At 38.0% G+C, this 72,089-nt stretch overlaps 2 protein-coding genes across 2 annotated transcripts; one reads left to right on the top strand and one right to left on the bottom strand.

Annotated features, from left to right (window-relative positions):
* The first annotated feature begins 18,407 nt into the window (after nt 1–18,407).
* LOC107763465 (GDSL esterase/lipase At5g33370-like) lies at nt 18,408–21,553 on the top strand. Its single transcript, XM_016581951.2, has 5 exons — nt 18,408–18,813; nt 19,639–19,769; nt 19,905–20,147; nt 20,765–21,017; nt 21,093–21,553. The coding sequence occupies exons 1-5, from the start codon at nt 18,531–18,533 to the stop codon at nt 21,323–21,325; spliced, it is 1,143 nt and encodes a 380-aa protein (XP_016437437.1). The 5' UTR covers nt 18,408–18,530; the 3' UTR covers nt 21,326–21,553.
* An 11,843-nt stretch (nt 21,554–33,396) lies between these two features.
* Nucleotides 33,397–36,416, bottom strand: LOC107763464 (uncharacterized). The gene is made up of 2 exons (XM_016581950.2): nt 35,992–36,416; nt 33,397–34,006 (listed from the first exon to the last, which is right to left on the bottom strand). Exons 1-2 carry the CDS (start codon nt 36,316–36,318, stop codon nt 33,536–33,538), a joined length of 798 nt encoding a protein of 265 aa, XP_016437436.1. The 5' UTR covers nt 36,319–36,416; the 3' UTR covers nt 33,397–33,535.
* Between the last annotated feature and the right edge of the window lie 35,673 nt (nt 36,417–72,089).

Raw genomic sequence — 72,089 nt, 5'->3', positions numbered from 1 at the left:
GATAGGATTTGGAGCCGCGCTCAGAGGAAAAGGTTTTTGCACGAACTTCTTGAAATCCAGGACTTTCAATATCGGCGGTGTGCCTGGGATTTGGTCGACCCTGGAATTGTAGGTTTCTACCTTTTTGTCATTAGCTTCGATTTTCTTCTCTTGATTCTACCCGTTTTGTCAGTTCCTCGAGCATATTTATGATCTTGGAGTTAGTCCCGAATTTGTTTTCATTCGACCTCTCTGCGACTGGTTCACCCCTGTGGGTGACTTCTCGGGACGGATCGGGTTCAATTCTGCTCGGTGCACGGTTTTGGTTCTGTAACTGAGCTATCGCCGCCTGTTGATCCTGTAACATTTCGAAGATCATCCGTAAATTGATCCCGTCTCCTCCAATGTTTTTTGTATTTTGAGCTGCCGATCGGGTTCCACCACGGACGCTATTCTGGGATCGGTAGGCAGGTTTGCGTTGATAGCCACATGTGAATTAGCGTCAATCGGGTCAGCGACTGGAATTCCGATGGGATTAACGGGCGGTACCTCATCACTGGGCACTATATTGTTATTTTCACCGTGATGGCCGGACTCATTGTTAACATGTAGGGGTGCTGATTGAGAGTTTAACATTTTGAGCTTTAACCTAAAATTAGAGACACTTCAAAGAACAAGTGTAAAGTAGTGTATGTTATAGAAATTTGTATCAAATAACCACTATTATCCTTAGCCCCACGGTGGGCGCCAAACTGTTTATCCTCATAATCGGATAATAATTAAATTTATAAGTAATTTTAAGGATACGCGGATTAACTTGATACAAAGCGATAAATTAAGTTGCAATTGAAATAAACAATGATAAAGTAAATTCAAACCATACGAATTAGACAGTTTCAATCTCGGAAGGTTAGCCACCTTCGAGCCAGATGCACTTTGATCGGTATCACGATACAGAAGAACAAGAGTTTAAAGAGAAAAATAATAATGTATTGATTTGGAATGCGTGTCACAATATGTTAAATGAATTATCAGACCCCCTTTATATAGTAGAGGAGTCCTACTTTAGGTACAATTCTATAAAAGGTAAATAATCTCTTGATTTGCCGATTGCCAGTTCCTCATTGATACGTGCCGAGATTCCCGCCGTAATATCCGACCGGTCACGGATATTTCGGTCTTCTGTTATGCTAATAATGTTTCTTCGAGCTCGTTCAGAACTATGATCGATTCGGGAATCACGACCTCGATATTCTTGAAGGCGGGCGTTCCAACCCCGGGTTCTAGCCCAATGGGACTTCGGGTCGATCTTCAGTCCTTTATTGCCATGTTCTGAACCTATCCTACCATGTCGTAGGCGAGCTCGATTTCAACCGTATACAACAATATTAACTATATCCTCTGTGCTAGCAAAGAATATAATAATATTTCATTTGGACTAAAAACTAAATTTATTTGACTAATTAAATTCTTTAATTTAATTATCAAATAATAAAGTAATTAATCCTTTAGCAAAAACCAGAACACTCGTTAGTGTGCGACCCCATAGGTTCAATACTAAGCCGGTAGTAAATTGATCACATCAATATACTAATCAAGGGTGGCGTCTAGCAACACTCCTTAACGACCAGATAGCATGAAGTATACAATTTACTCTCAAGAACCAGTAGAAGAAATAATGTAGTAATTTCTTCTGTCCTTATAGCTCTGGATCACCCTAGGATATGGTTCAACTGTCAAATCCTAATAGGCGACCAACTATGTGTTCATGTCAAATATAATCGACCATTGAATGACCTAAGAAACTCCTTTCTTCTTTCATTCAATTGCCCTGACCAAGGTCTTAATTTGGTCGTTTATAATTCATGACAACATGGAGCTTAAACTCATTACTAAGAGTTGACAGATTCCATCTTGATCAATCACTAATTCTACAAGTATTTAATCGTACCCAATATCCTTTCAACTATTGCCCTAGGGCCATAGGTGTCTAGTATCAAAGCACAATAAATAACTTGTCAATTACTATGACGATCTCAGGTCAAAGAAAACTCTAACATCACATTCTTCAAGTGAATATCCTATTGACAGTTTATGGTAATTCTAACCATTAGGAATTATCCAATGAGTCAGTTCAATGATCATATCTCTATATGCATCATCTATCTATGTGATTTAGTTAATGAGATCAACTAATCTTTATCCCATAAAGACGATCACATAAATATTGATCTAACCGGATTACTAATGTCCAAATTAATAATCCTACGATCAAGAATAAATTTAGATTAAATTGTAAGAGACTTTAATCTCATTATCACGATCTCCATCACAATGACAAGTCTCAACATTTAATCAAGGACCTTATTAAATTAATCAACCAATTAATAACAACTATGATAAAAGAATATCAAATGCCATATATTTTTATATCAAATAACGTTCACAAAAATATATTCAAATCATCAAATATGAGATTGGATCTAGGGCATATCTACTATATCCCTAACAGTTCGACTCTCGAGAAGCGAAACGTGATAACAAAATGAGAATAGAGGGAGTAACAAAAGTGTTGTTTTGTCCGTCAAAGACGTAAACTATTTTCTCAACAACGTAAAACATAATAGGTAAAAAAAATATTTTATACGGTTTAAATACATATTCATATGTTGAACTCTATTAGAATGATTATTTTCTCTTTTTTTTTTTGTCAATTAGCGAATAGATCATACAAGAAAAGGAGAAAACTAAAACTTCATTCATATATATATATATATATATATATATATATATATATATATATATATATATATATATATATATATATATATATATATATAACGAATAAAAATATTACTCCATATATAATGGAATTTCCAACAAGATTTTTCTTCTTTTCTCTATTTGTCCGCAACTTAGATTTGCTTTTTTGAAAGTATGAGATTGAGAGAAAGTAGTATTTTCTACTTTCTAGCCTAACGAGGAATAACATGCAATCGGTCAATGATATATCAAAATTAGTTTTTTTATCACTTGAATTAAAGCATATTTAATACTTCGTTAGAATCTGTGACAATTTCTGGTGATGTAGGTTGTAGTTGTACTGTATAGCTACGATTCTTCTTAGATCGCCACAATATAATTTCTACAAAATATGTTTGTATTAAAAGCTTGTTGCATGACCCACTTGTTTTTTTAGGGGAGGGGGAGGGGGTGGTGGGGGGTCCAGCTGAGTTATTTTATAATGTACAATATGTTTGATCCCTTGCTTTACTTGTGAAGATGATGCACTCTACGAATTACGTGACAATTGAATTAGGGGAGATGATGCACTCTACGATTACCACAGTTGTTTTCATTTTAATAAAATTTGCATATGCTATTGACTCGCCGTGCTTGAGGTTTTTCGAAAATAAGTATTAAGTTTTCTATGGTTGAATTGGACTAAATTTTGAGGATGAGTAGTAGATAAAAAGTCATCGCGAGGTATATTTGTTTACCCTCAAAATCGGATAATAATTAAATTTGTAAGTGGTTTTAAGGATACGCAGATTAACTTGACACAAAGCGATAAATTAAGTTGCTATTGAGTAAATACAGATAAGAAAAATTCAAACCACACGAGTTGGATAATTTCAGCCTTGATAGAATAATTACCCTCGAGCCGGGCTCACCACGACCGGTGTCGATAAACAGAAGAACAAGAGCTTAAAGACAGAGAAAACAATGATGTATTGCTTTTGAGTGCGTGTTACAATGTGTCAAAATGAATTATTTGACCCCCTTTATATAGTAGGGGAGTTCTATTTTAGGAACAACTCTATAAAAGGTAAAAAATCTTCTGATTCACTAATTGCCGGCTCCTTATCGATATGCGCCGAGATCCCCGTCGTAATATTCGGCCGGTCCCGGATATTTCGGCTTTCTGTTGGTTATGTTGGATTGTCTAACAATGTTCTTTGAAGTCGCTCGAGGCTAGGACCGATTCCGGGATCATGGCCTCGATATTCTCGAAGGCAGGCGTCATACCCCCGGGTTCTATTCCGGTGGGACTTTGGCTCGGTTTCGGTCCCTTATTGCCATGTCTCGAGCTTTGACTTATCTTGTCTTGTCGGAGGATAGAATGCATCATGGGCTCAGTTTCACCTGTATACAGATAGTCTCCTCATTTTTCGGAGAGTAAACGACGAGAAACGACATGAGCTTCTGATTCTTGCTTCGATGCACCGTGACAGAAATGACAAAATAATTGAAACGTCTCGTCAGTCAAGTCTTAATGGCATTAAATGCATGTCAGCTACCGGTTAGGCATCCCCGGATGCGAAACGCCGCTGAAATACTATAAATACCCCCTTCTTTGTTCATTTTAACTTTACATCCAAACTTTCTACCCTCGTACCTTTAAGATTTTAATACTTTATATCACTTTTACTCTGGTTTTTCGAGATTCTTCGCAAGAATATTTACCCGTCTTCATCTTAAGCCATCAAGTCCAATCTTCCAACTTCCTTTCTTTCTTTCTCCACCTTTCTCAGATTTTCCTCTATTTTTTAATGAAATGGCAAAGACTTCAAAAATCGTTCCCGAGAAAGAAACCCTTTCTACTTCGCGGCCGGCTATTGAGGCAAAGGAGAACGTTTTGCGCGCTGCCGTCGATGAACCAGTACCTGAACCCCTTTTGAAAAATGTTCATCCCCGGGGAATGCTCGGTCAACATCGATTTCAAGGTTGAAAACCCTTCCTCCGTACAAGGCAGGTGTGAGGAGGTCCCGAGATACATCTGCTCGATCATTGAAGAAGTCCTCCCTACGGTTTGAAAAGACTACAACTGGCCCGATAAGGACATAGTGATCCCCGACCCTGATGAGGCCATCACCACCTATGTCGAGGGATACTCAAGTGTTTACACTTATCCCTTTACACAGGGCCCGGTGGACCCGGTCATCATTAATTTCTGTAAGAGATACGAGGTATGCCTCGGTCAGATCCATCCTTCACTATGGAGGATTGTGATCCTCCTTCGATTCTTTGTGAACAAAATCGATGGGTGCTCGTTCACCATCGACCATCTTCTTTATTTATACAGTCCCCGAATCTTCCGGGGGGACTGATAAAGCTCGTGCGTCAGATCAATAAAGCCCCGTTCTAAAGTATTGATAAGGACTGGGATCGGGGCTGGCAAGGCCATTTTGTCCGAGTGAGGACTTCAGACTTAATCCCAGCCGAGTGCATGCCATTCCCCGAGAAGTGGAATACCTCATGTAAGTATGATTTACTTTCGAATGTCGATTCTACACTTACTTCTCTTTTTATTACCGATGCTTTGTGGTAGTGCAGTCGTTGCTCGGGTCCCGAACACTGTCCCTCAACTCAAGGAGTGGGACGAGGGTATCGTATCACAGATGCCATATTCTGAGCGCTCGTGGTGCAATCTCTCGGAGGGCCGTTGGGAGGCCCATTCCCATGGTGAGACTTCTTTCCCGAGTAGGTAGTATTAGGATTCCTCTTTTAATATTAAGCCCTTACTCCCTTTACTTCTTTTTGCAGGCTTATATAAGGACGTCGAGCTGAGGCCTCCGGCCGGTGACGAGGACTTACCTACCGAGTCCCCTGCTCCGAGACAGGCCAGAGAGAAAAAAAAGGGCTCTGAGTTCCCCGAGCTCGGAGAAAACGAAAACAAGAATAAGGTTGGTGCGCAAATCAAAAGAACGCACCAGTGCCCGAGAACCATCTTCGGATTTGCTCTATCGTATGAGAGATGAATCTGAAGAAGAAGAAGAACCTTATGTTCTGGTGGCCCGCGTGCCGTCGCAGCTTGAAGGGCAGGGGGCCTCCGAACCAGAGAACCGCGAGACCAATTTGCCTCAAACTAAAGAGGTCGATGAGGAGGCTAGGGCCGAGGCTTCCCGGGATGCGGGCAATGCCTCTAAGGAGGCACTCGGTGTGATAGACATCACCGATTCACCCTCATTTACTATGTCTATGTACAACGAGGCCTAAATGGTGAAAGAACGCCCTATCGAGGGGGGCTATGGGACGGACGACCCTTTCCGAAGCTTTTTTGATGGCGTGGATTCTACTTCCACGGAGGACATCACCGGATTGGGTGACTTAGAGGTGCCAAAGAAGATTCCGTCTTTAGTAGCAAGTGAGCCTACCTCGAGCCCGAAACTGATCAACCGGTTCCCTACCTCGAGTGTGGATCCTGACCGGAAGCGATCCATTATCATCTTCGTTCCGGAGGATGCCCGGGTTCTTTCCGCCCCCGTAGGGGTGGCCAGTTACCTTCGGTGCCTGGTGACCGAGAAAGACCAAGCCAAAATGAACGAAGTAGATGTGCGCTGCCTATTCAACGAAGCACTACAGGCGCTGAACCAGGTAACTTTAGACAACTCTTGGTGATTTCAATTTCTCCTCTTATACTTGAACTAATTCATTGATAATCCTAATATTCTTCTTCGTACTTGTAGGCCTCAGTGCTTCACCATGAAACTTTTCTCCGGTATCGGGATGAGTTGAACCAGCTCGAAGCCGAAGTCAGATGGCTTACTGAGAAGAGAGATACGTACAAACTTCTCAGCGAGCAGCATTAATAAGAGGCTAAGAGACTTCGAGTTGAATTGGAAGTGTCTCGGAAAGAACACGCCGACCTGGTTGAACATATAAAAATCTTTGAAGTTAGTGACGATGAGCTAGACGCGATGACTAATGGTCGAAACCCGCAGGTCCAGAAGAAGATTGATCGGATCGATCAACCCCGAGCCGAGATGGATGCAGTCAAAGTCGAGGCCGAAGAGTGGAGAAGCACGATGGACCGCCTAGCCTCGAAAAAAGAGACCGCCCGGGCACAGTTGGCCTCGGTGGAGGCCTAGCTTCGGGCAGCGAAGGAGAAGGCTGAGGCTCGATCCCAAAAAGTTGAGGAGCTTCAGTCTCAGCTAAGCTCGGCCGATTCCGATCGAGAAACTCTTGCCAATGAGCTTAAAGCGGCCAAGTTGGTGGTTGAAGTGACCAAAGCTGATGCCGACGAGATGGTGGCCCAGTATAAGGACGATGTCGTGGCAGCCCAGGACCGGCTGAAAGATACCATCAAATACGTGAAATGGGCAGTACCGAAGGGAGGCCCTCGAAGAAATTCATGCTTGGGGTTTTGATTTATCGGCCGAGGTCGAAAGTGCTAAGGGGTTCGAAGCCGAGGCCAAGAAACTGGCGTATCCCGAGGATGAAGAAGACTCCGAGGGTTCGGACGGATCCGGGGGAGAAGAAGACTCTGAAGGTGCCGTGAAGAGGCAGGCTCCGGTGGAGACCAGGCCGTTTAAGTGCCTTGTATATTTTCTTTGTTTTTGTATTTTTGTACTTTTGTACTTTTTTTGTCAAGGCCGTTTGGCCTTTGTAAAGACCTTTTCATATATATATATATATATATATATATATATATATAAGGCTCTTTTTTCCCTTCGACAGTTTTTAAGCTTGTTTCCTTTCTCTTTGTTCTTTATGATTGCAAAGATATCGATATGACTTAGCATGTAATATTTAGGTCTTGCCCGGAGGTTAAAACAAGTCTTTCTTTCGATATTATTTTATTTACGATTCATGGGGGCTCGGTATGACCGAAAACTTTCCCCAAAACACTTAGAACATTTTAGATTATAATTTATCGAGGGTAGCCTTTTGAACTGGTTTAGAAATTTTGAAGGCCTTGTTTTTAATTACGGGTCTCGGACGTCTCCGAACCGTTTCAGTACGGCCGTAGCCTTTTTAGTTCGAGTGTTTCCCAGTTGGTTATTTACCCCGAGTCATCCGGGTTTAACCGAGATAACTGTTCCCAAATGGGGGTGGCGGTAGCCTTTAAAGTTCGAGCACTGCCAAATAAGCTTTGTGTCCCCGGACTTAATTATCCCGGGATGTCCGAACCTACCTTGAGCGGCAGTCCCCGAGTGAGGTGGCCCTTGGGCTCGATGTCTTCGGGGGATCAAATGTAACAAAGAAAAATTTTCAAAGAGCAAAATATTTATCCGCAAGGTAGAAACTTTCTTTCAATTTTTTGTGTAATATACAAAGTTACACATGTGTTCAAGCTTTGTGTGCGGGCTCGGGTGGTCTATGTGGACATGGTTCATTCGACCATTTGGCCCTTACAGTAAATCCTATCGATCGAGCCTAGACTATTTCCTTGCCAAAATCATTTTCCAAGAGTGATGCCCCCCAGTGTTCGAGGTCGATTATAGAGAAGCCTCGAATATTGTTGACAATCGGTATTCGATTCTAAGTTAGCACGATCCACTGTTGCCTCGTTAAAAACCTTGTCGGAAAATCCATTTGGGACAAAACCGGTTCAAGGGAAAAAGAGTGCAACACGTGCTTTTAGGCCTAAAAAATTGTGTCGTTCTTTGGCGACTACCTGCAGGTGTTAATCCAAAATGTAGATAAATAAAAGAAGTGAACGGGGTCGTACCTTAGCAGTAATATCGTTTCAAGTGAGTTACGTTCTAGTTGTTCGGTAGTCGTTCACCGTTCATTGCTCCAAGTTTATACGACCCTTTTCCGGTGATCTCGATAATTTGATATGGACCTTCCCAGTTTGGTCCCAACTTTCCTTCATTCGGGTTTCGGGTGTTCAATGTGACCTTCCTCAACACTATGTCCCCGACATTGAAGTGTCGAAGGTTGGCTCTTCGATTTTAATACCTCTCGATCCGTTGTTTTTGGGCTGCCATCCGGATGAGGGCGGCTTCGGGCCTTTCATCTAACAGTTCTAGGCTCGTATTCATGGTCTTGTTGTTTGATTCTTCGGTTGCATATCAGAATCTAAGACTCGGTTCTCCGACTTCGACCGGTATTAGAGCTTCGGCGCCGTAAACCAACAAGAACGGGGTAGCTCCGGTACTGGACTTCGAGGTCATACGGTAAGCCCATAGGACTTCGAGCAAGATTTCTTTCCATTTTCCTTTGGCTTCGGTCAATCTCTTTATGAGGTTTTGGAGTATGGTTTTATTCATGGACTCTGCTTGCCTGTTCCCACTAGGGTGATATGGTGTTGACAGGATTCTTTTGATCTTATGATCCTCGAGAAACTTGCTTACTTTGCTGCCGATGAACTGCTTCCCATTATCACACATGATCTCGGCCGGCATTCTGAACAGACATATTATGTGGTCCCAAATGAAATCAATGACTTCCTTCTCCCTGAATTTCTCAAACGCCTAGGCTTCCACCCATTTAAAAAAATAGTCAGTCGTAAATAATATAAATTGGGCCTTACCGGGTGCCCATGGAAGTGGGCTGACGATGTCCATTCCCCATTTCATGAACGACCAGGGGACAAGACCGAATGTAGTAGCTCCCCGGGCTGATGAATCATCAGAGCATGCCTTTGACACCCGTCGCATTTTCGTACGAACTTCTTTGCATCCTTTTCCATGTCGATCCAATAGTAGCCGGCTCTAATTATTTTATGAACTAATGATTCGGTGCCCGAATGATTTTCGTAGGTGCCTTCGTGGATTTCCCTCAGAACATAGTCGGTGTCTCTGGGTCCTAGACATATTGCGAGTAGTCCATCGAACGTTCTCCGGAATAATGTATCGTCTTTGGACAGGCTGAACCGGGCCGCCTTCGTACGCAGAGTCCTCAATTCCTTTGGGTCCGAAGGTGGTTTTTCGGTCTTCAGATATTCCATATATTTGTTTCTCCAGTCCCAATTTAGGCTTGTTGAGTTTATCTCGGCGTGACCTTCTTCCACCACCGATCTCATGAGTTGCACGACCGCCCCTGAGTTAAACTTGTCGTCATCAATCGACGACCCCAAGTTAGCAAGGGCATCGGCCTCGCTATTTTGATCCCGAGGCACGTGTTGTAGAGTCCATTCTTTGAACCGATGTAACGTTATCTGGAGTTTATACATGTACCTTTGCATTCGTTCCTCTCTGACTTCAAATGTCCCATTAACTTGGTTCACCACAAGGAGTGAATCACACTTAGCTTCGACCACCTCTGCCCCCAAGCTTTTGGCCAGTTCGAGACCTGTAATCATGGCCTCATATTCAGCTTCATTGTTAGTTAATTTTACAGTCCTGATAGATTGTCTAACTATATTACCTGCGGGCGGTTTCAATACAATTCCAAGTTCGGACCCCTTCGCGTTCGAGGTGCCGTTCGTAAAGAGGGTCCAGATTCCTGAAGAGGTCCCCGAGTTCAACAACAACTCTTTTTTGACCTCGGGTATTAGTGCCGGTGTAAAGTCGGCCATAAAGTCTGCCAAAATTTGAGACTTAGTATCGGTCCGAGGCCGATATTCGATGTCGTACCCACTGATCTCTACGGCCCATTTGGCCAACTTTCCCGAGAGCTCGGGTTTATGCATTACATTCCTCAATGGGTAAGTGGTTACGACACATATGGGGTGACATTGGAAGTACGGCTTTAGCTTCCTATAAGCGCTTAGCAAAGCGAGTGCCAACTTTTCTAGGTGAGGGTACCTAGTTTCGGCCTCGCCGAGAATCTTACTAACATAGTAAATTGGAAATTGCATACCTTTCTCCTCTCGGACCAGGACTCCACTTACCACTATCTCCAATACTGCCAAGTACAAGTATAGTTGTTCGTCTGTCTTCGGCGTGTGAAGCAGCGGCGGGCTCATAGATATCGCTTAAGCTCCTTCAAGGCCCGTTGGCACTCCGGGTCCATAAGAAGTTATTTTTTTTCTTCAACAGTGAGAAAAAACGGTGGCTCTTGTCGGATGACCTCGAGATAAATCATCCCGAGGCAGCTATACGTTCGGTTAACCTTTGCACGACCTTCACGTTGTCCACAACAATGATATCTTCGATGGTCTTGATCTTATCGGGGTTGATCTCGATCCTCTGGTTGGATACCATGAATCCAAGGAATTTACCGGACCCGACTCCTAATGCACATTTCTCCGGGTTCAGCTTCATATTGTATTTCTTCAATATGCTAAAGGTTTCCTACAAATGTTTCAAATGGTCCTCTTCTCGTAGGGACTTAACCAACATATCGTCAATATAAACTTCCATTGATTTTCCTATTTGTTCTTCGAACATCCGATTTACTAGGCGTTGGTAAATGGCACCGACATTTTTTAGTCTGAACGGTATTACGTTATAGCAGTAGGTGTTGTACTTGATGATGAAGGAAGTTTTTTACTGATCACCCGGGTCCATCCGAATTTGATTGTACCTGGAATAGGCATCGAGAAAACTGAGGATCTCGTGGCCGGTTGTCGTATCGATCATGCGATCGATGTTAGGCAAAGGGAAAGAGTCCTTGGGACACGTTTTATTCAGATCTTTATAATTCACACACATTCTTAATTTGTTCCCCTTTTTTGGGACTACAACTACGTTTGCTAGCCAGTCCGAGTATTTTACTTCCCGGATAGATCCTATTTTAAGGAGTTTAGATACCTCGTCCTTGATAAAAGCATGTTTGACCTCGGACTGGGGTCTCCTCTTCTGCTTGACCAGGTAGAACTTCGGGTCCAAGCTTAGCTTGTGAGTGGTTATTTCCGGCGGGATCCATGTCATATCAAGGTGGGACCAAACGAAACAATCTTCGTTAGCTATAAGAAATTGAATGAGTTTTTTCCTGAGCTCGAGAATCAACCCTGTGCCTAGGTATACCTTCTGATCGGGCAAGTTTTTAATCAATACGACTTGCTCCAGTTCTTCGATCGTCGATTTGGTAGCATCGAAATCATCGGGAGCTACGAAAGATTTGGGAACCCCGTAGTCGTTGTCTTCGCCTATCTCCTTCTTCTTCGGTTGGGACAGACTCGGTGTCAGTAGTTGCTATTTGGTTTCTCCCTTGGTGACTGGACCCAGCTCCTTCGGTGTCGAAAGTGTGGATATCGGGACCACCTCGTCGACTGCGAAAATCTCTTTTGCGGCCAGTTGTTCTCCGTAAACTATTTTTATTCCTCCCGGCGTCGGGTACTTCAACACTTGGTGCAGATTCGAGGGTACCACCCTCATGTTGTGAATCCATGGTCTCCCGAACAAAGCATTGTAACTCATTTCCCCTTCGATCACATAGGATTTTGTTTTCTGAACGGTCCCGGCGGTGTTCACTGGTAATGTTATCTCTACTTTAGTGGTCTCATATGCCATGTTGAACCCATTTAGGACTCGAACAGCTGGCACAATCTGATCTTGTAGGCCGAGCTGTTCCACGACTCTCGATCTGATGATGTTGGCCGAGCTACCTGGATCAATTAATACATGCTTAACTTGAGATTTATTTACCAGTGCATCGTTGTGGGGCTGCACGATCCCTTCAGCGTCTTCGTCATTGAAGGACAAGGTTTCCTCTGGCACATAATCCCGAGTTCGTTTTTCCCTTGTGATAGATACTTTGGTGCGCTTCAGCATCGTCCCTTGGGGAACATCAACCACACCGATGATCATGTTGATGACGTGCTGAGGTTCCTCTTGTTCGATCTATTTACCAGAATCTCTGTTCCTAAAGTGGTTCTTGGCTCGGTCGCTCAGGAACTCTCGGAGATGTCCGCTATTAAATAGCCGGGCTACTTCCTCTCTCAATTGTCGGCAATCTTCTATCATGTGACCGTGAGTGCCATGATATTTGCACATTAGGTTAGGATCCCTTTGGGATGGATCGGACTGTAAAGGTCGAGGCCATTTGGTGTCTCTAATAGGTCCGATGGCGGATACAATAGCGGCAGAGTCGACGTTAAATTTGTACTCCGATAGTCTTGGCGCTTTTTTCGGACCGATGGGTCTGTCGAAACTGTTTTTGCTCCTGAGTCCCCGATTGTTTTAACCTCGGTCACTCATCCTTTCACTTTTCACGGGGTTTCGCCTAGATCCACCAACTTTTTGGTCTCCATTGTATGGCTGATACCGATCCCTGTTCGACCGTGGTTCATGATCGATGTCTCTCTTGACTTTGTCAACTGATCTGATGGGATAAATAGACCTGGAAGGGGCCCCAAGTTGATCATCTTCGACCCTGATTTTTTATTGATACCGATTATGTATGTCGACCCAAGTGACAGCCGGATATTTCACCAGATTTTGCTTCAACTGTTGTGAAGCCAATGATCTTCGAGCATTGAGTCCCTAGGTGAAGTCCTGAACGGCCCAATCGTCCGCAACCTTAGGCAAGTCCATCCGTTCCATTTGGAACCGGGACACAAATTCCCTGTGCATCTCATTATCCCTATGCTTTACTTAGAAAAGGTATGACTTCCTGGTCTCGACCTTGATAGCCCCGGTGTGTGCTTTTACAAATGAATCTACAAGCACAGCAAACGAGTCAATAGAATTAGGAGGTAGGTTGTGATACCATATATAGCTCCCTTGGATAGAGTTTCCCCGAACTTTTTCAGCAGGACATATTCGATCTCGTCATCTTCCAAGTCGTTCCCTTTGATGGCGTATGTATAGGAGGTCACATGCTCATTTGGGTCGGTCGTTCCATTGTACTTAGAAATTTCGGGCGCGAAACCTTTTCAGGATCGGCTTCAGCGCTGCGCTCGGAGGAAAAAGTTTTTGAACAAACTTCTTGGAATCCAGGCCCTTCAATATCGGAGGTGCTCCTGGGATTTGGTCGACCCTGGAATTGTAGGTTTCCACATTTTTGTCATTGGATTCGATTTTCTTCTCCCCCGATTCTATTCGTTTTGTCAATTCTTTGAGCATTTTTATGATCTCGGGGTTAGTCCCAGATTCATTTTCATTCGGCCTCTCCGTGATCGGTTCATTTCTGTGGGCTCGGGCTCGGGCTCGACCCTGCTCAGCGCTCGGCTTTGGTTCGGCAACTGGGCTATCGCCGCCTGTTGAGCATGTAATATTTCGAAGATCACTCGCAAGTTGATCCCATCGTTTTCACCTTCGTGCATATTCTGGGATATTGATCGGACTTCCCTACGTACGCTGTTCTCGGGATCGGTAGGCAAATTTGTGTTGATGGCCACATGCGAACTGGCGTCGATGGGATCCACCACCGGGACTCCGCCGAGATCGACTGGGGGGACCTCGTTACTGGGTGCTGCATTGTTGTTTTCACCATAGTGGCTGGACTCCGTATCCGTGTTTAGAGGGGAAGACTGTGGGTTTGACATTTCGATTTTAACCTGAAATCAAAGACACTTCAAAGAGCAAGTGTAAAATAGGGCATGTTACGTGAATTTGTATCAAATTGCCGCTATTATCCTTAGCCCCACGGTGGGCGCCAAATTATTTATCCTCAAAATCGGATAACAATTAAATTTGTAAGTGTTTTTAAGGATACGCAGATTAACTTGACACAAAGCGATAAATTAAGTTTCTATTGAGTAAATAAAGATAAGATAAATTCAAACCACACGAGTTGGATAATTTCAGCCTTGATGGAACAATTGCCCTCGAGCCGGGCTCACCACGATCGGTGTCGATAAACAGAAGAACAACAGCTTAAAGACAGAGAAAATAATAATATATTACTTTTGAGTGCGTGTTACAATGTGTCAAAATGAATTATTAGACCCCCTTTATATAGTAGAAGAGTCCTATTTTAGGTATAACTCTATAAAAGGTAAAAAAATTTCTGATTCACTGATTGCAGGCTCCTTATCGATACGCGTCGAGATCCTCGTCATAATAGTCGGCCGGTCCCGGATATTTCGGCCTTCTGTTGGCTATGCTGGATTGTTTGACAATATTCTTCGAAGTCGCTCGAGGCTAGGACCGATTCCGGGATCATGACCTCGATATTCTCGAAGGTAGGCTTCATGTCCCCGGGTTCTAGTCCGGTGGGACTTTGGCTCGGTTTCGATCCCTTACTTCCATGTCTCGAGCTTTGGATTATCTTGTCGGAGGGTAGGATATATCATGAGCTCGGTTTCACCCGTATACAATTTTCACAAACTCTTTCACGAGCTGAACTTGAACCAGGATCTTTGGAAGCAAAAGACAGGCCCAGGGAATAACCTTTCATTTTGATCGTGACCAAAAAAAGAAGAAGAGGGAACTTGGAGTTGACGCCCACATAGCAGAAGAAATCCTTCCACATGATATGCTCGGTAAAAAACAGGGGGTTCAAACCGAACTTAAAAATCATATCAAACCGAAACCAAATCGATTGAAAAATCCGATTAGGTTTGATTTGATATTGAGTAAAAAAATTCGAACCAAATCGACATATAATATATAAGTTTTACATATACTTTTAAGACTTTATATAGAATTTTCTTTAAAAGATGTCTAGAAATATTTGGGATCCTATAATGGGGTGTAATATTTAATAGAATTATGAAGTGTATCCATTTTTATTTACTTTAAATAATAGGTTGTATCATCACTTTCTTATCAATTGTCACTGAAATACGTTAGTCTTTTTGTTCTTCCATATTCATATGTCAAGATCTATTAAATTCTTATATTTTTTTCGAATTTGAAATGGCATTTCGATAATTTAAAATTATCGTTATTTAGGTATCATATTTATTATTTTTATGTTTCATTATTAAATTGAGTTAGCCTTGAAAGTGTACATCAACGAAAAATTATTGTTAGACGACTAAGAAAATAATTATAATGTATTACTAAAAAATTCTCCCATAAGAATATTTATTAGATCAGATGTTTGTCATGTTTTCATTTTTTACGAAATATATATTCACTTATTAAAATTTTATATATAACTTTAATAAAATAAGATTGAAATAATATTTATGTAACAACAAAACCCCCCAAAATTCGATAAATCAAACCAATCCAAACCGATATAGTTGATTTGGTTTGATTTTTATAAATACCGAATCAACTCGGTTTATGTACACCCCTAGTAAAAAGTTTGTTGTTTACATTATTTAGGGGTTTTGTCAGCATTAATGTGGATGGTTGTGACAGAAAAAAAAAAAAATTGTCTTTTGCTTTTTAAAGAGGGGAAAATAGGTTGGGGTGGTTGGAGAGATATTGTGGCTTGCTCAAAAAAAAGAAAGAAGAAATAATTTTAAAGAATCACGTCTACTTCCTTTGACATGCTAAACTAATTTGTACTGTGAATATGTTTTAGTTGGAATTAATTAATTGCCTGAAAATATAGGTTTCAAGAAAACGCCGCCTCCCTCTTTTTTTTTAATTTAATTTTTGCTTTATAGTTTTGATTCTTGTTGAAGGATTACTTACAATTTTAATTTTTAATTTAACAAATTGTATCGAACAATTTGTACAACAACAACAACATACCGTGTGATCCAAAAAGTGGGACCTAAGGAGCGCGGGGTATTCGTAGATCTTATTCTTACCCCGTACAAGGTAAAGAGACTGTTTTCGATGAACCCTCGTATCGAACAATTTATATCACGGTCAATTGATACAGTGGACAAAAGTTGTTTCTAACGAGAATAGAAATCTATTGAGTTCGTACCAGGAATCAGTTAGACATTCTAATAACTATAAAGATCAAATAAACTATAAAAAGAAGGGAGCTATTTTAATTGATATACTTAACCAATATTTATAAATTTTGATTTGGTTTCGATGATATACTTAACCATAAATTAATTGAAATATGCACATTTGATCTTTGTGTTTGTGAATATTTACAAATTAAATCTTTTAAACCATTCAATTACAAATGTGCTATGATAAATATTTGTTGTTACTCCATTTTTTAGGGTAATGTAACTCTAAAAATAATCTAAATACAACATATTATTCATATATAAAGGGTAAAAATGAGGTTAAATATACTTAATGAAAAATTAAAAGGACCAAAAAATTTTCCAATAGTTAAGGCTAAAACTGTAAATATCCCTCCAAAGTATTTCTCTAAAAGTTCATATTAACATAAGTGGTGCTCAATATAAGCAAATTACGGAAATTTAACCAAATCGGCCCTCTATGCAATGTTCTTTGGTTATATAAGAAAGAAGAACTAACACAAATAGCCACCCACAAAATCTCTTAAATTGAAAATAGCTAGCAAATATATAATATATTTATAACTGTGTATAATATGTGTTTAACCGTATATTCTAAGTATATAATTCATGTGAATTAGGAAAAGAAATAATGAATTCGGTCTGCTATTTTAGTAAAGATCTTGTTTTACGGGGGTTTAGAGGGGGGCGAAGAAGTTGGGGGAGGGGGGGTCTACATTCAGGGTAAAATATGTTTTTGACGGTAGAATGTAGTCAAAGAAGTTGAAATCCTCTATTTGCCTATGGCTATGAATGATAATGAAGACTAATTTATTTAACCATTGTACGAACACATAATTGAATTATTTGATTTACTTGCTATTTTCCATGCAAACTTAAATAAGTTGGTGATATATTTGTTGGCCTTTATTTATTCAGATCACATGGACCCTGTCTATCTCCACAAGGCTTTAAGTATCTGAACTACCACACTCTTTCTACATTAATAAAAAGCATACCAACCACGTACAAGTCTCAACCTTTCTCTCTTAATTATACTCTCAATACACTATATATTATCTTCCTTTAAATGTATTCAAAAAACAAAAACCAACGAGCAATTAATACAAAGCAAGAAAGCAACAATTTTCCAATCTCTATATAAACAAGGAAAATATATATGTAATGACGTTTAATTAGTTTAATATAAGTATCTATTTCACACCACACAAAAAAAAAACAATGACAAATGAAAGACTCATAAAACAAGGATTCTAGCTACCTCCGCAATTTTAGTAGTAGAGTCATATTTTTAATTTTTTAGATAAAAAACCATAACTATGCAAAATTGAGGGGGCGTGGAGATATATACATGTAAACAACAACATATGCTAGATTTTGTGCAAGTGGTATTGATCTTTTTCCAACGACACCCCTTCGTCAAAATTTTACGAAATACATGTAATAATACTGTACGAATAACATGAAAAAGGAAATAATACCAATTGGTACATATTGTCGTTTGACACTGTAGGTTAAGTTCCTAAGTTTCCTCTAAGAGTTGTGGTTAGGTAGAATTGAACTCACAACCTCTTCTAACTTAAGACTCAACAAGATCAATGAACTAAGTTTATATCTTGTCGAGTAATGTGATAACTAATGTTATTTATTCTTCACTTTTAAATATAAATATCGATACCGATTGCGAAAGATCCTGCGTACGCTCCTGAATCTATTAGTACATATATATTTAGTGAATGTTCTCGGCGAGGCGGTTGTGAACAGTGTCTCCACCATTGCACGTAAAAGGTTTCAACTTTCAAAGGAAAGATTAGTGTTAGGCTCGAAAAAGAAAAGCTTTTGACTTATGATTAGAGATAACTACAGTAGTTACTAGTACTACCCAAAGAGTCTTCAACTGTCCAAATTGAATACCCCAAACTACCACATATAATCTTTGCTATTGCCTATTTGGTTCTAGTGGTCCAATTTTTTTGTCTTTCCAACTGTGCCACCCTGTTCCATTTAATTCACTCTCTAGTTTTCACTCTCTTTGCATGTTTTTATATATAAATACACGTCCATTGCTTACAAGAAAGGGCATTCAAACTAATTTTCTGTCTCCACAAAAACAGTTAGAATTTGTAGGTGTGTTAATTTTGTCATGACAACATTTGCAAAAATGGCCATGACTAGCTCTTTTACACCTACTACTAGTACTACTACTCTTTCCATTTTTTTCAGCCTTTTTTTGATTTTAGGAGTGGCTATTTCACAAGCTGAGGCTCGTGCATTTTTTGTGTTTGGAGATTCACTTGTTGACAGTGGGAATAATAACTATTTGGCTACTACTGCAAGGGCAGATTCACCTCCTTATGGTATTGATTATCCAACTCGCAGAGCAACTGGTCGTTTCTCCAATGGCTTCAATATTCCTGACATTATCAGCTGAGTCCATCACCTCCTTTTTTCTTTACACTAGCACCTAATTATATACATTGATATTGTAAAAATATTTATACCCCGAGTATATTTTTATCAATGTAGGAGGCAATCTGTCTTATTTTTCAGGTTACTATATAGTTGGCCACCTTTTATGGAGATTTGCACAAATATGATCATTTTAGGCTATTGTTTTTTTAACTTTTGTCCCCGTTTAAGTAAGTTGTGAAAGAATAGCTTGGAGGGGCATAACTTGCTCAAAAATATTTCGGGGTGAGGCATAACTTGTAAAAAGTTATAACGGGCGAGCATAAAAGTTACGTCGTTGGGTCTTATATCATCAAAACTTTTAAAGCTAAGGACATAATTTAAACATTGGAACTCAAAGTATACTATTTTTGCAAAATTTTGCAATTTTTATGGATGGTTACCTATAGTGTTCTTTCAAGTTGGGATCTGACAGAACTGTCAAAATTCTTTTATACTATCGATGCATGAAAGTTAAATTCTACGTGGGAAGATGCACATTTTGCAATTTTTACGTACAAGAGTAGTCAAGACGAGGTGTAACATGAAGAAGGCTAGCATCTTATGTTGCATGGATTCTCCAAAATATTGCCGCACCCTTGTCGGTCCTCTAAAAATATACTATTTTTGAAGGAACACGCACTCGACGACATTTTCGGGAGTCCGAGCAACATAGCTAAGATCTATATATAACATTGGATACAAAATTAGCTTGATATATCTTTTACTACTAAACATGAGAGCAGCATTACATGCATATTTAGATATACAGTTAATCAACGTTTTGTTTTTTACCTTTTCAGGTCAGCAAATTGGTTCTTCAGAATCACCACTGCCATACTTGAGTCCAGAGCTTAATGGACAAAGGCTTTTAGTTGGTGCCAATTTTGCATCAGCTGGAATTGGAATTCTAAATGACACTGGCATCCAATTTGTACATACAAAAACACTAGTCCAAACTCAATTTATTTCTATTTAACATGCTATACTTCTCTTGTTTAAATATTTTAGTTTTGTTGGTTAAGTTAGATATACTTTGGTTTAATATAAAGGTATGCTATATGTGCAGATAAACATTGTTCGAATTCCACAGCAATTGGAATACTTTAGACAATATCAGAGCAGAGTGAGTGCACTAATTGGAGAAGCAAGTACCAAACAACTTGTAAATCAAGCTCTTGTTCTTGTGACTCTAGGAGGCAATGACTTTGTCAACAACTATTATCTCGTGCCCAATTCTGCGCGATCGCGACAATATGCTCTGCCAGATTATGTCCCTTTTTTGATATCAGAATACCGTAAAATTTTGATGGTAAATGTCTCCTCTTGAACTTCCTGCAAATTGTATCCCCTAAATCAAACTTTTCTATAACATCGTCATTTGTTTCGGATTTTTTTGTCGCTATAGTAAAGTTTGTTATAAAGAACATGTCTTATAAACATAACATTAGTTCCAAAATAAACTTGGATGTTATATAAATTGTTGTTACAGAGGATGACTGTTAAATAGTGATGTATGGCTATTAATTTTTAGTACAAATCTTAGTGAGAATAACACACCTACAATATTAGGGCCATCAATATTATTACCAACAAAATTACACCTACAATAAAAGAGGCCATCAATATCATACCTAAAATATTAGGGCCTTCAGCATAACAGTTACTACCACAATAAAGTTTTCACCAAGATAAATGGTTGTCAACTGAAGTTGCTAGCTGTTCTTAATTTTTGTTTTTGTTTTTGTGGTAAATAGCTGTACTTGTTATTGACATGACATTAGATATATTCAGACAGCAATAGTGTAGGTAGATAAATACCTGAAGGTCCCACACACACACCTTCCATTTTTTCCGTACACCAGTAGAAAATATAGAGAACTTCTAGTGTATGATATATTTGGACTCGCCCTTGGAATGTCATTGCAGAGGCTTTATAATCTGGGAGCTCGTCGAGTGCTTGTTACTGGTACTGGACCATTAGGTTGTGTCCCAGCAGAACTTGCCCAACGTAGCAGAAACGGCGAATGTGCAGTCGAATTGCAACGAGCTGCAGCTCTATTCAATCCACAACTTACACAAATGTTGCAGGACCTTAATAGTCAATTAGGAAGCAACATTTTCATTGCTGCAAATACACAACAAATGCACATTGATTTCATTACTAATCCACAAGCATATGGTAAGCAGTTTAGTAAAATCTTTACTTAAAAATTTGCATGTCTTATTATATTGACATTCATTTTGTTATATGCAGGATTTATAACATCAAAAGTAGCATGTTGTGGACAAGGGCCATACAATGGTCTTGGCCTCTGTACACCTCTGTCTAACTTATGCCCGAATAGAGATTTATTCGCGTTTTGGGATCCGTTTCATCCATCCGAACGAGCAAATAAGATAATTGTGCAGCAAATCATGACTGGTTCATCAGAATACATGAATCCAATGAATCTCAGTACAATTCTGGCCATGGATTCTATGGCGTAATATGTTGTCAGAATCTGTTCATTACCTTTTTCTGTTTATTGCAAAAAATTTTGGGCAATAATAAGTTGTCTCTAGCATCTCATGTGCTATTTTTATGTTTCAAAAGTTTGGGAGTGTACCATGTTCATTCACAAAATTGAGTAATCTAATTTATAGGTGGAGTGTAATGTTGTTTGAAATGTAAACCAATTGTGCCTTTTTATATGAAATGAAACAGTTTTCATGGCATGTAATTCTGGCATATTCATATTTCAGATAGTGCGAACTGTGAACCCAACATTTTTGACATGGAGTATGAATATATACATGCGAAAAATCAATAAAATTTCAAAAATACTGTTAAATTTTGAACTAATAATTATAAAAGTGTAAGTGATAAGAACCTAAACGTTGAATCTATCAAATTTAAATATTGGATTGCCTCTACTATCAAGACTTTGTCCAAAAGATGAAGGTACCGGAAATGAGTATGTTAAGATGATGTGCGAACGTACCAGGATTGATAAGATTAGAAATGAAGATATTCGGGACAAGGTAAGAGTAGCCTCGGTGGAGGACAAGTTGCGAGAAGCGAAACTTAAGTGGTTTGTGCATGTGAAGAGAAGAAGCACAGATGCTCCAGTGAGTAGGTGTGAGAGGTTGGCCTTGGGTGGTCTGAAGAGGGGTAGAGGTAGGCCAAAGAAGTAATGGGGAGAGGTTATTAGGCAGGACTTGACGTTGCTTTAGCTCACTGAGGACATGACCCTTGATAGGAAGATGTGGAGGTCAATGATTAGGATAGAAGGTTAGTAGATAGTCGAGTGTGTGTCTTCCCCATATCGATAGTAGTAGTTAGTCAGCCTTGTTTTTCGGTTATTGACAGCCTTGATTACTACATATTTTCTTATTATATTGATGTTGATAATGCTTGTTCTCTTATTATTTTGTTATGGTTATTGTTTGTTTCTTATTATCTTGTTGTTGATATTGCATGTTTTTTATTATCTTGGTATTGATATTGCTTGTTGTTACTATTTTCATTTTCTTTTCTTGAGCCGAGGGTCTATCGAAAACAGCCTCTCTACCCTCAAGGTACAGGTAAGGTCTGCGTACATACTACCCTACTCAGACCTCACTCGTGGAATTATACTGAGTTTGTTATTGTTGTTACTTTGTAAGTATTGTATTAGGATTAATTCTTCCATAGACATTTCATGAAGAGGTTGGAGAGACCTATTTGTCGGGGGCGTTGTAGCTAAGATATATCAGCTATGGTGCCTACGGATCATTAATTCTTTGAACGACTTTAATATTTATATATATTTAATAATTTTTGTTAACACAAATAGAGTATTTGAGCAAACCGGCTTCTTAACTCTGCCCCTTATCAGTAGCTTCTTCGACTTTTTCCTTCTTTAACTAATGAATCCCTTATGGTCAGTGTACGTCTGTACATTAGGTTCAATCTTATAGGAAAAAAAGGTTCAATTTTCTGGTCCCTCATCTTGTTTAAATCTTGGTCCCAGGCCCTTACCACCTACTCGAACTACATCATACAATACAAATTACATAAGTAATTGCATATGGCACAACTTCCCTTACACATCCTGAGCATCAATTCCTAATCAAAGTGGAAATCATTTTGCAATTAGTTTTTCATAAAACCAATAAATACATGTTTGATTATTTTTTTTTATTTTAACTTTTATAATTTAACCATGAAATCAGGGGCGGCTCAACAGATCTCGTGGCCTAAGGCGAAACCATATAGAGAGGCCCTTAAATTTATTTTATAAAATATTTACACTAACAACAAAATTTACTTTTTAATAACAAATTAATTATTTAAGACAAAAAAGCGAATTTTGAAAAAAACAAATAGGAGGAAGAGCACAAAAAATAAATGGTGGACTATCGGATGTTGAGGTCCATAACTCAAAGTGAAAATTTTGATTTAGCTATCATCACAAACAAGAAAAAGAAATAAACATACATAACGTAATAGCTTAAGTTTTGAGCATTGACGGTATAAAAAAATATTTACACCTTCTGGTTCATTTAAACGATAATTGTAATTCATTCTATTAAGTACTTAGCACTTATTGGTGAATATCTAAAATAAATCATAAATAACTTAATATAATATGTCGAATTACACTAAAAGAAAATCGGTGGGAAAAATGCATAAGTACCCCTCGACCTATAGCCGGATTCCCCAACTACACACTCTACCTTTGCGGGGGTTTTATTACCCCCCCTAAACTATTTTAAAATAGAATAAATCCACCCTTGAAATACTATAACCAAGATTTCTGCTGGGAGGTGAACTACACGCCCTAGACAAATGTATATTTTATTAAAAAATTATTTTCTTTTCTTTCCCTTATTTCTTTCTCTTTTCTCTTTTTCATTTAATATCGTCACCACCAAACTAAATAACAAAGTTTCATCCCATGTTCTAATTTTTGGCCCCTAATCTATTCTTCTTCTTCTTCTTCTTCTTCTTCTTCTTCTTCTTCTTCTTCTTTTCCGGCTGCTAAGTTAGGCTTGAGACCTTTAAATGGCTATTGTAGTGATGGCGTTTTGGATGGTTTCTATCATCGGTAATCGTGGGGGCATAAAAATGGTGGCTCTTATGATTAAGAGATGAGTAATAGTAAATTATGTGAGTATATATTTGTGTGATGGGTAAGAAAAGGTTTCTTCTTGTTTGAAAATTCAAAAACTCTATTTTTTCGGCAGAAAAAAAGATTTTTCGGTGATGGATATTTCCAGATCTGAGTGATTTTTATGAAAGTGTAATTTTTGTGTTTGAGATGGATAGAAAGAGAAAGAAGCTGACTAACTAAAATAATTAAAGAAGAAGGTCATAAAAGTCGCCGGCGAGTGCTTACGGGAATGGCGAAGTGGAGGAGAAGAAGGAAAAGACAAAGAAAAAGGAAAAGGAAAAGGAAAAAAGTAAGAAATTATACACCTCACTAAAAATGTAAAAGCAAAAATAAAAAATCTGGAAAATTATTTTTTCTTGCTTCTCACTCTCCACTCTCCTTCTCCCAAGGAGAGTGACGTACACACACTCTGCCACTTAAGCTTTAAGAGTGCAAATAATTTTACTTTAAAATAGTTTGGAGGAGGGGGGGGGGGAGGGGAGGGGTAATAAAATTCCTGCAAAGGTAGAGTATGTAGTTGAAAATCCGACTATAGGCCAGGAGGGTACTTATGCATTTTTCCAAAACTGGTGCATGAATGCTTTTGTATTCATGCAATTTCAGAGAATATTGTAAAAGAATTTATTATGTTGTCAATATATATAACTTAATTCCTATATAAAAAAGATAAAATTAAAATTGAAAAGTGAAACAAATATACTAATTAATGAGGGGAGAAAATTATCATCATTTATAAATTTATTAGTATAAAATAACCTCAATCGAGTAACAAAAAAATATACTGTAATACTTTATTTTATACTAATTATTTATGTGCAGTGTAGTAGTATATAATAATAATAATAATAATAATAATAATAATAATAATAATAATAATAATAATAATAATAATAATAATAATAATAATAATAATAATAATAATAATAATAATCTAAATAAATTTGGGGCCTTCAAATTTTGGGGCCCAAGGCAACGACCTCACTGCCTAAAGCCTTAGAGTCGCCCCTGCATGAAATTAATAAACGAAATTCCAGGGCAGCTGGAAACTATGAACCACTGTCCTTAATACTGTAATATCAGATCTTAAGAGAAAGCTGCTGATTAGAAAGTAGCCTAGCTATTCTGTATAATTTATATAATTATCTTATTGTTATAAAATAAAGACTATAAAGTAAAAACAAGTATAGGGAGAAACTGATACATTATTCAAATTTCAAACTTATGTCCATAATGAACTGAAAACTCCTCTATTTACAGAAGAAGAGAAGCAACTGTGAGGCTTTTCAGGAACCAGCTGCAAGGCTTTTCTTTAGCTACTTGTAAGTTATCTGCATGAGCTGCTTGCAACCTACATGTTTAATAAGAAGCTGCTGCAAATCATTTCATTGAGTTGCTTGCAACTTGCCTGCATCAGCTGCTTATAGATAAATTTCAACAGAGTACTAAATGGATAATCTTTTTCAGGAAGATTATCTATAGCGGAGTAATAAATGGACATCCACAATAATTATTTTCATAACACTCCCCCTTGGATGTTCATTAAAAGGTATCGTACCTCGTTAAAACCTTACTAGAAAAATCTAGTGCGAAAAATCCTAGTGAAGGAAAAAGAGCACACATATTTAGTGATGCACATTTCTAGCTGCCTCATTAAAAACCTTATAAGGAAAACCCTGTGGGAAAAAACCTTAGTAAGGAAAAAAGAGTGCATCGCGTATTTTACTCCCCCTGATGAAAACCTTGTTTCAAATATTTGAGTCTCCGCATTCCAATCTTGTATACCATTTTCTCAAAAGTTAAAGTTGGCAAAGATTTAGTGAATAAATCTGTCGGACTGTCACTTAAACGGATTTGTTGCACATCAATATCACCATTTTTCTGAAGATCCTGTGTATAGAATAATTTTGGTGAAATGTGCTTCGTTCTATCTCCTTTTATAAATCCTCCCTTCAATTGGGTTATGCATGCAGCATTGTCTTCATATAAAATTGTAAGTTTTTTCTCACATTCCAAACCATATTTTTCTCGAATAAAATGAATTATTGATCTCAACCATATGCATTCCCTACTTTCTTCATGAATAGCTATTATTTCAGCATGCTTTCAAGAAATAGCAACAATAGATTGCTTTGTGGAGCGCCATGATATTATAGTACCTCCACATGTAAATACGTACCCGATTTGAGATCTAGCTTTATGGGGTTCAGATAAATAACCTGCATCTGGATCTGCACTATCTTTGTTAGCATAAAACAAACCCATATCAAGAGTTCCCTTTAAATATCGCAATATATGCTTAATCCCGTTCCAATGTCTCCGTGTAGGAGAAAAACTATATCTTGCCAGTAAATTAACAGAAAATGCTATGTCAGGACTTGTAGCATTAGCAAGATACCTTAGTGCACCAATTGCACTGAGATATGATACTTCGGGACCAAGGAGTTCCTCAACCTCTTCTGGAGGTCGGAACAAATCTTTATTTACTTCAAGTGATCGAACAACCATTGGTGTACTCAATGGGTGCGCTTTGTTCATGTAAAAGCATTTTAAGACCCTTTCTGTATAGGCAGATTGATGGATAAAGTTCTCGTCTGCTAAATGTTCAATCTGCAGACCAAGACAAAGTTTTGTCTTTCCAAGATCTTTCATCTCAAATTCTTTCTTAAGATATTCAATTGCCTTTTGAAGCTCTTCTGGAGTTCTAACAAGATTTATGTCATCAACATAAATAACAAGTATAACAAACTCTAAAGCCATTTTCTTTATAAAAATACATGGACAAATAACATCATTTATGTAACCCTCTTTCAGCAAATATTCACTGAGGCGATTATACCACGTGCGCCCAGATTGCTTTAAACCGTACAAAGATCTTTGTAATCTGATTGAGTACATTTCCCGAGATTTTGAATATGCTTCAGGCATTTTAAATCCTTCAGGGATTTTTATGTAAATTTCATTATCAAGTGACCCGTATAGATAAGTTGTAACCACATCCATTAGATGTATTTCAAGCCTTTCACGTAAGGCTAAACTGATGAGATATCGAAATATTATGACATCCATAACGGATGAATATGTTTCTTCATAATCGACTCTAGGTCGTTATGAGATTCCTTGTGCAACAAGGCAAGCCTTATATCTTTCAACTTCATTTTTATCATTCCTTTTCTACACAAAATCCTATTTATGACCAACTGGCTTTATACCAGCAGGTGTTTGGACTATTGGTCCAAAGACCTCTCTTTTAGCAAGTGACTTCAATTCCGATTGAATTGACTCTTGCCATTTTGGCCAATCGGATCTTTGTCGACATTCTTCGACAGATCGGGGTTCAAGATTCTCACTATCTTCCATAATGTTAAGTGCAATATTATATGCAAAAATATTATTCACCACTATTTCAGATCGATTTAAATTAATCCCATCACCAGTAGAACTTATTAAAGGTTCCTCACTCAGTTGAGTCTCGAGTTCATTGATTTCTTCAGAAATCTCAGAACTAATCAGATCTTGGGTCTCTTCAGGAGATCCCTTCATAATATCATTTTGATCATTTGTCGATTTTCTTTTTCTAGGATTTCACTCCTTAGAACCCAAAGGCCTACCACACTTCGGGCGTGCTTTAGGTTCACTAGCTCTCATGCTAGTAAATGGTCCTGTTGGGACATCAATTCGGATAGACACATTCTCTGCAGGGATATGTGACTTAGTTATCCTTTTCAAATCAGTAAATGTGTCTCGCATTTGATTTGTTATATTTTTTAAATGGATGATCTTCTGGACTTCCTGATTACATATAGGGGTACGTGGATCAAAGTGAGATAATGATGAAACTTTCTACACAATTTTTCTTTTGATTTTCCTTTTCTCTCCCCCTAATTGTGGAAAATTTGTTTGATCAAATCAACAATCTGCAAATCGAGCAGTAAATAATTCTCCCATCAATGGTTCAAGATAGCGAATAATAGAGGGTGATTCAAACCCAACATATATTCCTAACCTTCTCTGTGGGCCCATCTTACTGCGCTGTGGTGGTGCTACTGGCATATATACAATACATCCAAGAATTCGTAGATGGGCAATATTTGGTTCATGACCAAAAATTAATTATGACGGAGAATATTTATTATAATGTGTCGGTCTAAGACGGATAAGTCATGTTGCATGTAAGATAACATGGCCCCAAACAGTAGTGGGCAATTTTATTTTCATAAATAGTGATTTTGCTATCAACTGCAGGTGTTTAATAAATGACTCTACAAGGCCATTTTGAGTATGAACATAAGCTACAAGATGCTCAACTTTTATCCCAACTGATAGTCAGTAATCATCAAAAGCTTGAGATGAGAATTCTCTAGCATTATCAAGGCGAATAGCCTTTATAGGATAATCTGGGAATTGTGCCCTTAATCGAATTATCTGGCTAATAACTTTGCAAATGCCAGGTTGTAAGATGATAGTAGGCACTCATGAGACCATATTAAAGACGCATCTATTAGGACCATAAAATATTTAAACAGCCCACTTGGTGGGTGAATAGGTCCACATATATCCCCATGTATACGTTCTAAAAAGGTAGGGAATTCAATGCCAGCCTTCATTGGTGATGGTCTAGTGATCATTTTGCCTTGATAACAAGCATCACAAAAAAATTCATTATTTGTAAGAATCTTCAAGTTCTTTAATGGATGCCCACTCTAATTTTCAGTAATTCGTCTCATCATTATTGATTCAGGATGGCCCAAACGGCCATGCCAAAGCATAAAAGTATTTGAATCCGCAAACTTCTGATTTACGATAGAGTGTGCTTCAACTGTACTAATTTTTGAATAGTATAAGCCAGAAGATAAAGTTGGTAACTTTTCTACAATGCATTTCTGGCCAGAAATATTCTTTGTAATACAAAGATATTCCACGTTCATTTCATTTATTATCTTAACATGATACCTATTTCGGCGGATATCTATAAAACTCAACAAGTTTCTTCGGGACTTGAAGGAGAATAATGCATTATCGATAATAAGTTTTGTTCCCTTAGACAGAAATATAATGGCTCTTCCGAAGCCTTCAATCAAACTTATATTACCAGAAATTGTTGAAACATTTATTTTTTTCTTATACAAATAAGAAAAGTATTTTCGATCCTTGAATATGGCATGGGTTGTTCCATTATTAATTACACAAATATCTTCATGATTGGTCTTTTATCCAAACATAATATGAGGATTATCCATATTCTTCAAAATGCATAAATAAAATATATTATAGTAAACATCATTATCAAAGCATAATTTTTATTTATGTACAACAATTACATAACCATACTATCTACTACAAACAACCAAAATTAAAATATTTACATTTCTACAGATTCACTATCGATCACATGACTTGTTTCTCCTTCTGGGAGTGCAAAGTAATCAGCTACATCCAAATGCATGAAGTCTAAATTATCTTCAGAAATAAAATTTGCTTCAGCATTTTTCTCTGTCTTCTTCAGAGAGGCTTGATACAACTCAACCAGGTGCTTTGGCGTACGACATGTACGTGACCAGTGTGCCCTTTTCCTCCACATCTATAGCATGCATTTTCTGGCTTTGCTGCTTGCACCGCTTCATGCTTTTGTTCCTTCCTTTTCCACTGCTGGTGGTGAGGAGGGTTCTTTGGTGCATTGTTATTACCACGATTAGAGTTTTCTCCCCGACCACGGCCATGACCACGACTGGGGCCACGTCCTCTTCCACGCTTAGCTTGGTGGAAGTTCGTCTCATTTACTTCAGGGAATGGACAAGAACCAGTAGGTCGACGACTTTCATGATTTTTCATTAATAGCCCATTATGCTGCTTGGCTACAAGAAGATGTGAGATAAGTTCAGAATATTTTTTGAATCCTATCTCTCGATATTGCTGCTACAGAAGCATATTCGAAGCATAAAAAGTGGTGAAAGTTTTCTCCAACATATCATGATCAGTAATATTATCACCACATAGTTTTAATTGGAAAATAATTCTGAACATAACAGAATTATACTCACTGATAGATTTAAAATCTTGTAGCCTTAGATGAGTCCAATCATAAAGTGCCTGTGGAAGAACGACCATCTTCATATGGTCATATCTATCTTTCAGATTATTCCACAGTATGACTGGATCTTTAACAGTAAGATATTTCATTTTTAGGCCCTCATCAAGGTGATGACGTAGGAATATCATTGCTTTGGCACGGTCTTGGTTTGATGCCTGATTTTTATCTTTGATGGTGTCTGCCAGACCCATCGCATCAAGATGAATTTCGGCATCAAGCACCCAAGACATGTACCTTTTGCGCGATATATCCAGGGCTACAAACTCAAGTTTAGAAAGATTTGACATTATTTAGAAAAAGAAAGTTCGTAACTCTGATACTTTCAAAGTATTTTCTCGAGATGACAGAGTCTCGTGCTGATAACGTGTTATAAAATAAAGATTGTAAAGTAAAAACAAGTATAGAGAGAAACTGATATATTATTCAAATTTCAAACTTATGTCCATAATGAACTGAAAACTCCTCTATTTACAGAAGAAAGGAAGCAGCTGCGCGATTTTTCATGAAGCAGCTGCAAGGTTTTTCTTTAGCTGCTTGTAAGCTGTCTGCATGAGCTGCTTGCAACCTGCATGTTTAATAAGAAACTGCTGCAAATCATTTCATTGAGCTGCTTGCAACCTGCCTGCATCAGCTGCTTGTAGATAAACTTCAACAGAGTACTAAATGGATAATCTTTTTCAGGAAGATTATCTATAACAGAATAATAAATAGACATCCACAATAATTATTTTCATAACACTTACAACTATTTTAATTGTACAAATAGTTTTTTGAAGCGTCAGTGCATAAATAGATTTTACTAAACATTACCTTGGAAAATTTGAAACTAACTTAGCACCACTCTCAGCTCATGAAACAAATATAAAATGCAAATAAAATTCTACTAAAAATAGTGTATAACCATCAAAATACGACAAGTTAGAGACACGAAAAAATAGGGGTTGGATAAATTTGTAGCACAGTGTATGGGTAGCTCTGCAGAAGCACGTGAGCCAGATCAATATGTAAGATTCTGCTTTAGCCAATGCACGCCTTGTACCACATAATTTTGTTTACTATCCACTCTTTCTGATTATATTCTCATGCTTAGTATGGTCCTCACGTGATTTTCTTCCAACCAAAGTAAAGATTCCCCGGCTGAGGTTTCAATTTTTTCTTTTTGAGACGTATATATATCTATAATATGTATATATTTTGATTAATATCCTAAAATTCAAATCTTAAGTTGTTGCATTGGTCGATTTGGAGTCACAACTTACTTTTAGTGCATTGATTGGGTTCAATTCCGCCTCTAGCACTTGCTCAAATTTTTATTTGACAGTAGTACCCGCTAATTCCAAATATTAGGTCCGCCTCCGCGAATATCTATATATAGCAGTGGTCTTTACTCACTTCCCACCTTGAACTAAAGCAGCTTGTCATAGTATTAGTGAGAGCTTACACATCAAGAAGCCAGCTGAAATCAATTCAGAAATGGGTCAGAGGAAAACTTTTGGGTTTATCTTTGTGCTTCTCATGATTTTTGCCTTACGTAAGTCTCGCTCATTTCGTCGGTCGCTTTTTATTTACTTTGCTCTACATCTACTAGTCACGAATTTATCATACAAATCAATCAATCTATCTAAATTAGTTGGGATGGGATATATGAATCTTATACATCCATTCCCCATTATTCTAACCTTTTTATTTTAACACTAATTGTCAACTTACCTCAACTCGTTTTCTTATTCGGACATAGAACCATTTGTGTTTGCAAAACACACGTAGGAGCGGAGCTAGAGCTTAAGGCGCGAGTTTGGTCGAACCTAATAACTTTGGTCAACATTCTGTATTTGTCTTTAAAAATTCATTGAATATATAATAAATTATTAATTTAAAACCCAATAACTTGAAGGAATAGAATCCCGAACCCATTAACTTTAAATCTTGGCTCTGTCTCTGGTCATGGAGTTATGCTTATTTATCTCATCAACTATAGTTAAAAGAATTTTTTTTTAATATATGCAGAAATGGAAATGATGCCACAAGTAGAAGCAAGAGTTTGCATGTCACCTAGCCATGGATATCATGGACCTTGTTGGCATGATCACAACTGTGCTCTTGTTTGCAGAAATGAAGGTTTTTCTGGTGGTGACTGTGTTGGTATTCAACGCAAATGCTATTGCACTAAGTTTTGTTAATTAATTTCTATCTCTGCCACATAAAACAAATGGAGGCACTAATTTCTATCTGTTTTCGTTCCTCTTTTATCTGTTTAATTTCTATCCTTTTGGAAGGATATTTATGATGCTTGTTTGTAGCCTTTCTTAATCATTCAATGAAGATTTTCAATTCGTCTTTGCTGAATTGTCATGTCCAGATGTTGAAAACTTGACTTGTTTAGTTGTTCTGTTTATGGGATGGATTTGCAGCTTATAGCAATTCAGACAAGGAGTTTAGTTTTAATTTGAAACTTAATCGATCCAAAAGTTAAAACATGTCTGAACAAATAACTCCCTTTCTGGATACATAAATATACCATTTCATACAAAACAGGAGTTCTTACTGTATTGAAGTGTCAAATGAAAGTAGAGTAAGTGTAATGCATCTTCCAATAGGAATGTGTCTCAATTTCTGCATACTGTAGGGTCAAATTACGGGGAGCCTTGGACCAACTGATTCCGTGTGACCTATAGCTCACTGATTCGAGCAGTAGAAGCCGTCATTAATGCTTGCATTAGTGTAGGCTATTAAATTACCCCTCTAGGGGTGTGAGCCTTCCCTCGATCCTGCCTAAATGCGAAACACTCTGTGCATCCGACTTTTTTTTTTTTTTTTTTTTGTATTCTGAAGTTATTCAGGAAGAAGAAATACAGAAGCAAAAGTAAATATATGCTCACATTTAAAAGGAAGTGTTAAAACTTAAAAGTATGAGCATCTGAGTTTGGTTCAAGATTTCTATAAACCCCTTTGGACACCCATTCTTATACTGAATAAGTACACTATATGAATCAACACCCTTCCTCATATTATCTCAAGTAAATTTTGGACATGAGTGCAAAAAATGGACTTGCCAATAGGTGATTTTGATGCAAAAATCTTAAACCAATGGATGAATTTTTCCAAAACCTTTATCAACACCTTAAACAGGCGATGTTAGAAAATATGACTCAACAACAACAGACAGCATATTCCCATAGGTGAGGTCTGGGGAAAGTAGCGTGTTTCCAATAGACGCTCGGCTGGGGAACTCAACAGAAATGATAAATGAAACTATTCTGCTGTAGGTGGACCGGGGGTTCTGCCGGCGGACTATTCTACATTGTTATAAATTTAGAAAACAGGTTACAAATTGTGCTGCTACCATCTTCATAAATGGTAAAAGTGTTATTATAGGGTTGAAACAAAGTACATCATTCCACCAATCAAGTAAGCAACTTGATAGAACTGAACGGAGAAAAAAGTGAAGCCCTTTCCTACAGCAAACTGTATTTTCTAGAAAACAAATGGAATCAGAGCCTTTACATTCTTAGGAAAATTTTCAAATTTGGAAAGGTACCATTTCCTAGTGACATAACTCCTTCCCATCAGATATAAAGCGCAACCCATAGCACAGCAAAATGAAAATGATGTCTGGGATATGAATGCAATCCCTAAAAAGCCAAGAATCTCGAAAAGATAATGAGGGCATATGACCAATCCAAAAAGGCCACCTTGGGGAATTTTATAGCCCTTCTCTCTGTTGTCTCTGAGTTTGGAAAGGATGTAATGATGATAAAAGTTACCACTGATTCCAACTACGAATATCAGTAAACCGATATACTTCAGATCAATTTCTGGCTCCGTATGTCCAAGAATTAAGTGTTGGATATAGGTCATGGCTGCAGCCATCATAAAATATGCGGACGAAATAATGAGTGCTGTACCAAGAACCATCCCACCACTGTATTTGTGAACAAACAGAACCTGCAAAGTAGAAAATTACGGGAATAATGTATGAACATATGAAAGCAAAACAGTATAAATGTAAGCAGCAGGAAAGTCTATTAGATTTCTGGTGAATGTATTCAATATGTTTCTCCTCGTCAACAAAACAAGCTGGGGCTAAAGTGCGATCCAATGCAGGTAGTGGTAATGTCATAACAAGTGCTAATATGTGACTTCCGAAAATTTCATATCGACTTCTGTCAGCATCAGGTGAGCTGGGAAACTAAAAGTAAATCTAAGCTATTAGTGAGAATTTTGTATATTGCCAGAGGATAGGATCATAGCTTGAATAGTGACTTCAAAGGTGAAGATAAAAGAAGTTCTCTGTTCTCCACGGTAGTTAAATAATTAATTAGCACTACCAATCAAATCTTTACAATAATTTGGAATTATTATTACCCAAATCTGGAATTTTGCTCGCATAAATATATTACGAACATAGCTAGTGTATTTGATGGAGAGGATACACATGGCATCTTTCCAGGCTACACAGTATAAGCAAGGAAAGATATTCAAAGCATCAGTATCCTGAGAGCTACAGAAAACCACCAGGAAAGCCAGATTCAAAATATTTGTGCATTTAGATGGAGAAGTTCTTCCTTCTCCCTATAACTTCAAATAGATTTTTAAATCAACAGAATGGAAATCAAATTTCTATGCAACACCAACAAGTCTCCGACTATTCAGATTCAGTGGTTATCATGATAATTTAGTCCCCATCTTACAGCAACATCAATACTAGTTGGTTCAATCTATCAAGAGAAATCAGTTTGGTATAATATATTAGTTGGTTCAATCTATCAGAGAAATCAGTTTGGTATTGCTTACTAAGTTACTTTCTTACTTGAGATTAATACTTTGAGTTAATCGATCGTGCTGAAGATTGCACTGATTGGTATGAACTAGTGGAACGAAGTAGGAATCTTGTAAGCATTATAAAGGTTGATAGTGCTAATTTGGTGTGTATACACATGTGCTTGAAGCAGCGTCAAAGAGCTCAACTGCTCAAGTGACATTTTTCCATAGACGGGGAAAAAGATCCAACCTATTGATAAAGGATGATAGGATATCAGGGAAGAAGCGAGAGAACCAAAATGGTACTCTAGATGTTAAGAATTGAAGGGCTACCCAACATGAGCTTCCTATACAAATGGCTATGAAGGTAAAATAACAATAGAAGATGCTCTGAGGAGGAAGGTTGTCAATGCAAATTTGGCCAAGACATCTTTGGACAACAGATGTTTCCACGACTAACGGACTACGCCCTTGGAAACACAACTGAAACTTATAGGAAGAGTTTAAACCTTAAAGAAAACATTTACCATAAAGTGGGAGCTGGATGGAAGATTAAATTTTAGTAGGATAAATTGTTAGCTTAGGCATTGAGACAGAGGCAGACCCAGGATTTGAAGGTCGTGGGAACACATGAGCAGACTGCTCAACGAGTGGCCCCATCGACTTTTGATCTTAAGGGTTCCAAACAAAATATATGACTGTTTTCAACATATATACACATATATATCCAGAATTTTTTGCCGAGGTTAACGGGGTACTCCAAACATAGGTCCGCCTCTGCCTTCAAGGTACCGCACGATCATTTAAGATTTACCTCATACCCTGAAGCTACAACACTCCAAATGCAAAGGAAATGATAGCGGGAAGTTTAGCTTCATAAGGTATAGGCAAGATTGGGGGATTATATATAACCTATAAGTTCCCTGTTGAGATAACTGGAGGGAAGGATTTCATTTCTAGGATTCCTATTTAGAGAGACTATTTCAGACAGACTAAATATATATTTTCAAACAGGTTTGAAAAAATATAAGAGTAAAAAACTATGATAAATATACAAAGAAAAGAAAAGGAGTGAAGCAAAAATAGTAAAAATAACCAAAGTGAAAGAAACGGGAGAAAGATAGGCATTACCCAAAAACATTCACAAAAAGGAACACGAAAAAAGTTACCTCAAGATCCCTTTTCAAGAAATGGATAGTAACAGCAGATTTAAGCATCATAAACCTTATTCCACCATTTGGGTATAGCAGAAATGAAGCAAAGCCCATAATACAAGCTGGGGTATACAGTATAAGCATCCCAATTCTGCTGGATAATTTGGCCTGCAGAAAATTACTAGGGGAAACAGAATTGGGATTCACATTCCAAAATTTGGAGTATTGGAGATGTTTCCCTATTATTTCAGAAATACCCAAGTAGGCTAGAAATGCAAAAGTCACCACAGTTATTGCTGTGATGATTGAAGATGGCTCTTCATACAAGAAGCTTTGAAACATTTTTATTGTTCTTTCAGATCTTTAATATTGTTTTTATTGTTCTCAATATTCAAACTAGAGTAATAACCTACGGTCGCCTATTTATAGAAAATGTGTTTGATATTCTTCTATACCAAACAAAGTTAGCAGCAGCTTAACTATGTCATTTTCGAAGAATCAAGAAATTTGTCCTTTTTTGTTGTCCAAATCGCCCTTGTACTAATTGAAATTGGTTAAATTTTGTCCGTAGTTGGATTTTTTTTATTTGTTCACACCTTTGCCATTCGCATTCAGCATAACAACTTATTTGGATGGTTGTTATATATCAATAATCGTATAATATTGTATTATATTGTATTCTATCGTTTTGACGTATATAATGTCTGGTTAGATTGTATTTTTTGTCGTCATTTTATGATGTCATGCATCAATAATATGAAAAATAAACTTGCAATATTATAAAGAAACAGTAAGAATACGAGATAATATTATTATCTAAAAATATGGGGTAAAGGATAAAATAAAATTATGTAATAATAGAAAAAGACAAGATGAGATAGTAAAATAAGGTAACAACGCAACCACACTAAATCGGTCATTCCATAAAGTGACATTTTTCTTCGTTACTTAACGACGGACTTAAAAGTACGATATAATAAAAATTAAATAACAATCAAAACAAACATTGTATTTAAAGTAACCGTACCATGCAATATAACATGTACTTCATGTGTCCAAATCTTTTGAGAAAATATATCTTTCAATTTTTTTTTACTAAGGTCTAAAACTACTATCAACTTGAAGTTACCAAATGTATAAGAAGAAATTTGACAATTTTCAAATGAGTTTTGAAAAGATTTGTTAAAAAAAGAAAAGTGTAAAGGAGGAAAAAGATGTCACAAATATTTCAAAAACAAAAAACAAAGAAAACTTTAAATAAAGTTACTGAATTTAATGCTTTATTGAATTTTCATACGGATAAACACCATACGTCTTTTTCCTTATCGGGAACTCGGCTTTTAGGATCCTACAATGAATGACACAATTGATTGCGGGTGGAGGTCTCCATTCTTTTGACAGGGAGTATTTTATTTTTTAATAGTGAACTTACTAACATGAATTTAAGTTAATTAAATTAGTAAAGTTTGAATATTAAATGATTAAATTTTAGTATACAAATAAATAATTGTCCCTAAGTCTCCGTCACGAATCAAGTAAAACCCAAATTCGACTTTTCTTAAGTTGGATAGCCAATTATTTTCAGAAATAAAATCTCCTCTGGATTTCATTTTTGTTTTTAATTTCACATGTACTTGTTTATTCTAAATTTTGAAGTATAAACATCATGTAACGAGTTATCACATTAATTTTAATACTAGTCAACTGTATCAACTAGTATAGATAGTAAATATAGAGTTTTGAGAACAAATTGATAACAAAATTATTGGAAAAATAATGAATTTTGTCCTTGAATTATTTTCTTATTCCTGTTTTGGTACCAGTGCTAGTCCACTTTGATAACACGTTCGATTTTTCTATACCTAATTTGTAATTGGATGTAATTATTGGAATAGTAATTTGGTAGGTTTAATAATTACTAGTATTAGTATCTGCGCTTTTCGCGTGTCACGACCCAATTTCCCCTTCGTTTGGGTATTGTGATGACACCTAGTCTTAGGGACTAGGTAAGCGTAACAACAATTAAAACAATAACATTATTTAAATAGAATCTCTTACAATTCCCAAAACCGGTAGTACAAGTCATAAGCTCTACAGTGTGTTTGCTAGAAAACTTCTAAATACAACTTTCCAGAAATAAGAATAAACAGTGCAAAACGAAAACTGGAAGGTGACTCCGAAGCCTGCAAATGCAGCAACAGGTTTACCTTGAGTCTCCACAGCAATAGTCCACACAGCTAGCTAACGAACAAGTATCTGGATCTGTATAAAAATATGCAGAAGAGTAGCATGAGCACACCACAGCGGTACCCAGTAAGTATCAAGACTAACCTCTGTGGCGCAGTGACGAGGAACAGTCAAGACACCCACTGGTCTAATAAACTGAACAGATATAGGTACATGAACAACATAAGTATGATGTCTACATAAAGACTATGTAATATGGCTCACAGTACAGTAATGGCAATCAGGAAGGAAACAACAAATATCAGCGGAATATCATGAAAATGACACAGAAAGGTGAATGGAACACAACCTAAATCCGGAATCACAAATACAACAAGGACAAATAATAACTCAGCAACTACAACCGCTTTTATATCAGGTTTTAGTCAGCAACTCCACGAGGTACCGAACCTCGGATAAATCAGAACTTATGGGTCTCAATACCTGAACTTTAATACTTGGCCTCATGTGCCCTCATAACATCTCATAACCGCACTGACGACTTGCGTGCTAATAGAGTCATTCTCACATAGAAGGCAAGTAAACAAGGTTGAGCATCTATGCTCAACAATATCAAGAACACCTCTTATCCGATAAGAGTGCTTAACTACGTGTATGCTTATGCAAGTGTACTACCATAGCCCATATCAACAATTAAGCATAAGGTAAAAGAACGGACATCACGTAGAATATTTTCACACAGCTTTCACAAGATAAAGCTCACACAGGTACGTATACCACTATAAAAATATCAACAACAAGAATGCCCCCAGGCCACAAATCATCACAAATCAACCCCTGACACAGCCCACCCTGTCTCTCCATGTGTGCAATAGTAACATAAATCCTTATCTTGCCACACGTGCATAATAATGTTCCCACCTTGTCTCGCCACATGCGCAACCCACACACACACACAAACACACACACACACACACACACACACACACACACACACACACACACACACACACACACATATATATATATATATATATATATATATATATATATATATATATATATATATATCCCGCCTTGTCACGCCGCATGTGCAAATATCAATGGTAACAATAGCACGACAGAAACCTCGTGCAACCCCATAATAACAACCGCACGACAGAAACCTCGTGCATCACAATAATAACAACCGCACGGTAGAAACCTCGTGCATCACCACAACAAGTACATCAGCAACAATGACAATAATACAAATTACGACAAGTAAATCAACTCAAGAACTTTAATTCACAAAGAAACGGTAGAACCAATTCACAAGGAATAACCACAGTAAAGAATGATAGGCGTAAAGAGAACAACTCAACAAAGGAAAAACTAAGGTGTAGCAACGATCCCACAATATACACTTCAACAACAGGGAAGCTAACACGAATCAAATAATGCCAAATAAAACAAGTCGACTAAGATATAGGATATCTATACTTCTTTTAAGATTGAGAAAATTACGAAGGATATTCAATAATTCAATTAAGGATAAGCAGCGGAAAAATAATCATAACCTCAATTAAGACTAAACAATTATAGGATGAAATAATATAAATTTCAAATAAAGATAATCAGTTATAAAAAGATAGCATGGCTATAAAAGAGATAACAATTTCAATTAAGGCACATATGAATCAAGTAACAATAATAGTGGATCATGAATCAATTGATTCTAATTAAGCAGGTAGATGTGAATCTAATAATTAAGATATATAATCATAACAAGAACAACTGCATATTCAATGAATACAAGGACCTAAGAACCCTAAAAGGACAACTTTCCACAAATAAGTTCGTGCACGCACTCGTCACCTCGTGTACACGGACTACAATCAACATAGAAGACTCGAATCCTAAGGGGAAGTCCCCCACACAAGGTTAGGCAAGATACTTACCTCGAACCAAGCTCAATCAGTCCGTAAGAATGCCCTTTCCTCGATTATCAGACTCCGAATGGCCCAAATATAGCCAAACGCAAATTGCATATCATGAATACAACCATAATAGACTCATCTAATTAGTAAAATTAATATTTTAACAAAAATTCCGAAATCCGCCCTAAAAAGTCGATCCGGACCCATATCTCGGAATCGGGTAAAAGTCACAAAATACGAACACCCATTCACTCACAAGTCTAACCATACTAAAATTATCAAATTTCGATACCATTTCGTCCCTCAAATCGTGATTTTTTATTTTGAAAATTTTCTTCAAAAATTACCCTTTTCCTCGACTCAAAATACAAATTAAATGATAAAAATAAAGATAGAATCATGAAAATGAATAAATTCTAGTTGAAGAACACTTACCCAATCTATTTGCTTGAAAAAACTGTAAGGAAGCTCCCAAAACCGAAGTCTAAAACTCAAAATATGTAAAAAATGGCCAAACCCTCGACTTAATGTTTCTGCCAGGATTTTCGCATCTGCGGACTAGGAGACGCACCTGCGCACTCGCATTTGCAAGAAAGAGTCCGCATCTGCGAACTCAGCTGGACAGGCCTGGAACCGCATCTGCAGATTTACAGTCGCACCAGCGGCACCGCAGAAGCGAAATGGGGGAACGCAGAAGCGAGCATCTCGCAGATACGATCGAGGGACTGCAGAAGCGGCATTCGCACCTGCGTGCAAGCTTCAGTAGAAGCGAGCAAGATCCCAGGCCTCAAGGATCGTAGAAGAGACCAGGCTCACGCAGAAGCGGAGCCGCACCTACGCTCCAAGCATCGCAGGTGCGAAAACACCAGAACCAGACCTGTGCAAAACCATAAAAAATATCTGAAACTCGTCCGAAACATACCCGAGGCCCCCGGGACCTCGTCCAAGCATACCAACAAGTTTCATACCCTAATACGGACTCGCTCGAGGCCTCAAATCACATCAAACAACGTCGAAACTATAAATCGCACCATGAATCGAACTTATAAATTTTTAAATCTTCTACCTTCTAAAAACCGTGTCGAAACCTATCAAATCAAACCGGAATGACGTCAAATTTTGGTCCCAAATAACATAACAAAGCTGTTCCAACTCTCGGAATCACATTCTGACCCCGATAATAAAAAGTCCACTTCCGTCTAAATCTCCAGAAATTTGACTTTTGTCATTTCAAGCCTAAATCAGCTACATACCTCGGATTTACAGTCCAGACATGTTCCCAAGTCAAAAATCACCTAACGGAGCCAATGGAACCGATAAAATTCCATTCCGGAGTTCTCTTCACATAGTTCCGAGTACGATCGAAATCCTAAGACTTAAGCTTCCGTTTTAGGGACTAAGTGTCCCAAATCACTCTGAAATATCCGGTAACTGAAATCAACCACGCACGCAAGTCAATACACATAATATGAAGCTGCTCAGGGCCTTATGCCGCCGGACGTGACTTAAATTCTCAAAACGACCGGCCGGGTCGTTACAACATGTGTACCCTATTTCAGTGAGTATAGTTTTAAAAAATAACGTGATTATTATTGAATAATATATTTGAGTTATTGGATAAAAATTAAAAAAATATTAATTCTTAATAATAAATGTTGATCCAATTTAGCTAGTTCACTAAATAAAGAAATCTTGTCCAATAAAAGTCTGTTATGCCATATTCTGATTTATGAGAACTTTGGGAATATATTACGAAAATTATTATTAATTTCGTTACCTAATACTGAAAATAAGTAATAAATTTATACTGCAATATAACTAATTTTACTCAACTTTTAAAGCAAATTTGTGTAACTTAAGAGTTTGATCAACTTGCAAAGTAACTTTACTAACATGAGATTTTGAAAAAGAATTAAATTGGATTATTTTGATAATTAATTAATTCAAAGAGTGGATTATTTATTCTTACCATTAAAAAAATAATTTATTTATTTATTTGCATTAGGGATTTTTATTTTATAATAATAGAGAAAATATACATAATTTTTCAACTCCCTTCGTATTCAAACAATGCTTTTCTTTTTATTATTTTTATGTAATATTTAAAAACTATATTTAATAATTAATAAATTTATTAAGTATAAACCTCTCACTATCCCTTAAAATTCTAAGTTACCTATAAAAAGAATGTAATGCCTAAACATATTTCAAAGAGAAATTGCCGTAAGAAAATAGAAGGAAAAGAAAATATACTCCTAGTTCTCCCCGGCAATATTTAGTTTGAAATCCTAAATATTAAACATTCTACTAATTTTAAAAGCAAAGATTTCATAACCAAAATTTTAGTTATGAGTCCTACATACTTCAAACGAGGAAAGATTTAATAAATAGTATTTTATCTGATTTAAAAGTTCTATATATTAGAAAAATATTTAAATTACTATTTTGTCTAATGTCAACTCCATTTTTAAAGGGTAAAAAAGGCGAACGACATTTCGTTAATAGTCTTCGTTCTTTTAATATAGTACTAGTCTCTATACTCGTGCGTTACACGAATATCTTATGTCAAATATCACATAATTTGTATAAAAGATATTAAAATTTCAATTGCATATATATTCTAATAGTATCATTTGTTAGAGTAATATAATGAGCTAATTAATCTATCTAATTAACTACCATCGTTAGTAAGTTAATATGAATTAGGGCTTCAGTTTAAAGAATTTAATATTTATCTAGTTTACTTCAAAATATTAAATATTAGACAGTCCTAATGTATTACGATTTTATTCAATGTGAAATAATCTATGTGAAAAATAATTTAAGCCTAATCCCAATAAATTTCAATTTCTTTCGGTCCAATGTGTTTTAGTCTTGATCGTGCATTGTAAATATAATGAACTAATTAATGTATCTAATTAACTACCATATGTCACGACCCGAAATTCTCACATTCGGGGCCGTGATGGCGCGTAACATTTCATTTGCTAGGCAAACCAACTTTAGAATATAATTAGCCATTTTAACATAATTTTTTAAATTAATTAATAACAAAAAAATAAATGCAAAAATAAAGACTGAAATAAAATGAATATTCCATAATAATTGCGATATCTAAATACCATCCAAGAACTGGAGTCACAAGTGCACGAGCTTCTAGAATGATACAAATAAGGGTCTGAATAAAATAAAGTTGTTTGAAAACAAACACAGCTAAATAAAGTAGACGGGGACTTCAGAACTGCAGACGCTGTGCAGTTATACCTCAAGTCTCCTCTGAGTAACTGAAATCCGAGCAAGTCTATGGTATGCCGCTGGGACCAACTCCGAAATCTGCATAAGAAGTACAAAGTGTAGTATCAGTACAACCGCCTCCATGTACTGGTAAATGCTGAGCCTAACCTTGACGAAGTAGTGACGAGGCTAAGACAGGTCACTTACATGATCCCGTACGCAATAATAGTAATAACAACAATAGGAATAAATCAGATAACTCATTTTAACAGTTAAAGCCAACTCAGCAGTCATAACCAATTATTATTTAAATCAATTTCTGTTGCGCGTGCAACCCGATCCTTCAATATATTCATTTCAATCAATTCCGTTGCGGCGTGCAGCCCACTCCTCCAATATATTCATTTAAATCAATTCTGTTGTGGTGTGCAACCCGTTCCTCCAATATATTCATTTCAATCAATTCTGTTGCGACGTGCAACCTGTTCCTCCAATATATTCACTTTCATTTCCGTTGCGGCGTGCAACCCGTTCCTCCAATATATTCACTTTTATTTCCGTTCTGGCGTGCAACCCGCTCCTCCAATATATTCATTTACCATTTCTTATAACAGAAATTACTCCAATGAATGCAACAATTAGTATAAAATTATAAGACAACAAGCATACAATAATTATGATTTATTAGAAATAAGTGATGACAAGTAGCAATTAATTATGAAAATTAAGGATGTAATAGGCATTTTAATAATTAGTATGCTAAACGTCAAGTGACAATTAAGTCACATAAATCAAATAAGCATGTAGCAATTATAGCATGGATTCAAGGCATGATATTGAGCAAAGAACACGAGAGAAATAATTAATATAATATTTAATTCATGATTTAAAACGATTTATGATTTTTCAAGAAATTATGTAAACAATTAAATTGACGACGTATAGACACTCGTCACCTCGCCTATACGTCATTCACATGTATTTCACATAACAAATAATTTAAGGGTTCTATTCCCTCAAGTCAAGGTTAACCACGACACTTACCTCGATTTGCAACCAACTCAAGATTCCAAATACACCCTTGTCTCGTGAATTAGTGTCTGAAATCCTCAAATCTAGTCATATATAATTCACTTTACTCAATACAAATCGTAGGAATTAATTCCATATGAATTTAAAATAATTTCGGATAAAAATCCGAAATTCATTTTAAAAATCAACAGTGGGACCCACGTCTCGAATCCCGAAAAAACTCACGAAATACGAACACCCGTTCTGATACGATTTCAACCATACAAAAATTATCAAATTTCGACATCGGATTGGCTTTCAAATCTTAATTTTACATATTCGGAAGATTTTATAAAAATCTTATTTTTCTTCTCTAAATTCACGGATTCATGAAGTAAATGAGTATGGAATAATGAAATATAATCAATATAGGATAAGAAACACTTATTTTAATTTTTTCCCATGAAAAACGCCCACAAATCGCCTTACCCGAGCTCAAAATCGTGAATAATAAAAAATGGGGCGAAATCCCATTTCGAGAACTTAAGTTTTGTTGCCCAGATTTTTACTCATCGCGATCGCGTAGAACGATTTGTGCCCAGGTCCATTTTACTCTTCGCGATCGCGAAGCACAATTTGCACAGGCTGCCAATTTACACTACGCGAACGCGACATCCCATACGCTAACGCGAAGCATAACCCCGTATTCCTTTGCGATCACGGATCGCTTCATGTGAACGCGAAGAACAAATTTGAGTGCCCCAGCTTCTGCCTCATTTTCTCTTCGCGGACGCACCCCACTCTACGCGTTCGCGGTGCACTGGGTGCTAACCTTCCGCTATCATGTGCCTATCTTCACGAACGCGAAGGGTAAAACTCACGGCTCAAAATTTCCTCTTCGCGATCGCGGAAATGGCTTCGCGATCACGAAGAACCATGCACCAGATGATAGTTGAAGCTAAAAACCAGATTTTTCCAAAGTTCAAATGGTCCGTAGGCTATCTGAAACTCACCCGAGCCCTCGGGTAAATCGTACATGCACACAAGTCCAAAAATATCATACGAACTTGCTCGCACGATTAAAACACCAAAATAATGCCTAGAACTACGAATCAGACACCAAATCAAATGAAATTTTTAAGAAAACTTGAGAATTTCTATTTTAACAACCGTACACCCGAATCACGTCAAACCGGCTCCATTTCTCACCAAATTTGGCAGACAAGTCATAAATATAGGAGCTACACCGGGTTCCGGAACCAAAATACGGACCCGGTATCAATAAAGTCAAACATTAGTCAAATCTCTTAAGTCATTAAACCTTTAGACTTCAAAATTTCGACAACATGCGATAATTCGAGCTAGGGACATCCGAATTCGATTCCGGGCATACCCCTAAGTCCCAAATCACAATACAGACCTACTGGAACTGTCAAAACACTGATTCGAGTCCGTTTACTAAAAATGTTGATCAAAGTCAACCCATTGAGTTTTAAAACTCTATTTCATATTTTAATCCATTTTTCACATAAAAACTTTCTGAAAAATTATACGGACTATGCACGCAAGTCGAGGAATGATAAATATTGATTTTCAAGGTCTTAGAATACAGAAATAATTATTAAATTTAAAGATGACCTTTTGGGTCATCACACCATCGTTAGTAAATTAATATGAATTAGAGTTTCAGTTTAAAGAATTTAATGTTTAGCTACTTTACTTCAAAATATTAAATATTAGACAGTCCTAATGTATTACGATTTTATTCAATGTGAAATAATTTATGTGAAAAATAATTAAAGGCTAATCTCAATACATTTTAATTTCTTTCGGTCCTATGTGATTTAGTCATGATCGTGCATTGTAAATATGATCTTATAGTCGTTCCTTTGATCTATAGTTATGCTAGCTTATAATTATTAATATAGTTATCTTATTAATAAAAAAATAAGAGAGTTAATGTCCGGAACATGGAAAAGAGGGTCAAAATCAGATTTCTAAAATTATAAAATCAAAGATAAAACAGTTTAAGTACGTTGGATTTGTAATAAAATACAGTATAAAATGTACAAAAATTCTTTTGAATAACAATGTGTTATTAGTTTCGGATAGCAAACTCAAAATATTTTAAGAAAATAAAATTAGTCAAACCTTTGTTTTTCACATCTTGGAATTCAAACGAAAGCTAAAAAGTTTTCTTCAATTTTGTAAACTAATTATTATTTTAATTTTAAAAATATCTGACTATATACAATTGAACTAACTTCCGTCAATTCTAACGTATTTGTTCCACGTTTAGCTAGAGGAAAGTTTAGATTATTTAGTTTTAGGATTTACTTTTTCTTATTCATTCATAATTCTACTTCTTCCATTATTAAGTCCTTATTCGGCTACACCTCTTCATCCTAACGTGTCTATTTCTAGTTGTGCCCTTTCATTATAAGTTCTTATCAATACTAATATAGTTAAGGGTATAAAAGTCGATTAATATTTTATGGATATTTTAGTCACTCAACATTTAGCACGAAACATTCATGCTTTTATAATAATATAAATAGATATAGATAAATATTTCGTTGTTTGTCATAAGGTAATTACAACGTAATACTTGGTTGCACAAATACAATTAACCTGAATTTTATTTTTCAAATATGATGTCTTCAAAATAATTTGTTCATTTATTTTAAATATCAACATGTTTAAGCCCATAAATCTCTCATCTTTTTACCAGTTGTATACGGTCAAAATCGATTTCGGCCTTCGTACGACTAGTCGAGATGGGAACATAATGGACCGAAGAGCGTCTTCATAATATCAGGATGAGATCTGAAGTCAGGTTACCGAGCTTCGAGTTTCAGGGACTGATCAATACTGCGCTCGAAATCATTATCGAGTTCGAATCCAAAATCGAACTATGATGGGAAACAACGTTATCGAGCTTAAGAGCCAAAGACCGACTAATACTGAGCCCGAATCAATACCGGCCCCCGAGTCAAAATCGAGCTCGAGTCAATATCGAACTCATAGACAAGAGCCGTTACAACCGCACTAAGGGAGAGAATCTCAGCGAAAATTAGGGAAAAACTGATTTATCATGGGTTTCACACTATGTATTTTTAATTATATCTAAAGTAGGATCCCTTAACTATAAAAGACATGGCTATTATTTCTGTAAAGGGATCCAATTATCAAGTCATTGATACACTGTAACTCAAATATTGTTGATACATTCCCATATTGAAAGATTATCCTTTTGAGCTTCATACATTATTTCATCTTGCTTATTCATAAATCATCCTACTTTTAACTTTGTTTTGTTTTCATTCTTTACAGTCAATATTTGATATTTCTACTTCCCTTTATGATTTGTGTCAAGTTATACCACATATCCTTAGAGCTGCATATAAATTCAACTCCATCCATTTTTCGGGTAAACAGTTTGGCGCCCACCGTGGGGCTAAGGATAACAGTGGTTATTTGATATGAATCTCTGCAAAACATACCATTTTATGCTTGTTTTTGGAAGTGTATTTGATTTCAGATTAGAAACTATGAACTCTCAATTAATGGCCCTGCATATCGACAACGAAGCTGGCCTTCAAGATGAAAACAACAACTTGATGACCGGGGAGGAAAGGTCGCTCGTCAATGCCGTTGGAGCTCGGATCGAAGTGCCAATAGACGTTAATTCGCATGTGGCCATCGATGCAAACCAACGTTTCGACCCTGAAAATAGCATTCACGGTGGGACTCGATCTGCAGATCGGAATACCCAGAACGTTGAGGAAAACAGAATCAACTTGCGTATGATTTTTAAAATGTTGCAAGCTCAACAGGTAGCGATAGCTCAATTGCAGAGCCAAACCCAGGTACCGAGCAGGACGGAGCCCAGTCCACCCCGAGAAATCACCCAAAACGGAGCCAACTATAGTAAGGTCAAATGAGCAAGATTCGGGGACTAATCCCAAAATTGCTAAGATACTCGAGGAACTCACAAAATGGATCGAAGTGAATGATTAAAAAATAGAAACATATAACTCAAGGGTCGATCAAATCCCGGGGGCACCACCAGTATTGAAAGGTTTGGATTCCAAAACATTCATGCAAAAGCCTTTTCCCCCGAGTGCAGCTCCAAAACCGATCCCCAAAAATTCTACATGCCCGAGATTCCTAAATATAATGGGATGACCAACCCTAACGAACATGCCACCTCTTACACATGTGACATCAAGGGTAACGATTTAGAAGATGATGAAATCGAATCTGTGCTGCTGAAAAAATTCGGAGAGACCCTTTCGAAGGGAGCAATGATTTGGTATCACAACCTGCCACCAAATTCCATCGAATCATTTGCCGTGTTAGCATATTCTTTCATAAAGGAACACGCTGGGGCCATAAAGGTCGCAACGAGGAAATCAGACCTTTTCAAGGTAAGACAAAGGGATAATGAAATGTTGAGGGAGTTCGTGTCCCGATTTCAAATGGAATGCATGGAATTGCCACCAGTCAAGATGATTGGACCGTTCAAGATTTCACGCAAGGGTTGAACGAGCGGAGTTCGATAGCATCATGTCAGTTAAAACAAAATTTGATCGAGCATCTAACTGTAACTTGGGAAGATGTGCACAATCGATATCAATCAAAGATCATGGTCGAGGACGACCAATTAGGAGCCCCTTCCGGTTCAGTACATCCAAACAGGTCAGCAGTTAAAAACCAGAGGGACGTCGACAGGGAGCAAAGGTCGAATAAAGACCGATATCAACCATATACCACAGATTGAAGGAACAATGGTTCAGGACGCAATTCCGTCCGGAACAATCGAAGAAGTGATCGAGGACAGAATTCTCGGGGACTTATGAGCAAAAGTGGTTTTGACAAGTATGCCGATCCCACAGAGGCACCTCAGTTATCAGAATATAACTTTAGCATCGATGCATCGGGCATTGTTTTGGCAATCGGAAGGATCAAAGATACTAGGTGGCCCAGACCCATACAAACCGATCCTTCCTTAAGAAACCCAAATTTGATGTGCAAGTATTATGGCACACATGGTCACAAGACCGAAGATTGCAGGCAATTAAGGGAGGAGGTAGCCCATCTATTCAATGAGGTCCATCTTTGAGAGTTCCTCAGCGATCGAGCCAAGAATCATTTCAGAGAAAGGGACGACAACAGGAAAAATGAACAGGAGGAACCCCAACATGTCATTTATATGATCGTCGGTGGGGTCGACATTCCATAGGGACCCATATTCAAATGCACTAAGGTATCAATCACTAGGAAAAAATGAACTCGAGATTATGTGACCGAATGCACTTTATCATTCAACAACAAATAAGCAAAAGGCATTTCTCAGCCCCACAACGACGCTCTGGTAATTTCTATCTTATTAAATAAAGTTCAAGTTAAGCATGTTCTAGTGGATCCAGGTAGCTCGGTGAATATCATCCAATCGAGGGTCGTAGAGCAGCTCGACCTACAAAATCAAATCGTGCCCGCAACTCGAGTCTTAAACGGCTTCAATATGGCCAATGAAACAACTAAATTAGATATTATTCTACTAGTGAACGTGGCTGGAACCATTCAAGATACAAGTTTCACGTAATCGAGGGCGACATGAGGTATAATGACCTGCTCGGAAGGCCTTGGATCCACAATATGAGGGCAGTCCCTTCGACTCTCCACTAAATGATGAAATTCCCGACGTCGAATGGTGTAAAAACAGTAGACGGGGAGCAGCATGCTGCAAAGGAAATGTTTGCGGTCAATGAGGTAACACCGATATCGACATTATCAACCTCGGAAAGGTCGAGCATCAAAGGTAAACAGGAAGTCAAGTAGCAATCACAACCACCAATCTCGACCAAATCGGGGAAGCAAGAGATAGAAGAAGAAGAGGAGGATTTTCTGACCCCTCGAACTTTTATTGTTCCCAAAAATTCTGACGCTACAAAATTAACGGTCGAAGAGCTAGAACAGGTTATATTGATCGAGTAGCTGCCCGAGCGAAAGGTATACCTGGGAACGGGATTAACCCTCGAACTCAGGAAAAAGCTTATTCAATTTCTTGTTAATAACATAGATTATTTTGCTTGGTCCTATTTAGACATGACAGGGATCCCACTGGAGATATGACGCATCGGCTAAGCTTGGACCCTAGGTTAAAACCGCTGAAGCAAAAGAGAAGACCCAGTCTGAGGTAAAGCACGCATTCGTAAAGGACGAGGTAACTAAGCTTCTCAAAATAGGGTCCATTCGGGAGGTGAAATATCCCGAATGGTTAGCCTATGTAGTTGTAGTCCCTAAAAAAGGGAACAAACTTAGAATGTGTGTAGATTATAAGGATTTGAACAAGGCATGCCCCAAAGATTCTTTTCCACTTCCTAACATCGATCGCATGATCGATGCCACGGCCGACCATGAGATCCTTACTTTTCTCGATACCTATTCTGGGTACAATCTAATCCAAATGAACCTGGAGGACCAAGAAAAGACTTCATTTATCACCAAGTATGGAACATATTATTATAATGTAATGCCCTTCGGGCTAAAAAATATAGGGGTTACTTACCAACGCTTTGTAAATAAAATGTCCGAAGAACAAATAGGTAAATCAATGAAAGTTTATATTGTTGACATGCTAGTTAAGTCCCTGCGCACAGAGGACCATTTGGCTCATTTGCAGGAAACGTTCGAGATTTTAAGGAAATACAACATGAAGCTCAACCCCGAGAAATGTGCTTTCGGGGTCGGTTCGGGCAAATTCCTTGGCTTAATAGTATCGAATCGGGGGATCGAGATCAACCCTGATAAAATCAAGGCCATCGAAGACATCACCGTCGTGGACAGTGTAAAGCAGAAGCTAACTGGACGGATAGCTGCCTTAGGCCGATTCATTTTGAGATCGTCGGATCGAAGCCATAGATTTTTCTCTCTACTTAAAAAGAAGAATGATTTCGCCTGGACCCCGGAATTCCAACATGCATTAGAGGAATTGAAGCGATACCTATCGAGCCTACCACTGCTTCACACTCCAAAGGCAGATGAGAAACTTTACTTGTACTTGGCAGTATCGAAAATCATGGTAAGTGGTGTCTTAGTTCTAGAAGAGCAAGGTGCGCAATTTCCTGTTTATTATGTAAGTTAAACCTTAGGAGAAGCAGAAACTAGATATCCACACTTAGAGAAATTGGCAGTTGCACTAATAAGCGCCTCTAGAAAGTTAAGACCATACTTTCAATGTCACCATATATGCGTATTAACCATTTACCCACTTCATAATATTTTGCACAAGCCCAAACTATCGGGCCGATTGTCCAAATTGGTCGTCGAACTTCGTGGGTATGATATCGAATATCAACCCTGGACGGCAATCAAGTCTCAAATTTTAGCATATTTCGTGGCTGATTTCACGCCAACCCTCATATCTGAGGTTGAAAAGGAACTCTTGTTAAAATCGGGTACATCATCGGGGGTTTGGACCCTCTTCCCAGATGGTGCTTCGAATGTGAAGGGGTCCGGGCTAGGCATCGTTTTGAAATTGCCCACAGGTAGCACTATTAGGCAATCTATCAAAACTTCTAGGTTGACTAACAATGAGGCCGAGTACGAGGCCATGATTACAGGTCTCGAGCTAGCTAAAAGCTTAGGAGCAGAAGTCATTGAAGCTAAGTGTGATGCTTTACTGGTGGTGAACCAAGTAAACAAAACCTTCGAAGTTCGAGAGCATAGAATGCAAAGGTATTTGGACAAATTGCAGGTAACTTTGCACCATTTCAAGGAATGGACTTTATATCATGTGCCTCGAGAATAAAACAGTGAGGCCGATGCACTTGCAAATTTGGGGTCATCGGTCGAGGAAGATGAGATCAGCTCGGGGACTATCTGTTGCACCCCATAATTTTGTATATGAAAGTACGTCATAAATAAATTGATGAAAGCTCGGAAATGAGATGTTACATCCCGCATTTTTGTACGTTAAAATTTCATCGTAAGTTAATCGACGTAAGTTCAAGAATGATATTATTTTGGGATTATAAGTATTGTGCTACTTCAAACAAGTGATAAGTAAAATCATGAAGGTGAGAGGGTAAGTGAATCGAAGAAAACGAGTTTCGTTGAAGGTTGTCGATTTGGGATGAAATACGGTCCGAGCTACAATACCCGGTATTTATGGATTAGTACCATACAAGGCACCACATGACCATGATAGTAGGGTACATAAAGTGTGTCAAGTGAGTTGTATTTGAAGTAATTTGAGATAATTCTTAATTATATGGGTAACCAGTTAATTATTGATTAATGGGAGGTTAACTATTTAATTAAGGAATGGTTGGATAAGACTCCCCCCCTCACGTGGCAGCACCCCTCCATCCCCATGTATGACTCTTAAGTCATTAATATATGTGGCAATATTAGAGATGTGAAAAGTGGGCAAGTCTTATAACATAAGTCATATATCATTTTAGAAAAAGAGAACCATTATATGTCTTAAAGACATGAGAATCACATCTCCATTCTTAAAAACGTGAGATTTCAAGGCTCTTCAGGAATTCAAAGTATGATATTCCATAGTGTCTTCAACACTTCAAAAACCCGATATTTCAAAGCACCTTAATTAACATGAGATTTTGCAATATTAGGAGAATACAGTGTAATATTTCTCAAGAGAATCGACTCAGGTATGTTAAGACTATCCCTTCTTTCTTTTGGCATGGTCCAAATGATACAAATGAAACGAGCAAAATATGCAACTTCCATAAATGACTCTATTCATAGAAATACTAGGGGTGTCTATATTCTTGATTCCCCATGTGAATTATTATTATATCTTGTGTTCATGGGTCTCAGAAAAATACGTATTTGATAAAGTTTATCCGACAGGCATATTATTTTTATGACATTCCGAGAAATCTTATTAACGTATTTCATATGCATTTCATTCATTTATACATGTACATTGACCCATGACTAGATGGCATTATATACGCGTTTATTATATGTATATGGGATGTGGGAAAAGGTTGCGGCGTTATATACGCACCGCAATCTGATCAGCTGGTATACGTTAATGATTTGCCCACAGTGGCCTAAATGATATGATGGGATGCCCTCAGAGGCTTGATGATGTTATGAACACATATACCTATGCATTGTATGGCATTTATACGCATATGCATGACATTATAAAAAATGAAATAATTCACAGAGCTGTGTAGACATACATGTCGAATCTTTTACTCCATGTTTCTCTTATGTCTATTATTTACTGATTTTCATTCCTTACATACTCGGTACATTATTTGTACTGACGTCCCTTTTACCTGGGAACACTGCGTTTCATGCCCGAAGGTCTCGATAGACAGGTCGAGAGTCCTCCAAGTAGGTGATCAGCTCAGCAGAAGATGTTGGTGCACTCCATTTGCTCCGGAGTTGCTTGTTTGGTCAGTATGATTTTGATGTGTATTGTTTGGTATGGCGGGGTTTTGTCCCGACCTTTATGACAATTATGTATTCTTAGAGGCTTGTAGACAGATGTCATGTACGTAAAAGATTGTATGGACTTGTCGCCCTATGTTCAGTGTTCGAGTGGTTATTTTGGTCTTAGAAGCCCATATGTCTTATGTATAAGTTGGTATTACATGTTGTATTCTACCTATCTCGCGGAAGCCTCTCCGGCTCAGTTATCTATGATAGTATGATACGAAAAGATACGTCATGTTAGTACTTGGTTGAGTAAGGTACCGGGTGCCCGTCGCAATCCATCGGTTTGGGTCGTGACACTGTCGTTCAACTCTCGGGATCCGTAATCGAGGAAAGTCATGCCGAGATAAATTCTACAAGCTTAACCTGGGATTGAAGGAATAATTACATCGAATACTTGAAGAACGGAAAGCTCCCATCGGACCCTAAAGAGTCGAGGCCCTACAAACCAAAGCTGCTCGATTCACATTGGCTGAAGATGGAACAATATACAGAAGGACATTCGATGGACCATTGGAAGTATGCTTAGGACTAGGGGACACTGATTATGTTTTATGAGAGGTCCATGAGGGCACTTGTGGGAACCACTCCGGCGCCGAATCACTGATTCACAAGATCATTAGAGAAGGATACTACTGGGATAGCATGGCAAAAGACACTAAGGAGTTTGTTTGAAAAATGTGATAAATGTCAAAGGTTTGCCCTAATGATCCATCAGCCCGGAGAACAACTTCATTCAGTCCTATCCCCATGGCCATTCATAAAATGAGGGATGGATATCGTCGGCCCTCTGCCATCGTCCCCAGGTAAATCTAAGTTCATTTTACTTATGACTGACTATTTCTCTAAATGGGTTGAAGCACAAGCGTTCGAGAAAAGTGAGAGAGAAAGAGGTTATAGACTTCATATGGGATCACATCGTATGTCGATTTGGGATACCCGCCGAAATAGTGTGTAACAATGGAAAATAATTTATCGGCAGCAAAGTGACAAAATTCCTCAAAGACCACAAAATAAATAGGATATTATCGACGCCGTATCACCCTAGTGGGAACGGACATACCGAATCGACGAACAAGACTATCATTCAAAACCTAAAGAAAAGGTTGAATGACGCTAAGGGAAAATTGAGAGAAATTCTACCCGAAGTCCTTTGGGCATATCGAACAACATCAAAATCCAGTACGGGGGCAACCCCATTCTCCTTAGTATATGGCTCCGGAGCCTTGATTCCAGTCGTAGTCGGGGAACCCAATGCCAGGTTTTGACATACAACAGAAGAGTCAAATCACGAGGTTATGAATACTAGCCTCGAATTATTGGATGAAAACCGAGAAGATGCTCTCGTCTGATTGGCCGCCCAAAAACATCATATCGAAAGATACTCTAATCGAAGAACCAATCTTCGCCATTTTAAAATTGGGGACTTAGTGCTAAGGAAAGTCACCCTCAACACCCGAAATCCAAATGAAGGAAAACTGGGTCAGAACTAGGAAGAACTGTATCAGGTACTCAAAATCGTCGGAAAGGGATCCTACAAACTCGGTGTTATAAATGGCAAACAACAACCAAGCAATTGGAACGTGTCGCACCTAAAACGATACTACTGCTAAAGTACGACCCTCCCATGCTCGTTTATATTTCGAAACTAACCCTTTCAGGAGTACAACCAGGAACAGAGATGGATTATTCAACACGAAGCCTTAGGCCTAAAAGCACGCATTGCACTCTTTTTCCCTTAGACCGGTTTTTGTCTCAAATGGGTTTTTCAGTAAGGTTTTTAATAAGGCAACCATTGATCGTGCTAACTTAGTACAATTCAACAGTATCCGAGGTCTCTTTACAATCAACCTCGAATACTGGGGGGAATTACCATCGAATAAATAAAGTTCGATACAAGAAAGTTACTTCATGTTAAACAGGGTCTCTATAGGGAAAAATGTAAGGGACAAATGGTCAAAACGAACCATGCCCGCATAGTTTTGCTCGAACCCTGGCACAAAACACGAGCACATGTATAATGATTTATAAAGAGAAACTTCTTCTTTACCGATACCTCATACTTTGGAAAGTTCGTTCTACTTCATGATTCAAACAGGCTTAAGGGCCGACCACAACCGAAGGAGTTTGAAAACTTTACCCCATAAATCGGGGAGTGCCAACTAAAATATCGACGAGATCAAGCTCAATAAAGCCTAAGGGATACTCTTACTTCGAGTTCGAGCAATCACTCACTTGACTATTACGCCTACAGGTTACCTTACTTCGAGTTCGAGCAATCACTCACTCGACTATTAAGCCTACAGGCTACCTTACTTTGAGTTCGAGCAATCACTCACTCGACTATTAAGACTTCGGGCTACCTTACTTCGAGTTCGAGCAATCACTTACTCGACTATTAAGCCTATGGTCTACCTTACTTCAAGTTCGAGCAATCACTCACTCAACTATTAAGCCTACGGGCTACCTTACTTCGAGTTCGAGCAATCATTCACTCGACTATTAAGCCTACGGGCTACTTTACTTCGAGTTCGAGCAATCACTCACTCGACTATAAAGCCTACGGGCAACATTACTTTGAGTTCGAGCAATCATTCACTCGACTATTAAGACTACGGGCTACCTTACATCGAGTTCGAGCAATCACTCAAGCACTCACTCAGTTATAAAGACTACAAGATTCGAATTCGATCAAATTGCCTAAAGCCTCGAACTTATGAAAACTTTCTTATGGCATGAATGAAAAAAAATCTTTACAAGGCAGAGAATAAAATAGAGACAAGTCGGGAGAGGAAAAGATCTTTATATATATGAGAGTATATACAACGTCCGATCAGGACCTTACACAAAAAATCAAAATGGGAAAAAACCCTAATTATCTCCGGGGGGAGTCTCTTCTCCATCGGGCTCCTCCCCACTCTCAGACCCACTCTCGCTCTTATAATCATCATCATCATCATCATCGGAAGCCAAGGCTCCAACATCGACTTCAAGCTCTTTAACCTTTTTTATCTCTTTGGTAAGATCGAAACATCGAGCATGGATCTCCTCGAGGGTTTCCCTACGAGATTGGCATTTGGCGAGTTCAGTAACCCAATGTGCTCAAGTTTGAGCGGTCTCGACTGCCTCTCTCGCTTGTACCTGAGCGGCTTCAGCATTGGCCCGATTGACCGCCACAAATGCATCCGCATCGGCCTTTGCTTTTTCGGCCTTGGCAAGTTCATAAGACAACCGAGCCTCTAGCTCCTCTTTATTTTTTGCTTGAACTAAGCTTTTCTCCTTCAGGCCTTGAAATTGACCTTCAGCCGAGAAAAATTGGACTCGAGTAGTCTCTCTCTGCAGCAAGGCGGTCCATACCTTCTTTCCACTCCAAGGATTCCGCTTTTATCACATCGACTCCTCACGGAGCTGCCCGATCACCTCAAGCTTCTGCTGCAGTTGTAAGACCGAAATATTAGCCACCGTTCCAATATCGAGCCCATGGGTTTTTAAGATTATCATTACCTGCTCGGTCTGATCTTGGTGAGCCTTGGCCAACTCAGCTCGGAGGTCCTTGATTTCCTCTTCCCTTTGTCCGTAGAGGATTTTAAGGGCATTCTTCTCCTCCGTGACCCTTCGTAGGTCGGCCTCATACCGACGCAGCTCGGCTCGAAATCGAGAACATGCTTCTCGATGAACCGCTGCATCCTACAAAGAAAGAAGAAATGAAGTTAGAAAAGAGAAACAAACATGAAGGTGTACCAACGTAGTAAGTTAAGGCTTACCCAATTCAGAGCCTGTTGCACTTCGTGGAAAAGACCCGATGCATCACTAGGGCCGACAACATTCTCGATACTGGTAAGAAAATCACAAAAAGGGTCCTCTCCTTCATGAGACTCGTCTACCTCGAGGGTCCCCAAAGCTTGGGCTTCCTGAATTGCTCATTCGGAAAAAGCAGGGAGAGTAGGTGAGTCTCCGATTACTATTGCCCCAAGTGAGTCACTTGGGGCGTTCTCTTTGGTTCGGAGAGGTTCAGGGTAGGGCCGACCCCTTCAAATATATCCACCGTCTGTTGACTTCGGTTGAAGTCATCCTCGATCTCCAGCAACTCAGGGACTTTGCCCGAACCCTTCTCCGATATCCCCTCAGTTCGAGGCGTAGCCTCATAAACTACCATCGATCCAGCTGCCTTTGGGGCATCGATGGTTTTCTTCACTCGGGCCACCAGTACATACCCATCATTTTCTTCTTCTTCCTCGTCTTCATCCCTTAGACATTGAACTAATTCTTCGGTCAAAGGGATGGTATTCTTCCTCGGCTTACGAGTCGTCCCGTCTTCGGTTTTTGATCTTCGGAAGTAGAGGCCCTTTTTCTCTTATTGTCCTTCGCCGGTTTTGAAACAGGGGCTGAAGCCTCTTTTTCGGCAGACGGGGCCTCTAAACCGCATATTTGCCCAGGCCTACACGCAAAATATTGGTTAAGTATATGGAAAACATTTCGTTCGAACTACCAAAGACATGAGAAAGAGGCTTATTATGATTTTTGGCCTCCCATCGGCCCTTTGACAAATCACGCCATGAGTGCTCAGCGTATGTAGAGGTCGAAGCCAGGTCCCATACCCAGCTCTTAGGGTTAGGAACTGCACCGAGCATCCAAGGAACTGCTGCATCACAAAAAGGGATATCAGTGAGAAAGAAACGAAGGGGCAAAATAATAGAAAATAACATCAGAATTACACTTACGCTTCATGTTCCATTCCTCGGTAAATGACATCTTCTCGGCCGGAATTAGGTCCGAAGTCTTCACTCGAACGAACCTGCCCATCCAGCCTCGATCCTTGTCCTCGTCTATGCTCGAGAACAACACCTTGGTAGCCCGACACTGAAGTTTTATTAACCCGCCTCGAAAGAGGCGGGGGCTGTACAATCTAATGAGGTGGTCGAGGGTGAAAGGCATCCCCTCAATTTTGTTCACAAAGAAACGGATCGGATTAACGATCCGCCAAATAGAAAGATGGAATTGGCCTAAGGTTATTTGGTATTGACGGCAAAAATCGATGATAACAGGGTCGAGGGAGCCTAACGTGAAAGGGTAAGTATACACACTTAAAAACCCTTTCACGTGAGTAGTAATATCTTCTTCGGGAGCGGGGATTATCACTTCTTTGTTCTCCCAGTGGCAATCTTTCCTTATCTGTTTAAGATGCCCCTCGGTTATCGAGCATATATACCTCGATACTGGCTCGCACCGATCGGGAACCGACGAGCCTTTGTTAATCTAAAAATCAGAGGAAAGAACACACGCCCCGGGAACACACTCCTCGGGCCGTGGCTCCACCGGTGTTTTGTTGGCGGCAGGCTGTGAAGAAGAAGCTTTTTCTTTTTTAGGAACAGTTTTTGATGTTTTCGCCATTTTGAATTTAAAAATCAAAAATAGAAGGAGATAACAAAGATGTGGTGTTTTAAAGAACGATTCTGCAGTTAAAATCACAGAAGAAGGATTTTGCAGTAAAAATCACAGACTTACAGATGAACTCAGAAGATGCGAGAAAGAGCTTAGAAAATTTGGAGATTGGAGATGTAAAAGTGATAAATGGTAAAAAAAATAAAAAGGGGGCTATTTATAGATTGACCAATGTCGGTTCAATATCAGTAGTGACCGACCATCGTCTGACACGCATTTAATGCTTTGGTAAACTGAACCGACGGGACAGCTATCACGTACATCATGATCGGGCTCGATGCAAACGTCAGTATATATCTAGTCATACCGTTGGAAAATCATGTCATTTCTCGCTACATCCTTCCCGAGAAACGAGGGGACTATCTGTATACGGTCAAAACCGATTTTGGCCTTCGTACGATTGATCGAGATGGGAACATAATGGACCAAAGAGCGTTTTTATAATATCAGGATGAGATCCGATGCCAGGTTACCAAGCTTTGAGTTTCAAGGACTGATCAATACCGAGCTCGAAGTCATTATCGAGTTCGAATCCAAAATTGAACTATGATGAGAAACGACGTTATCGAGCTTAAGAGCCAAAAACTGACCAATACTGAGCCCGAATTAATACCGTGCTCTGAATCAAAATCGAGCTCGAGTCAATATCGAGCTCGATTCAATATCGAGCTCATAGACAAGAGTCATTACAGCCGCACTAAGGGAGAGAATCTCGGAGGGAATTAGAAAAAAAATTAATTTATCATGGATTCCCCACTATGTATTTTTAATTATATCTAAAGTAGTATCCCTCCACTATAAGAGAGATGACTATTATTTCTGTAAAAGGGATCCAATTATCAAGTCATTGATAAACTGTAACTCAAAGACTGTTGATACATTCTCATATTGAAAGATTATCCTTTTGAGCTTTATACATTATTTCATCTTGCTTATTCATAAATCATCCTCCCTTCAACTTTGTTTTGTTTTCATTCTTTACAGTCAATATTTGATATTTCTACTTCCCTTATAATTTGTGTCAAGTTATACCACGTATCCTTAGAGCTATGTATAAATTCAACTCCATCCGTTTTTCGGGTAAACACCAGTGTTGGGTGAGAATTTGAATTTGAATTCTCATAATTATCTGATCTTTCTTCTTCTTCTTCATCTACGGGATCATTTTCTTCTTCTAATTCATTAGCAATGTTACTGTCAACAACATCAGGAAACGCAAATGGAGTATCTCGGCTCATCTGTCATTGTTGCTCAAGCCTGAAGCTATAGTGTGAATATGCTAACCAAAGGAAGAAAAACTGAATTGTAGCAAGTTTAATTTTGATTCCTCTCTAAACCGAAACCTTAACCGTTTGATTCTTGCAATATATATTCCACTATAAAAGTGTTACTATTACTTTCTATCAATTTTTTGAATTTCTAAAGGAAATGCATCATTTATTACTCATTTTAGTAAGTTTCCTTTATGTTTTATATTTTAATTGAATTCTTTTATAACATAAAACTAAATTTGTTTATCTTTTTTAAATAATACTAATTATAAATTGAACTTTTACTATCCCTTTTTATAGTTTAGTACTTAAAAGTACTTTTGAAAAAAACGATTGACCAAACATAATGTACTTGCAAAAAATAATACTTTCAACAAAACACTTTTAAAAATAAACAGTTTTTGGCATATTGACCAAAAGGTTCATATTATGCTATCAACTGCAAATCATTTAAGTTAAGACACACCTCCTTGTGCTAATTTCAAAGATTACAACCAATATATGTTTGGAATTAAAACAACAAAAAAAAGATAAAGGAAAACAAAAATCCAAATTATCTTGGAAATACAGAGCCAAGAATAACAAAGTCCAAATTATCTTGGAAATACAGAATCAAGAATTATCACTTGTTTGTACTCCTACTTCAACATTATTTTATATTATTAATCATAATATTTATTAGATAGAATTACCTACAATTATATTTATTTTTCATCGTAATGCTTACTCCCTCCGTTCCAAAATACTAGTCTAGCTTCACTTTTTGAAAGTTAATTTGACTAATCCTTGAAGCTAAATTGAATTATATTAATTTAATATTTAAAATTTTTGGATAGTGAAGGGAAGCCTTGGCGTTACTGGTAAAGTTGTTGTCATGTGACCAGAGGATCATGAGTTCGAGCCGTGAAAACAGCCTCTTACAGAAATGTAGGGTAAGACTGCATACAATAGATTCTTGTGGTCCGTCCCTTTCCCAGACTCTCGTGCATATCAGGAGCTTAGTGCACCGGGCTGCTATTTTTTATACGAAAAGTACTACTCCTAATTTGTGATTTTTAATTCTCATATTAATATGGGGAAAACAAATATTTTAAATGTTGTCAAAGTTCACGTAGTTGACAGGGGGTGTCAATGGTTCGGTTCGGGCGGTTATTTTCTAAAATTTATACCATACTATTTTTTCGATTATTCTATTATGCATAACCAAAATTAGACTTTTCGAAACCGTCCCAATCATGTCGGTTTCTCTTCGGTATCGTTACAGTTCGGTTAAAATTCGGTATTTTTTTAAATGTCATGTAAAAGTCACTAGTAGAAGTAGAATGCAATAACATACGTACTTTTATTAGATTTAGCAAACTTTCTAGATATTTTTACTCTTTTAAGGGTAACAAATTAAGAAAATATTAAAGATAGTCAGAGTATATATCCATCAACTATTCTACAACAGCATGAAAGAAACTAAACAAAGATATTAATTGAGTGAAAACATATTAACCAAGTTGGAACTCAAGAATAAAGTCTACAGGAGATTAAATATTCAAAAAAATAAATCTAAATCGTATGAAAGGAAACATATTCATGCATTGTAGTTTGCTACTAATCACTAGAATAGCTTGTGTCTTGCTAGTGAATATGTTGGAAATAATTTAGTTTCAATAGGAGTAGCATTATAGGTTTGGGAATTAAGATTCTGAGTTTAATTACTTGTTTGCTTGTAATCGTTTTCACAATTCCAAGGCCCAAGGTTTTAATACATTATTACTCTTAAACTTAATAGATAAATATATTTTTCACACGTAAATTTATTCGGTACGGTTCGGTATTTTTTCGGTTTATTTTTATAAAATAAAAAGTTACCCTAATTATCGGTACAGTTATAGATTTATATAAAAACCTACGGTTTTATTAAAAAAAACCTAAAAATTGGTTCGGTACGATACAGTTCGGTCGGTTTAGTCGATTTTTAAATATCCATTGATTCCCCTAAGTTGACTCTCGAAAATGAAATATAACAAATAATAAGAATTTAAATTCATTTAGAAAAAAAACATCAAATCTATTACTGATACGACACTTCCATTTCAAGAAAATTAACACAATTAGGCACTCTACTATGACATGACATCCATGATATTTTTACGTCACAACCAATGTTAATAAGAACACAAAACCACTAACGATCGAATGATATTTTGCAAACGAAGATTGACCTGTACAAATTACTTGATAATTTTCCCAATAGTGAAGAACTTGACCTACACAAAAATAAATGCACAAAACTTCGAGAAAACCCACATATATGCACCATAGCCACACTACCTAATTGTTAGGATGACCGCAACCATTCATGCTGCAATGCCGCCATCAACAACTCGACTAGGGTTTGCAAAACGATGCTGGTTGTCTGGTGTATTTTGAATTGGCATAATTATTACCGTGATGATTTTTCCCAAGACAGAAGCAAATGGATATTCCTATTGATACCAAATATAGAACACTAACAATAGAATAGAGTATTGTCTTGGCCTCCATTTTCTAACTCTTAAAATTGTCAACTCCAAATTATCTCTAATCTTCATGTATTTTATAGCTACTTTAGGCTGAACCCTTCTTCATCGTCCTTTCTTTTTTCTTTTTGGCAAATGACTATTATCGAGAAGGGAGAAGAAGAAAACATGGGAATGAAAGTCTCAAATGTATTGATCTCTGCAATGTTGTATATATACAGCTACATAATCAAAAGAAAACTAACCGACTAACCAACTAATGAAAATATAACCAACTCAACTAACAAACTAACTGAATGGTACAAGTGCTAAAGCTGTAACTACAACTACTAAAGCTATAAATAATGTGATATATCTCGATACCCCCCCTCCCCCTCAAGTTGGAAGTGAGGGTATCACAGCCAACTTGCCAAGAATGCTGGAATGTTTAATCCCTGTGAGAGCCTTAGTGAGAATGTATGCAAGCTGATGATTAGTCCAAATGTGATGTAGAGAAATGAGGCTCTCTTGGAGTTTGTTTCGAACAAAGTGGTAGTTGACTTCAATGTGCTTTGTTCGTGGAATACTATATTCCTTGCTATGTGAAGTGCTGACTGACTATCTCAAAACACTGCAATGGGACTGGAGAATGGGATTGTGAGATCCTCAACCTTTGCAACTACACTAACTCACCAACTACTTTCCTGATGGATCGTTATTCTGCTTCTGCTGATGACAAGGAAATGGTTTCCTGCTTCTTTGATTTCCAGCTGATGGGGCTATTTCCCAGCATGACAATGTAGACAGTGACTGATTTCCTGGAGTCTGGGCAAGATGCCCAGTCAAAGTCACAATATGCTTTCACTATGTAGTCATCATCTTTTGAAAAGAAAATTCCTAGGCTAGGATCAGTCTTCAAGTATCTCAACAGGTGATAGACTGCCTTCAAATGTAGTTCTCTTAGATCTTGCATAAACTGGCTTAGATGTTGAACACTGAAGGCTATATCCAATCTTGTGTTGGTTAAGAAATTCAGTTTCCCAATCAATTTTCTATAACAGCTACGATCTGACAGGGGAGCTCCTTCTTTTGCTTTGAGTTTCACATTTGGGTCAAGAGGTGATGATAAGGAGCTGCAACTGAGATTCATTTTCTTTTAGGAGATCAATGACAAATTTTCTTTGGGAGACAATGATTCCATCATTCTTGTAGAGAATTTCCAGTCCAAGGAAATAATGTAGTCTTCCCAGGTCCTTAATTTTGAAACTGTCATGTAAGAATTTCTTCAACAACTCTATTTCTTCTAGATCTCTTCCTGTGAGTATCACATCATCAACATACACTTCTACATACACCAAAGATGCCCCATTCATTTTATAGAAGAATGAATAATCGTGCATAGAATGCTCATAACCTCTGGAGCAAAGTGCTTCTGTTAATTTGGCATACCATTGCCTACTGGCTTGTTTCAGGCCATATAGAGACTTATTTAGCTTACAAACCAGCCCTGATTCAGGCACCATTAACCCATGTGGGATCTCCATAAACACTTCCTTATTCAAATTTCCATGAAGAAATGCATTATTCACATCTATTTGAAACATGTCCCACCCTCTCTTTACAGCTACTTCTATAAGTCCTCTCACGGTAGTCATCTTTACCACTGGTGAGAATGTTTCTGTGTAATCTATTCCTTCTTGTTGTGTGTATCATTTCACCACCAAACGAGCTTTAAACCTTTCAATACTTCCATCGACCTTATGTTTCACTTTATATACCCACCTATAACCTATAACTTTCTTTCCTGTTGGCTGGGACCAAGTCCCATATATGATTGGTATGTAATGCCTCAAATTCCTGTGTCATGGATATTTTCCAAGCAGGATTAATAGCAACCTCTTCATATGAAGAAGGTTCACTATCATGACAAACATTTTGCATCAAAGACTGACTATCATGGATTAAAACTTTAGGAGAGACAAATTGATGGTTTGACAGTAATGCATTAAGAGATGGTATACAACTATTGAATGTAGTTTAGGCATATACAACAGAGGAGGTGGTTGGAGCTATTGAAAGACTATGATATCACCATTTTGTATCATCTCGGGAAGGCCAACGTGGTGGCCAATGCTTTTAGTAGAAAGGCAGTGAGTATGAGTAGCCTTGCGTATGAAAGACCGCTTGCAACATGTGTTCAGACTTTGGCCAATCAGTTCATGGGGTTAGATGTTTCATAGCCCAGTCGTGTGCTAGCTTGCACAGTCACTCGGTCTTCCTTGTGTGAGCGCATTAGAGAGCGTCAGTATGACGTTCCCCATTTGCTTGTCCTTAAGGACATGGTATGGCACGATGGTACCAAGTAGATTACTGTTGGAGATGATGGGGTTTTGAGTATGCATGGTCGTATATGTGTGCCCAATGTGGATGCGCTTCGTGAGTTGATTTTGGAGGAGGCCCATAATTCCTGGTATTCTATTCATCCGGATACCTCCAAGATGTACCAAGACTTGCGGCAACATTATTGGCGGAGGAGGATGAAGAAGGATATAATTGCATATGTAGCTCGGTGTCTAAATTGTGAGCACGTAAAGTACGAGCATCAGAGGCCTGGTGGTTTGCTTCAGAGGTTAGACATTCCTGAGTGGAAGTGGGAGCATATCACTATGGATTTTGTTGTTGGACTCCCACAGACTCAGAAGAAGTTCGACGCGGTATGGGTCATTCCAGACAGGCTGACCAAATCAGCACATTTCATTCCAATGGTAGTTACCTATTCTTAAGAGCGGTTACCTAAGATCTACATCCGCGAGATCGTCCGTCTTCATGGTGTGTTCGTCTCTATCATTTCCGACCGTAGTACGCAATTTACCTCACACTTCTGATGGGTTGTACAATGTGTGTTAGGCATGCAGGTTGAGTTGAGTATAACATTTCATCTCCAGACGGACGGACAGTATAATCGCACTATTTATATATTGGAGGATATGTTTTGCGCTTGCGGAGTTTTCCTACAACAACAACTATCAGTCTAGCAGTCAGATGGCTCCCTACGAGGAATTGTACGGGAGGTGGTGTAGTTCGCCAGTTGGATGGTTCAAGCCGGGGGAGGCTCGGTTGTTGGGTACAAATTTGGTACAAGATGCCTTGGATAAGGTCAAGATTATTCATGATGAACTTCGCACCACTCAGTCCAGGCAAAAGAGTTATGCCGATCGTAGAGTTCATGATGTTGCATTCATGGTTGGAGAGAGGGTATTGCTCCGGGTTTCACCCATGAAGGGTGTGATGAGGTTCGGAAGGAGGAGCAAGTTGATCCCTACGTATATCAGACCCTTTGAGATTCTTGGGGGAGTGGGTGAGGTGGCCTAAAAGCTCGCATTACCACCTAGCTTAGCAGCAGTCCATCCGGTGTTCCATGCATCTATGCTCCGAAAGTATCACGGTGAACCATCCCATGTGTTTAGATTTCAGCTCCGTCTAACTGGACAAGGATTTGACTTATGAGGAGAATCTGGCGACTATTCTTGTCCAGCAGGTCCGACAGTTGAAGTCTAAGAGTTATATTTCAGCTCGAGTGCAGTGGAGAGGTCAGCCGATCAAGGAATCCATGTGGGAGTTTGAGTCGGACATATGGTGTAGATATCCATACCTTTTCACCAGTCTAGGTACTTTTCTATGTCCATTCGAGGACAAACGCTTATTTTAGATGTGGAGAATGTGATGACCTGACACATCATTTTCAGTTTTAACCCTCATTTCTATGTTTTGAAACAGCAATTAGCTCCGTTTAGCCTTCTTCAATTTTCGTGCACAGTCCGTTTCTTCTTCCATAAGGGTTTTATGTGAAAATAGATAAAATGTGAAATTGTGCCTTAAAATTCATTTGAGTTGACTTCGGTCAACGTTTTGAGCAAACAGACCTGGATCAGTATTTTGATGGTCCCGGTGGGTCAGTATCATGATTTGTGACTCGTGCGTATGCACAAAATCGAATTCGAAAGTCCCTAACTTGATATCGTAGTTTGTTGAAAACTAGAAGTTTAAAGGTTTAAACAACAACAACAACAACAATAACAACAACATGCCTAGTATTATCCCACACCGGTGGGGTTTGGGGAGGGTAGTGTGTACGCAGACCTTACCCTTACCTTGTAAGGATATAAAGGTTGTTTCCAATAGACCCTCGGCTTAGGAAAGAATAAGCACCACATTAATAAAAATATAGAAAAGAAGGGACAACACCAAAAAGCCATATAAAAGCAGAATAAAAATAACAAGATAGTAAGGTGATCAACAATGAAAGAAAATAACAATTAGTCACAAAAACCTACTACCAACAGAAGGCGAGGCTGCATTCCAATACTACTATTATGAACACTCTAGACTACCTATTCTACTACCCTAATTCTCGACCTCCATATCTTCCTATCAAGGGTCATGTCCTCAGTCAGCTGAAGTTGCGCCATGTCTTGCCTAATCACCTCTCCCCACCTCTTCTTTGGCCTAACTCTACCTCTCCGTAGGCCCTCCAATGTCAACCTCTCACTCCTCTTCACTGGGGCGTCTGTGCTCCTCCTCCTCATATGACCAAACCATCTAAGTCGCACTTCCCGCAGCTTGTCCTCAATAGGGGCCACACCTACCTTGTCGCAAATAACCTCATTTCTAATCTTATCTAACCTGGTTTGCCCGCACATCCATCTCAACATACTCATCTCTGCTACCTTCATCTTCTATACATGAGCGATCTTGACTGGCCAACACTCAGCCCCATATAACATCGTCGGTCTGACCAATATTTTGTAGAACTTACCTTTAAGTTTCGGTAGCACCTTCTTGTCACACAAAACACCAGAAGTGATTCTCTATTTCATCCATCCCGCCCCAATAGGATGTGTGACATCGTCATCAATATCCCCATCCCCATGAATAATAGACCCAAGGTACTTAAAACTTCCTCTCATAGGGATGACCTGCGAGTCCAGCCCCCCCTCCCCCCCTTGAGTCTCACCACTGAACTTACACTCCAAATATTCTGTCTTGGTCCTGCTCAACGTGAAACCTTCAAACTCCAGGGTATGCCTCCATACCTCTAATAGCGCATTCACACAGCCATTCGTTTCATCAATCAATACAATATCATCTGCAAATAGCATGCACTACGGCACCTCCCCTTGGATGTGGCACGTCAGTAAGTTGAAAGGTTTAAAGAATTCATAAATTTGACCGTAGTTTGACTTTTTTGCTACTGGGTTTAGATTTCGGTTCCGGACTTGACATAGGTTTGTTTTAGTATTTATGACTTATTTGCAAAATTTGGTGCAAAACGGAGTTGATATGACGTGATTCGGATGTCCGGTTGAGAAATTGCATGTTTTTAAGTTTCATTGAGTATTTTATTAGTTTTGGTTGCAGATTCATAGCTCTAAGTGTAATTTTGGTGTTTTGATCATGAGAGTGAGTTTGTATGATATTATTACACTTGTTTACATGTTTGGTTTGGAGCCCGAGGGGGTCGGGTGAGTCTCGGATAGGCTACGAGGTAATTCTTTACTTAGAAGCATAGCTAGTGCATGTTTACATCTGGTGCTGGACGGAAGATCTCACATTTGCGAGGTTTGACTTGCAAATGCGAGCCTTGCTTTTGCGAAGGATACTTCGCATTTGCGAGCATGGGTTGGAAGGATTGCGAGGAAAAGTTCTCATTTTACGGGCATAGCAGCAATCACATTTGTGATCCGAGAGTCGCAATTGCGACTCAGTAGTGTTAGAGCAGGCTTTGCATTTGCTAAGTAAAAGTGCGCAATTGCAGAGGATGTGTTTTCGCAATTACGAACAAATTGTCGCATTTGCGACGACGACGGGTTCAGAGACTTCTTCGCATTTGCGAGGGGTTGATTGCTTTTGCGATCACTGCAATTGCGAACTATATGTCGCAATTGCGATAACTCTAGTTGGGTAAAAGAGGGGAAAACATGATTTAACTCATTTCTTTCAAACTCTCAACCCTAAACACCCTGAAAGTGATTTTTCCAAGAAATGTTCTTCCTAAATACATTGGTAAGTAACTTTAATCTACTTATTTTCAATTACCCATTATATTTCATAAGATTTCAACATCAAGTCTAGGATTTTTATGGTAGAAATTAGGGATTTGGGTAGAATCAGGAATTTTTATAAAATTGGGATTTAAACCTCGAATTGAGGTCGGATTTCGAATTGAATTGTATAACCGGGCTCAGGGGTGAATGGGTGATCAGGTTTTGGTCCGAACCTCAATTTTTGACCAAGCGATCCTGGGGTTGACTTTTGTTGACTTTCTAAGTCTTATTTTGAATCGTTTGGTTAATAATTTGCTAAATTTGGTTGGTTTGGAGGCTTGTTTGAAAGGCAAGGCCATGATTGAATTTTGAGTTGATTGCGGAGTGAGGTAAGTGTGTGGTCTAACCTTGATTTGGAGGAATTAGGAACCTATGAGCTATGTGCTATGTGAATTACATGTGTAGTGGCGTATATGCGAGGTAACGAGTGTATATACGCCCTCAAATATTTTCATGTTTTCCCATATTTCATTAATTACTTGTTTATATGACTTAACTGTTACATTTCTTGTTTTTCCCTATCTTCATAGCTTAATATTATGTCTTGTCTCCATGCCTTAATTGCTACATGCTTTTTTGAATCCCATGCCATAATTGCTACTTGCCATTTAGCATTTCTTATATTAAAATGTCCATCCCCTCCCTGATTCCATATTTATTTACTACTTGTCTTGATTTGTCTCCCTTATATTTCTAAATTGTCTTATGCCTTGTTGCCTTATAGTTCATAATAATTGTTGCCTTCATTGAAGTAGTTTCACTTGTACGTATTGTTAAAAGTAGATATCGTTGAGTTGATAAAGTGGACACATCCGAGTAGTTCAAGTCTCTTTGATTACATGTTATTTTCCATTGCCTGTACATTTGTACTCTTGATGTATGACTTCTTGTAAATCTTAGTTATTGAGTTACTATTGTTAATTGACATTGTTTGGGGAGCGGGTTGCACGTCGCAACGGAAAGTTGAGATGAGTTGATGAAAGTTATATTTGTTGTGATTGTTGAATTGGCCTCGGTTGTTGAGATGAGTTATATGACTGGTTATTCGGGACTCTCTCCTGGTTGATTTGAGCTTCGTTGATATGAATTTCCTGTCTTTCTGTTATTATTATTATTATTATTATTATTATTATTATTATTATTATTATTATTATTATTATTGCATACATGTTAATGTAAGTGACCCGCCTTAGCCTCGTCACTACATCATCGAGGTTAGGCTCGTCACTTACAGAGTACATGGGGTCGGTTATACTCATACTACACTCTTCACTTTTTGTGCAGATACCGAAGTTGGTCCCAACAACGTACCTATCCAATTTCTTTATTCTCCACATATTTGAAGTTTATTATAAATAATTAATAAATGCATCTAACGTTGGCTTGCCTAACAAGTAAAAGGGCGTTGATGTTTTAACTTCAATACCACACAAGAGGTGTGGGTGATTTGTGTGGTGCACAATTATTTGCCTAAGTTGATTATAGAAGGACCTGGTTCTTCTATGTGTTCCTTACCTTCTATTGCTGAAACAGTAAATGCGGAAAGTAAAGAATATAATTATTTTACGTGGAAAATACCTGGCTCAAAAGGTGAAAAAACACGACCTACTTCCCAGTAGGATTTTCCCAAGCTCTCCACTAAATCACTGAGCCAAAAACTGCATTTACAAAATAGTTTTGTAAACCTAGGACTAACTCTAATCCCGTTGTAGCAAATAGCCTCTAACTGTTGCGACAACTTCAAGTTAACTCTAACTTGAATACTCTGAGTACCTATTACAATTGCCTCTAGATAAAGCTGAAAGGTACAATATGAAAACACCTACTACAATTGAACTAGAATAAAAGACAGACACTTGGAGCTGGTTCTTCTATCTGGTTCATGTAGCTTTAGATTCGCACACTTGAATCTCACACGAACTGCTTGCAAAATGTCTTGCTATTTTTCTCTCAATTTACGTTTAACTTCTTCTTTTGTGCATGTCTTGTAGAGTGAGAACATCCTGCAATATATAGAGTTAGTAGATGAAGAAATAACTAGAGTTCTAATGCTACTCTTCCTTGGTGGAAGAGTTCTAGTTGATCTCAACTTCTAACTCCTCCCTTATCTTGGATAGTGTTCTCTTGGATTAAGGAGTTCTTCTCCTTATCAATTGTGCAACCCTTTTCGATTAGGAGATATCAATTAGACCAAGTTAAGCTTATCTCCTTCACGTGCATCCCACATGCTCGAATCTACCCGTGTCTATGCACACAAGGGATGGACTTGGTTCATGCCTGAGCTTCCTTTGTCAATCTTCAAAACTAACCTTCACTTGGGCCAACAAATTCCCCCTTTTTGATGATGACAAACTCTGTGCTTTTCATAAGCTTAGGCCATATTTCAACTTAGCTCAACATCAACACAATGTTAGAATAATTTTCACTTATCATCAAGGACCAGGTTCATTAGGTTATAAACATCACTGTTCAAAGTGTAAAGCACAACCTTTTCCCCCCTTTTGGCATCATCTAAAAGTTGCATAAACAAATGTGAGATAACCAGATATTAAAACTTACTCATGGCCAATGGGGCTACTTCAAATGCAATCATGTATTATTCATCATAGATCAAGCTAAGAATTGTAACCATCAAAGAAATATAAACAAACAATTAGAGCAAAAGACAGTGAATTTCATTGATGATTGATACGATTCTTCCACAAAATATAAAAAGAAATAAACATACTGGAAACATGAGCAAAAACAACAAAAAATCCCGAACTGGGTCACTGGTTGATCTACACTAGGCTAGGATACTTAAGGCTGGAAAGAACTAGGTGCTTGGTTTTTGGTTTGGAGGAGTTCCAGCATATCCTGAAGAATGCCATCATTCTTCTCCTTTTCTCTTGCCAGCTCAGTTCTGAGAGCATCTCTCTCAGTTTCCACCTCTGCCAACCTCTTCTTCAGCCTCTCAATCTCAGCATCCTT

This window comes from Nicotiana tabacum, chromosome 13 (genome assembly GCF_000715075.1).
Source record: "Nicotiana tabacum cultivar K326 chromosome 13, ASM71507v2, whole genome shotgun sequence".
Lineage (NCBI taxonomy): Eukaryota > Viridiplantae > Streptophyta > Magnoliopsida > Solanales > Solanaceae > Nicotiana > Nicotiana tabacum.
Note: the sequence above shows the minus strand (reverse complement) of the source record. Positions and strands in the feature narration are given on the sequence as shown.

Coding starts and splice junctions, on each gene's coding strand:
- LOC107763465 (XM_016581951.2), top strand. CDS start 18,531: ATGACAACATTTGCAAAAATGGCCATGACTAGCTCTTTTACACCTACT. Junction 18,814..19,638: donor CAATATTCCTGACATTATCA/GCTGAGTCCATC, acceptor TTACCTTTTCAG/GTCAGCAAATTGGTTCTTCA. Junction 19,770..19,904: donor ATGACACTGGCATCCAATTT/GTACATACAAAA, acceptor CTATATGTGCAG/ATAAACATTGTTCGAATTCC.
- LOC107763464 (XM_016581950.2), bottom strand. CDS start 36,318: ATGTTTCAAAGCTTCTTGTATGAAGAGCCATCTTCAATCATCACAGCA. Junction 34,007..35,991: donor TCTTGAAAAGGGATCTTGAG/GTAACTTTTTTC, acceptor TCTACTTTGCAG/GTTCTGTTTGTTCACAAATA.